The sequence below is a fragment of the Zingiber officinale genome, chromosome 10A (genome assembly GCF_018446385.1).
Source record: "Zingiber officinale cultivar Zhangliang chromosome 10A, Zo_v1.1, whole genome shotgun sequence".
NCBI classification, from domain to species: domain Eukaryota; kingdom Viridiplantae; phylum Streptophyta; class Magnoliopsida; order Zingiberales; family Zingiberaceae; genus Zingiber; species Zingiber officinale.
Window position 1 is genome coordinate 62,996,914 of NC_056004.1, and position 72,089 is coordinate 63,069,002.

The 72,089-nt window shown below is 38.9% G+C and overlaps 1 protein-coding gene across 1 annotated transcript; it reads left to right on the forward strand.

The window, feature by feature from the left end:
- Window positions 1–44,161: 44,161 nt before the first annotated feature.
- On the forward strand, window positions 44,162–45,230 carry LOC122027462 (F-box/kelch-repeat protein At1g16250-like). The gene is made up of 2 exons (XM_042586441.1): window positions 44,162–44,321; window positions 44,630–45,230. The coding sequence occupies exons 1-2, from the start codon at window positions 44,299–44,301 to the stop codon at window positions 44,955–44,957; spliced, it is 351 nt and encodes a 116-aa protein (XP_042442375.1). The 5' UTR covers window positions 44,162–44,298; the 3' UTR covers window positions 44,958–45,230.
- Window positions 45,231–72,089: the final 26,859 nt, after the last annotated feature.

Sequence of the window (72,089 nt, forward strand, 5' to 3'; positions counted from 1 at the left end):
GATCGGGCGAGGAGGAATCGCCGGAGAGGGAAGGGGGTCTCGGGCGTAATGTGAGGAGAAGGAGGAGATCGGGAGAGGGAGGTGGGTTGGGCAGAATCGGGAAGGAGGAGAACAAATCGGGGATTTAGGGATTTAGGATTCTTAATTAAATACTTAGGTTAACCTAATTAACCTGTAAGTTAACCACTTAATCAACTCCCACATAATGGGTATTCCAAACAAGCTTTCTCCAAGCCCAATAAATCCATCCCCGTAAAACTAGTCATATGACCTCCGTTTAAATCCCAAAAAAATTTCTAAAAATTCCTGAAAAATCCAATAAGATTTTTCGTTCAATAATATTTATTATTTTAAATTTTATGATATCTTACAAGTCGCCTTTAGGGCCTTCTTCCTTCTTAGCTTTTTCAGGTCCTTCTGGTTCGGACAGTTTGCCTTGATATGCCCCTTCTAATTGCACCCATAGCACGTCAACTCTAATTTCACTTTTGAGCTTGGTTGGGCTTCTTTGGACTGGATGGCCTTTCTGACATCCTTTTTGTTGAAGTCCTTTTTGTAGAGTTTCTTCACCAGGTTGATTATTTCGGTTGTGATCTCGTCATCGTCATTGTCCGAATCTGGTTCTTCTTCTAACTCTAGTTCGGTTCTGCGTTTTGTTTTCGACTCGCGTGCTCTTCCTGTACCTGCAACCAAAGCTAACCCTTTCTCTGTCGGACGTGCATTAACCTGCTCATGCAACTCAAATTTGGAGAATAACTCATGTAATTTATTACAGGAAAGGTCCTTAGAAACCTTGTAAGCATCTATCATAGATGCTCACAAGGTGTTCCTCGGAAAAGCGTTTAAGGAATACCTGATGATGTCCCGGTTATCTACTTTCTGTCCGATCGCATGAAGTCCGTTGAGTAGGTCTTGTATCCGGGCATGGAGCTAGCTAGCCGTCTCACCTTCCTGCATTTTTAAGTTATACAATTTATTGAATAACAAATCGCACTTGCTTACTTTGGTATCGGAGGTCCCTTCGTGAAGCTCGATTAACTTCTCCTACAACTCCTTGGCGCTGGAAAAAGGGTTGACGCGGTTGAGCTCCTCTTTTATTAGTCCACACTGGAGGGTGCAAGTTGCTCTGGCATTTTCTTCCACCTTCTTGAATAATGCTGGATCCCAGTCTTCGCAGGGTATTGGTTTTCCATCTCCGTCAGTCGGTAGTTCGAACCTAGTCTTGACGATCATCCACATCTTGAACTGGATCTTCAGAAAAATTTTCATTCTGCCCTTCCAGTAACCGAAGTCTTCTCTAGTGAAGAGAGGGGGGCGGACAGTGTTGTAGCCTTCTTGTTGGGCCATTTAGAGGATATGCACAAAAAAAAGACAAAGAGATGTCCCAGGACTTGATCCTGGATTAGTAGTGCGGTATGGAAATAAGAATAATTGTGTTCTCGAGTGGTGTTGCACCAACTTCGAGAAAGGAATACGATTACGAAAAGAACTAGATCAGAATATAGTAATTATGCTAATTTCAATCGACTCCAAAAATTGAAAAACACCACGAAAAGAATGCTTGATTGGCGGTTGCACCAAATCAAAGCTACCCCACTCTGATACCAATTGTTGGATCGAGATGCACTAGAGGGGGGGGGTGAATAGCGCTCGTGGATTTCACTTTGTAGATTCATAAAATGATCGAGAATTACGCACAACGGAAATAAAAGAAAGACAACAAACACAAAAGAGAACACCAAGGTTTTACTTGGTTCGGAGCCTAGGGCGACTCCTACTCCAAGGCCCGTGATCATTAATCATTTTCTGTGGTTAACAACTATATTGCGCAAAGATAGTCCAAGTATGTATTACAATAAGTGCAATAATAATAACAATTATACCGGCGACAGAATCGAAATCTCGGAGCTCCGAGTCGTCGAGGACATGTAGCAGCACTTCAGGGCGTCTTTTGGAGCAGCACGTTGTAGTAGAAGCACTTCAGAATTTATACTAGGAGGTGCTGCTCGAGACTGCTTAAATAAGATGCTTAAGTCACCTCAAATGCCCCATTGAGGCACCTCAAGTGTGAAGCTCTATCCCAAAATGTGCGCTGCGATAAGCCTCTGCGTCGCTGCTGATTATCCGACTTGAGGCTCCTCAATCAAACTCCAAGGCACCTCCAATCAGAGGTCCAAGGCACCTCAGTCTCCCTTGAGGCGCCTCCAGCTCCACTTCACAGCCAGCTTTTTCCTTGCGCCCGAGGCGCCTCCAAGCTCCATAGAGGCGCCTCGGACACTGTTTATCCGAGGCTTAGCTTGTTTCTTTTGTACCTGCAAGACACGTTAGTCCCAGAACAACAACTTATCCTGTAAGACAAAGTTAGAACAAATAGAACCACGATAAATTAAGTGATCAACAGTCATCGGACTGTCCGGGTCTGACTTTGAATTTTCGACCGGAAACCCTAGGTCGACCCGACGCCTATTGTTCCCTCTGCGGAGAACGCATCCTCACCTACTCCCCTCAGGAGAGATTACCTGATGCCAGTCCGGTCCTCCAGACCGACTGGACTTTCTGCCTAGGGTTACCTGTTAGTTAGAGCCCTAGAGACAATCATTTGATGATTGTATGGACTCATTGTATCATATTCTTGTATATTAATAAAAGGCATTTGTTTGGTTATTATACTTATTTGTATTAGTGCCAAATAGACTAAGTATAATAGCGTCCTTGAGTAGAAAGTTCATACCTATATCAATCGATTAGTTGAATCGATAGTGAGATGATATAGGGAACACTACTCTAAATCATTCCTAGTCGAGTATTAACATTCAGGGACAATGTTAATACAATAAGACTAGCATGTAGGTCAGCTCGATGACTTGATCTCACAAGTCATGGATATAGAGATATCAAGCTGACACATGGGTATGCATTAGAGAATGTATACTAAATGACCCGCCATGAGAAAGTATCATGTATCGTTATATGAGTGTCATATACTTTCTCATGTGGCTATTAGTATGACTATTAGTCCTTTGACCTGAAGTCACCATGGATCCCTACATAAGGAGTTATGTACTTTGGTTTCATCAAACGTCACCCGTAACAGGGTGGACTATAAAGGCGATTACTGGGTATATAACGAATTATGTAGAGGGATGTGAGTGATGTAGATGGGATCTATCCCTCCCATATGACGGGAGTGACATCGCTATTCTTGATAGAGTGAGACCACTAAGTGCATGGCCATGCCCAAATGAGTCAACATTAGATGTTGAGCTCATTTGATCGAGTGAGTCTACTTGGAGTTCAAGATTTAGATTGATTAGAGGATGACATGGTCTATGTCTCATATTGATCAATCTAGATGTCTAGGATAGAAGGACAATGTCACATGTTGTGAGGAGTCACAATTAGTAGTCACAAGGTGATGTCGGATCTCGACATTCTTGTAACTTGGGTAGTAATGATGTGTTGCTAGATACCGCTCATTACTTATGCTCCTAAATGGGTATAGGGGCATTGCCAACGTTACAAGAACCTATAGGGTCACACACTAAGGGCAAATAGATGGAGACTAGGTTCATTTGATGAACCTAAATGATTAGGTTCATATGATGAACCAAATTGGATTAAGAGTAATCCAAAGTAGGATAATTGAGTTGGACTCAAGTTGGTTCATGTGTTAAGTGAGTCTAATTTGGACTTAGACTCATTTAATTAATTTAATTCAATGAATAGAGATTCATTAAATTAAAATTGGCTTGAACCAATGGTTAGATTAGATCAACCAAGGGATAGAAGTGGTCAAGTTTGACTTGACTTAAGTAGGAAGATGAAGAGTCATGTTTTTGACTTGACTTTGACTTGACCAATGCCACATCATCAAGGCCTCTTCATTTGGTCAAGTTTGACTTGACCAAATGCCACCTCATGGGAGTTACCAAGAGTTGTGACTCTTGATATTCCATGGGGGTTACAAGGTTTAATGTGGCCGGCCACTTTGAGTGTAAAATGAATGTTTTATTTTTCATTCAAGGCTAATTGATTTTCATCTTCTTCCTCTTGCTCACAATTCTTCTCTCCCTCTTCTCCTTCTTGCCGAGACCTTGCTTGAGTGCTAGCACACTCTAAGGTTTCTTCTCCATCTCTTGCTTGTGTGGATACAAATAGAGAAGTGTCTACTTTGACACTTTTGAGATCCGGCGAACCAAGGACAAGCGGGATTGCGAAGGGCTTCGCTACAAAGGTATAAATGGTTTATCCTTATGTAGATCTACTGTAGATTAAAGTTTTCAAACTCGTACTCGTATTTTCGTTCGGTTTTACCTTGCACGAGATCCGTGGCTTGGGCGATTCCGCGACGCAGCGAAGCGGCGCCATGAAAACCCAACAAATGGTATCGAGCCACGTGCAAGGCTTTTTACGAGTTTGTTTTTATTTTTAGAAAAATAAAACCTTCTGTGATTTTCTGTAAAATTAGTTTTTTTTATGATTTTATGGGTAATTTTTCCGTAGAAGCGAAGCACAAGTGTCTCAGCACTTGTTTCGGCCACCGGAAAGATCTTTCAAAATTGGCTTCGTTTTGCCCCAAATCCATTTGGGACAGCGGGCTTGGGTGCCATTAGATCGCAAAGGAGCAACTCACGATGGTTATATCGTGGGTAGGGTACTCCCCAACCCCGCAAGGATTTGCTCATGATCGCACCGAAATCGCTAAAACGAACCCGGGAAGATTTTTCCGAAACGGCAATGTCTCGACCCAAATCGTTTTGGGACAGCGGGTTTAGGCGCTGTTGGATCGCAAAGGAACCCTCGCGATGGTTAGATCGCGGGTAGGGGCGATGCCCCTGGGCCCCGCAAGGGGATCCGTTCCGCGATTGCGGCCGAAACCGCTAAACGGGACCGCCGGGAAATTTTATTCGTAAAAATTGTAAAAATTAATTTTAAAATTAGAGAAAATTATGAAAAATATATAATTTTGAATTATATATTAATTTGTGATAGTCATTGCCCAAAGCCCAATATGATTGGTTGTGTTGTAATTCATAATACGGCCTGCGTGCCGTTGTGTGTTTGCGAGTGTTGTATTATATTCGCGACCTGCGCGTCATGCCTTATCTTATTTTCTTGTTGTAAATTAGATCTAGACTCGAATGTAACTCGAGTTTCAAATTGTAATGTACAAATTGGAGCGGTGGAGGGTCCACACGAGACGGAGTTCCGAGCCGGGCACGAGCAACACAAGGTGGTCAAAGGGAGTAGCTTGAAGAAGCTGTTGACCCTAGGTTGACCAATTGATCTTCTCATTGGCTTGAGAAGATCGTAGTAGGGCCATGACTAAATCACAAATAGATTAATTAATTGCTTGTGTATGTGATGCATATTTAATAAGTAGTTAATTAATTAGTGCCTTATGACTAGATTAGATCTAAGTCGTGCACATGATGCACCCTTGCGATTAGATTAGATCTAAGTCGTGCACAAGATGCATCCCTTCTCGATTAGATTAGATCTCAATCGACTCAACTCTAATGCCTAACCGTGCCGTGATACCTATCACTACCTCGATCATATGTATTGTTGAATCTGCCAAAGCAGAGCAATACATATTATCTTGGTAGGATACGGAGGGACAATCTTGGTCCCGTCTATCAACGCATGGGTGAATACAAACTCAATTAGATTGAGTATTCATAGTTACTCGGTTGGATCGAGTCAACTATAGGCATTCTTCCAATAGTTGGAAAGATAGATCAATATCACATCTATATTAACTCTCGGGCGTATTAGCCAAAGCTAACTCGAGTTTTAATATAAATGCGGATATTGATTCTATAAACAAGAGTTGCATAGAGATGTAATTGGTAATCGTTACCTACCGATCATACTAAGCCTTGGGCGTATTAGCCAAAGCTAACTCAAGGATTAGTATGATGTGGATCTTGTCCCACAAGAATTATAGAATTCAGTGGGAGCATCATTTAATTAAAATGCCTAATTAAATGATTTTTAAAGAATATGATATTTATTTCTGCAAATTTTTCTGTTGTAGATAACCATGACGTCAAACACGAATTCCTTCTCCCGCGATCCGCCCTTGAGAAGGACAAGCTCAACGGAGACGAATTTCCTGGATTGGTACAGAACTTGAGAATAGTTCTCACCGGAGAGCGTAAAACATGCCCGTTGAGCAGCCCATTTGAGGCTCCTCGCCCCAATGCCCCATGAGGACAAAGATGCTTACAAGAAGCATCAAGACGACGCATTAGATGTGTCCTGCCTAATGCTCGTGACCATGAACTCTGAGCTCGAAGCAACATGAGTTGATGGGCGCTTTTGATATGGTTGAGCATCTTCGCCAACTATATCAGGGACAAGCGAGGCATGAGAGATTTGAGATCTCGAAGGCATTGTTTCAGTGCAAGATGTCGACGGGTCTCCTGTAGGTCCTTATGTACTCAAGATGATTGGGTATATAGAGAACCTACAAAGACTGGGTTCCACTTGGCCAAGAGCTGGCCACTGACTTGATCTTGCAGATAGCTATAGTCAATTCGTTCTCAACTATAACATGAACGAGATTGACAAGCCACCGCCCGAGCTACTTAGTATGTTACGAATCGCTGAGATTAACCTTAAGAAGGTTAAGCCCATTATGATGGTCCGTGAAGCACAAGGGCAAGGGCAAGCCCAAAGGTAAGGAAAGTCCCAAACCAAGGGCAAAGGCAAGGCCTTCAAAAAGGAGGGTCGCAGATGGATGCTACCATTGCTTCGGCAGATCACGAGACGGAAGAGGAACCGCAAGGTATACTTGGAGGATCTGAAGAAGAAGTAAGACTTCCACTTCGGTATATATGTTATAGAAGTCAATCTATCTATTTCTACATCATGGGTATTAGATACTGGATGTGCTTCTCACATTTGTCTTGATGTGCACGAGAAATAGTAGAGCATTGGCAAAGGGCGAGGTGGACCTACGAGTAGACAATGGAGCACGGGTTACTGCTGTTGTTGTAGGAACTTATCAGCTATCTCTGCCCTCTGGGCTTGTACTAGATTTAGATGATTGTTGTTATGTGCCTGCTCTTACTAAGAACATAGTTTCAGTTTCTTGTTTAGACAAGAAAGGATACTCTTTTATAATAAAAGACAAATGTTGTTCTGTATATTTAAAAGATATGTTCTATTGTAGTGCACCTCTAATAAACGGACTCTATATTCTAGACCTTGAGAGCCCCATCTATAACATTAGTACCAAGAGGTTCAAGTCAAATGACATGAACCAAACCTACCTCTGGCACTGTCGCTTAGGTCATATAAATGACAAGCGCTTATCCCAGCTCCATAAAGATGGTTTGCTGGACTCATTTGATTTTGAATCATATGAGATATGCGAGTCATGCCTACGAGGCAAGATGACCAAGACTCCCTTTAGTGGACACAGCGAGAGAGCGACTGACTTGTTAGGACTTATACATAGTGATCTATGTGGACCTTTCAATGTCGCTGCTAGGGGTGGTTATAGGTACTTCATTACAATTACTTATGATTTCAGTAGATATGGTTATGTGTATATGATGACACATAAGTCAGAATCCTTTGAAAAGTTCAAAGAATTCAATAATGAAGTACAAAACCCGCTTGGCAAGAGTATTAAGATACTTCGATCAGATCGAGGTGGTGAATAACTTAGCCATGAGTTTTGTGACTATCTAGCTGAGTGTGGGATTCTATCTCAACTCACTCCTCTTGGAACATCACAGTGGAATGGTGTATCCGAAAGGAGGAATCGTACCTTATTAGATATGGTACGGTATATGATGAGTCACACATATCTTCCCATGTATCTTTGGGGCTATGCTCTAGACACAGCAGCCTTCATTCTCAACCGAGTTCCATCTAAGGCTGTAATAAAGACACCATATAGGATATGGACTGCGAGAGATGTCTAGGTATCTTTTATGAGGATTTGGGGTTGTGAGGCTTACGTTCGACGTCAAGTCTCGGACAAATTAGGACCCAAATCCAACAAGTGCTATTTCATCGGATATCCCAAGGAAACTAAGGGATATTACTTCTACATTCCCATCAAGACAAGGTAGTTGTGGCAAGACTGGGTCTTTCTAGAAAGGGACTTTGTTTCTAGAAAGACTAGTGGGAGCGTTCGATCTTGAAGAAATTCAAGATGCGAACAATATTACTCATGCCACGATGGAAATTGAACTGGAACCACAAAGTGTTGTGGATGATGTTGTTCCACAAGGAGTTGAGGAACAACAACCAGTTCAAGTAGACATACCTCTTCACAGGTCTGATAGGGTACGTCGTCAGCCTGAGAGATACTCATTTCTCTTGTCTGACCATAATGACATTGTGCTCATAGAGGATGAGCCTACCACCTATCAGGAAGCTGTGATGAGACCAGATTCCGAGAAATGGCTAGAGGCCATGAGATCCGAAATGGAATCCATGTACACCAACCAAGTATGGACTTTGGTTGATCCACCTGAAGGGGTAAAACCCATTGGGTGCAAGTGGGTCTTTAAGAGAAAAACTGACATGGATGGACTTATCTATAAGGGTCGCTTGGTAGCTAATGGTTTCAAGCAGATTCATGGTATTGACTATGATGAAACCTTTTCTCCAGTAGCGATGTTTAAGTCCATTCGAATCATGCTTGCTATTGCAGCCTACCATGACTATGAGATATGGCAGATGGATGTCAAAACCACGTTTCTGAATGGAAACCTGCTCGAGGATGTGTACATGACACAACCTGAGGGTTTTGTAGATCCACAAAAAGAGTATGCAAGTTGCAATGGTCCATTTATGGACTAAAGCAAGCTTCTGAGCTGGAATCTTCGATTCGATGATGCGATCAAAGTTTGGTTTCATCAAGAACGAAGATGAGCCTTGTGTCTACAAGAAGGTTGTAGGGGCATAGTTGTCTTCCTCATATTATATGTGGATGACATACTACTCATTGGGAAGGACATCCCTATGCTTCATCTGTCAAGACCTGGCTAAGGAGTTGCTTCTCAATGAAGGACTTAGGTGAGGCATCCCGCGTTCTAGGGATCAGATCTATAGAGATAGATCTAAGAGATTGCTTGGCCTAAGTTCGAGTACATACATTGACAAGGTACTCCTTGGTTTGCCATGTAGAACTCCAAGAAAGGATTTCTGCCGATGTCACATGGCGTGAGTCTTTCGAAGACTCAAAGTCCCTCTTCTAGAGAGGAGAGAGACCGCATGGATCAGATCCCTTATGCCTCAGCCATAGGATCGATCATGTACGCCATGCTATGTACTCGACCTGATGTCTCGTATGCTTTGAGCATGACGAGCAGATACCAGTCAGATCCAGGTGAAAGTCACTGGATAGCGGTCAAGAATATTCTTAAGTACTTAAGAAGAACTAAAGAATATTTCTTGATATATGGAGGCAATGATGAGCTAGCTGTAAAGGGTTACAGTGATGCTAGCTTCCAGACCGACCAGGATGACTATAGATCGCAGTAGGGGTTCGTATTTTGCATTAATGGTGGTGCTGTCAGCTGGAAGAGTTCGAAGCAGGATACAGTAGCTGATTCTATAACAGAAGTCGAGTACATTGCTGCATCAGAGGTAGCAAAGGAGGAAGTTTGGATCCGCAAGTTCATCACTGAACTTGGGGTGGTTCCTAGCATCGCTGACCCAGTTGAGCTCTATTGTGACAACAATGGAGCTATAGCACAGGCAAAGGAACCTCGCTCACACCAGCGGACCAAGCACATACTACGACGCTTCCATCTCATTCGAGAGATTATTGATAGAGGAGATGTGAAGATTTGCAGAGTACCTACAGAGGCTAACATCGTGATCCAATTCCAAGGCTTGAGGAATACATGATGAATTGCATGGTTCTTGTGTCTTCAGAATAATTGATCTTAGTGCTAGTGGGATATTGTTAGTTAGAGCCCTAGAGCCAATCATTTGATGATTGTATGGACTCATTGTATCATATTCTTGTATATTAATAAAAGGCATTTGTTTGGTTATTATACTTATTTGTATTATTGCCAAATAGACTAAGTATAATAGCGTCCTTGAGTAGAAGGTTCATACCTATATCAATCGATTAGTTGAATCGATAGTGAGATGATATAGGGAACACTACTCTAAATCATTCCTAGTCGAGTATTAACATTCAGGGACAATGTTAATACAATAAGATTAGCATGTAGGTCAGCTCGATGACTTGATCTCACAAGTCATGGATATAGAGATATCAGTTGGGTATGACGGATGAATGAAACTGAATGACCCGCCATGAGAAAGTATCATGGATCGTTATATGAGTGTCATATACTTTCTCATGTGGCTATTAGTATGACTATTAGTCCTTTGACCTGAAGTCACCATGGATCCCTACATAAGGAGTTATATACTTTGGTTTCGTCAAACGTCACCCGTAACAGGGTGGACTATAAAGGCGATTACTGGGTATATAACGAATTATGCAGAGGGATGTGAGTGATGTAGATGGGATCTATCCCTCCCATATGACGGGAGCGACATCGCTATTCTTGATAGAGTGAGACCACTAAGTGCATGGCCATGCCCAAATGAGTCAACATTAGATGTTGAGCTCATTTGATCGAGTGAGTCTACTTGGAGTTCAAGATTTAGATTGATTAGAGGATGACACGGTCTATGTCTCATATTGATCAATCTAGATGTCTAGGATAGAAGGACAATGTCACATGTTGTGTGGAGTCACAATTAGTAGTCACAAGGTGATGTCGGATCTCGACATTCTTGTAACTTGGGTAGTAATGATGTGTTGCTAGATACCGCTCATTACTTATGCTCCTAAATGGGCATTGCCAACGTTACACGAACCTATAGGGTCACACACTAAGGGCAAATAGATGGAGACTAGGTTCATTTGATGAACCTAAATGATTAGGTTCATATGATGAACCAAATTGGATTAAGAGTAATCCAAAGTAGGATAATTGAGTTGGACTCAAGTTGGTTCATGTGTTAAGTGAGTCTAATTTGGACTTAGACTCATTTAATTAATTTAATTCAATGAATAGAGATTCATTAAATTAAAATTGGCTTGAACCAATTGTTAGATTAGATCAACCAAGGGATAGAAGTGGTCAAGTTTGACTTGACTTAAGTAGGAAGATGAAGAGTCATGTTTTTGACTTGACCAATGCCACATCATCAAGGCCTCTTCATTTGGTCAAGTTTGACTTGACCAAATGCCACCTCATGGGAGTTACCAAGAGTTGTGACTCTTGATATTCCATGGGGGTTACAAGGTTTAATGTGGCCGGCCACTTTGAGTGAAAAATGAATGTTTTATTTTTCATTCAAGGCTAATTGATTTTCATCTTCTTCCTCTTGCTCACAATTTTTCTCTCCCTCTTCTCCTTCTTGCCGAGACCTTGCTTGAGTGCTAGCACACTCTAAGGTTTCTTCTCCATCTCTTGCTTGTGTGGATACAAATAGAGAAGTGTCTACTTTGACACTTTTGAGATCCGGCGAACCAAGGACAAGCGGGATTGCGAAGGGCTTTGCTACAAAGGTATAAATGGTTTATCCTTATGTAGATCTACTGTAGATTAAAGTTTTCAAACTCGTACTCGTATTTTCGTTTGGTTTTACCTTGCATGAGATCCGTGGCTTGGGCGATTCGGGGTTTCCGCGACGCGAAAAGCGGTTTTCGCGGCCCGAAAAACCCAACATTACCACCCCCTAGGACCTAGGCTTACTGCCCCCTAGGGTTTTTCTCCACCTAGGGTTACCACCCCATAAGACCTAAGGTTACCCCCCCTAGGATTTTCCTCCACCTAGGGTTACCACCCCCAATGACCTAGGGTTACCACCCCCTAGGATTTTCCTTCACCTAGGGTTACCACCCCCTAGGACTTAAGGTTACCACCCCTTAGGATTTTCACCTTACCTAACCGCAGCTAGGACTTTTGCCTAAGAACACTTAGGACTTTTCTGTAATCTCCATCAGACATGTTAGATCACAAATAAGCTTAACTTTGACTCCTTTGCCATTATCAAAACTTGGGTTCGATCGTCGGATGCTTCCCGCACCAACATGGTCTTGTGAGTTACATCTGAGTGGGCTTTATCTTTTAAAGCCCTTTCAAAGCTAAGGGTAGAATTAGGCTCCTTTAGCTATAATTCCAAGTTCCTTTTTTTCTCCTCTTTAGATTGTAACATCTGGCAAGTGTCCTGTAGAGTCTTTTCTAAATTAGTAGTAAACTCAGCTTATGATTTCACCCTATCCCATAGTTGAAGGAGTTCATTATTGGGGAGGTTAGAAACAGCTTCTAATTCTTTTACCTTGTTCTTTAAGATTTGGTTAGTCTTCTCCAGATCCACAACCATCTTGCCCAAATTTAAACTCGAAGTATATAGATGGAGGAAATGATAGTAAGATCGCATTTTGAAAATACAAAACAAAGAAGTTAGATTCAAAAAAAAAAATTACCGCAATAGCTTGACGATTATGGTTGGCACGCTCAATGTAGGTGCTTCTTCTCAGAAGCGCCTAAGACTACAACCAAGACTCAGCCAATACACTCTTTAGTTGTAACAATCCATACGGAGCAGAGGTGGGAACTTGACCAAGCAGAGATGGTAAACTATGGCCTTGTTGAAATAAAATAGAAGGACAAGGAGAACTTATAAATGGTGAGGAAGAGGAAGGAGGATGTTCAGAGGCTGGTGAAGAAGGGTTAGGAGATGGGAGGCTAGCTAACGGAGGATCCTGCTCAATGGGTGCTGTAGAAGATCTAGAAGTAACTGATCTCCTGCAAGGAGTTCTCTTAGCACGGGGCATAGTGGAAGAGGAAGGTAGAGATGGAAGAAGGGACAATGTAGCCTCAGGAGCAATAGGTGCCTCCTCTGATAAATAAACATTTGGGGGAATAACAAGAGAGGTAGGAATGAGGAGTCATGTCTCATCATAAGTAATGCAAAATTAGAATGAGCATGTGTAGGAGGAGCAAGTTCTTTACCTTTAGAATAGGAATTTCGGCAGGAACAATGGGGATTTGTTCAAAATCAGCTATGGTATGCGAGAGAGGACAAGGAGCTGAGGTACGAGGTGGCCGGTGTTTCACCGTGAAGGAAACCTCTGACTCTGGGGAGTTGGAAGACTCTTGAGGTTGTTCGGAGAGGGGTAGTAGGCCAAGAGAAGAAGGGGGTTGATTAAGAGAATGATCTCTCAATAGTTCCTCACCCAATCTAGTTAAGGCTGTTGTTGTCAAGTGAGCAGTTTTGTACATGAGAGTGAATGGAAGTTAGATCGGCAGCGGTAAAGGAGGAACAAATTTGAGCATACCAAGGGAGTAAAGATTCTTCAGCCATATCAAGAAACTGAAATACTTAAAGAGAAAATGACTTACTAAATCCTAAGGGAGAAGAGGATCGGAAAATATGAAGAAGTGTGAGTTGTGGGGAAAGGTCGAGAAAGAAAATCACCTAGGAATAATTGGAGGAAGACGAAGAGTGAAAAAGTTAAAAAAAGGCTTAGGGTTTTAGGGCAATATAAGGATCGCCGTTGAAATAAAATGATTCAGTAAAGAAGAGTCATTGATTTGCCAAGGAGAATGTGTGAAAAGACACGAACGAAAAACGTACTAGGAGTTACTTGGAAAAAGGGAGAAAGAAGGATACGTGGCGCTCGCCCATGAAGAGGCATTTATGATAGACAGAACAAATCAAGTCATACACTGAACCGCCAAATCTTTGAACATTATTTTTCCATTGAAGGGCCAACTACCAACGAGACCACTTTAAAAAAATCGCTCGAATCTTAAAATATAGATGAATAAACAAAACTTGTAAATAAGAAAAAGGTCCTAATTTATCGTAATCCCGACCGACCGAGTGTGTAGAAGAGAACCCCGAAGTCCGATCGAACTCATATTCAGTCAAACATAAACATAGGAGCCCTCTTTTGACTAATTTTCACACGGCCAACCATAAGAAACACTCAACAAGGTGAAAAGTATAATCAAATATAAATACAGAACTTTACATCAACATTAGTAATGTTACAATCATAACTCTTAAACTTCCATAAACAAATACAGTAAACTTCTACTAATTTCGCTGCCTAAAGTTAGTGAGTCATTCTACCCATTTTGAGTAGGGGATGAGTAAGCCGACTCATTATCACGTTCTGTGAGATGAAAATAAATTTTCTAAGATCAGGAATATTTTACCCGGTAGGGTTGCCAAGGGGAAAATTTGTCATCCAATGGAATTTGACTTTTATTTGGAAACACCATATTGTTCTTCTCATCCTAGGTATGGGTGTATAATAGAATGACAACTTGGACAAAAGGGAGAAGTTCATCTTGTCCTCTGAGACCTGTGACTGAGAAGCTGTCTCCGATCTGATTGGATCTAATTCAGCTTGCAGAAAATCCACCTTAGCCTTCTGTCGATCTAAGTCTTGTTATTGTTGTGATATCAACAAATCATCCACATGAACCTTATTGATTGAAATGGTTATCTCCAAAGTGTGATGAACTTTCAAATCATCCAACTCCTTAGTCTTCTGCTTTAAATTTGAAAAAGTTTTGTCCCTCAAAGCCACCTCTGACTAAACTTGAGACTGAGTTGCTAATAAACATACCTCTAGCTCTCTGTGTTGTGAATGATGTAGATCTAAAGCTTGCATAACCTGAGCTAAGGATTTCTCCTTCTCAAACAATAGTTGATCCTAGAGGGGAAGATCTGAAGCCATAACTCCCAATAAAATCTTTAGAGGAAAGTAAAGCAAGAAGGAGCAAAGGTTGATGTTGTAAAAGGTAGGATCACACCTCTATATAACTTGTTGAAGGTCTCATGGGATCATTGTAGGAGGTGTCATGGGATCGTTGTAGAGGGTGTCACGGGATAACTATAGTGAATAGCAAAAGGGTAAAAATAGACTTAGGTCTAGTCAGTCGACTATACCTCCTTTGACTAGACTTGAAGGGGAGGCTAGTGATATGGGTTATGATAGATCAACCGAGCGAGTGAAGGAGGAGTTTAAGTCCAGAAAGATAGGAAAGGTATATTGTCGGTCAAATAAAGGCTGAGCGAGCGCCTCCGTGCTAGATCGGGTAGAGCCAACCCAAGCATAAAGGCATTTAGCCATATATGAGATTCTCAGCACATTGTCGACCAACCGCAGGACGAGCGAGCACCCACGTGCTCATATATGCTCAACCAAGCAAAGTCCGCCCGAGCATAATGGTATTTAGCCTTGTATATAACTCTCAGCATATAACCAGTCGACCGCAAGCCGAGTGAGCATCCTCGCGCTCATATATGCTCGATCGGGCAAAGCCCGCCTAAGCATAAAGGAAATTAGCCTTGTATATAACTCTCAGCATATAACCGACCGACGCAGGCCTGAGTACCCACGTATTCATATATGCTCGGTCGGGCAAAGCCCGCTCGAGCATAAAGGCATTTAGCCTTATATAAAACTCTCATCATCTTACAGGCCAACAGCAGGCCAAGCGAACACCCACATGCTCATATATGCTCGGTCGGGCAATGCCCCGCCCAAGCATAAAGGCATTTAGCCTTATATAAAACTCTCATCATCTTACCGACCGACAGCAGGCCAAGCGAGCACCCATGTAGTCATATATGCTCAGTCGGGTAAAGACCGCCCGAGCATAAATGCATTTAGCCTTATATAAAACTCTCAGCATCTTACCCGCTGACCGCAGGCCGAGCGAGCACCCACGTGCTCATACATGCTTGGTCGGGCAAAGCCCACCCGAGCAAAAAGATAAGTTCAACAGGAAGCATTCTTAATAGTATACACGGTCGGATTGAGCGACCGACCGAGACATATTTAACAAAAGGTAGTTTGAACAGTATATATGATCGGCTTGAATAGTCGGCCAAAACATATTCAGCAGGAGGTGGTTTGAGCGACCGGCCAAGACATATTTCACGAAAGGTATTATGAATAGTATATGCGACCGGCTTGAGCGACTAGCCTAAACATATTTAATAGGAATATTTTAAATAGTATATACGACTGGCCTGAACTACCGACCGAGATATATTCAGCAGGAAAAGTATATACAATCGGCTTGAACGATCGACTGAGATATATTCAGTAGGAAGCACTCTTAATAGTATATACGACCGGCTTGAACGATCGGCCGAGATATATTCAGCAGGAGATATTCTTAACAGTATATGTGACCAGCCTGAATGATCGATCAAGATATATTCAACAGGAAGTATTCTCAGTGGTATACATGACCGATTTAAACAACTAGCCGAGACGTGCTTGGTAGAATATTTGGCGAGAAATATCTTCTAGAAGCTTCTTCAATTATGATGATGTGTCCCTATTATTAATACGAGTTATAAATGACAAAACGGGTTTATCTGGGGTATAGAAAAGATTTCTTAAAGGATTATTGCACCAAGTATAGAAGATGACTTCATCTCCTAACAAACTCTAACGAATCGGGGGCCACCTCACGACTACAGAGGTCACGTGAGGTGGTATAAAAAGTGGGATATTCTTCGTTGGTAAGGTACGCAAGTTCTAGCATCTGAACTCTGTTTTCACTTCAATTATTGTTCTTCTTCTTCTTCTTCTTCTTCTTCTCCTTCTTTCATCAAGGAGACGAACTGACTTGAGCGTCGGAGGGCCTAGCCAAAGATTTCCACCCCGGTCTTAAGTCACTAACGCTTTGTTGGCTCGTCTCACTGTGCGTAGGAGCGTGGAGGAGTCTCTTCAGATCTTTGGAGTTCATCTGCATCGGAGGTCATTATCGTTTATCGGAACCAGTGCTCATCTTCACAGATTTCAAACAGGATCAATATAAAATTAGAAAATAAATGTGACATGGTTATTGCTCGTCTATTATGATCTTCTCCAATGAGGTCAACCTAGGGAATTGCATCTTCTCCAAGTGATTCCTTAGTTGTGATGTGTTGTTAGTCTCCTTCTTTTTAATCGTTGCTTAGTATTATACTAACACTATTTTAATTTGTACATTACTAAGAAAAGAAATCTCGAGTCACATTCGAGAGGAGTCTGGTGAGAAGAGAAATCCTTTTACAACTTGAAGTATGAAGTTAAAAGATATGACATGCAGGCCGTATTATGAATTTAAACAAATATACGTATAATCCAATCAAATTGAGTAATGGGCCATAACCATGCACCATGGCAAACGTCACATGTAACATATCTATGATATAATTTTATTATGATTTTAATTGACAAATTATTTGGTGAACCCATACGGGGTCCTAAGATTTATGTTTCGTTGAATGAAACTGGATTGTAGCACACGTTCATATTTAACATGAGGATGCTACTGTCACGCCCCCAAAGGAGTCTCTGTCAGACAAAAATCTGGCAGTATCTCCCCTGTACCTATGACAATCTGAAGCATCCATACAAGCAAAATACATCAGCCACATGCGGCTGGAATATTTATATACACAACCACGCAGTTATAATAACAACCCACTCAGCTGGAATGAAACAATCACAACCACACAATTATATATAAAATAGCCCACACGGCTGTACTAAAACACAGCAGAAAAACGAAGGAAAGTCCACACAACACAAATAAATACAATGCATGCCGGCACGACTTAAACACAAATACAACACCAAAACCATAAGATGGTCACATGGCTATACACAAATACAATGCCAAAAATAATAAAAAAATATACAAAAGAAAAACAAGCACGGTCTTCGGATGTGACGTAGGACCCGGCAGACATGATACTCCGAGCGACACCAACCATCTACAAGCTACCTAAAAACATAAATGTATACATGCGGTGGTGAGTATAGGTAACTCATCGGGTAATAGATAAGATAGTGCATGGTCCATAAACAAATATGGAGATCACAAGTATACGGTCTCAGTAGGAAAATAAAGAACATGATCATACTATCATAATCAATGCATCTGAACATACCCAACGTAATAACCAGACATAATCATAACTGACATTCAAACTGCACAAACCACTACTGACATAATGATAAATACATACCCAATCTGAAATCGACGCAAGGTATAAAGATCAGTAAACTCACTGGATCTGGAAAAGACATACCCGTGACACCTGTGCAATATAAATACGACTGCACATACATGTAAAATAAGTGACATGTATGCAGCATGACAACCATATGCAACAAGCATAACTCAAACAAGTGCAACAACCACAATCACATGCAACTAGTATCTACTAGGCATGTATGCAAATATATATCCACCGATGCACCGCGCATCATATGCAAATGTGTATGCATGCTCCATGGTCACCCCCGCCACCTCTCCAGACACCACGACCCATGTATGGCCGAGAGGCTTGGGTGGTCCGTGACAAACCGTATAAGCCTCACGCATGTAACCGCTATAAAGCGACTGAGGCGACAGTATACTATGTAATTATATAACTACATAGCTAAGGGTCCCTGACCACTCACAACTCAAGCCCCCTGACTACTGTACCCTCAAGATCCACTACTCCAGAGTGGTCGAGGCTGACAAAGTAAAAACAATGAGCAACTGAGTAAGCGCGATTGGACATAGCTCCACTCCCAGCTACCACTCTCCATCAGTGGTAGAGTGGACAGCTATAAAAGACTGACGACTCTCTCAACCACAAGGGAGACTAGTCGTCAGATGCAATGAATGATGAACATGATATATATATATAATCATGATACAAATACCGTCATCATCCATGCAACCTCTAAACCACATAAGCACTCCACAACATGAATATAATCGCCATGATAAATCCACACATCCCACCAAACACATGTACACAACTACCCACGTATGATCAACCAAAAATCTCTAATAATTCCACTGGACACATATACACAGAACATAAGGACAATCAACATGTATTCTCCAATAATAAACACATCAGACACGTGTATAAACCATAAACATACAATCAACACAACTCCTCTAAAAGTACATAACCAAACACGTGTGTACATACAACATGCAAATGTAGGGTCAACATGATGACTCCTAACACACATACCCAGCTACATACAATCCACATTATATGCATAAATCAGCATGATAAATCCAACCACTCGACAATCCCTACGATACATACTCTACACGCGTAATCACAGTAGAGTAGAAATCAAGAGTAGAGACTGTATATGATATAACTAGGACATCTCAAAGATCAAGCATAAGTATCAAGTAGGAAGACAACCAATAAATACGATATAAGGAAAAGCAACCTAAAACATCACATAATAGCCATGCACTAAGATCAAGAAAAACTACGTAGAGACCAAGGAAGAAATACCCGCCTTTAAAAGTCTCGTATCCAACAGAACCACCCCACGTCATGCTGCTCGTCCAGATCAAAGTCCTGCGATCACATGATATATACATATATTATTTAGCTAATCACATAATCAACAACTAGCTAAACCCATAACCTAATCCTACGTCGATTAGGTAACCCTGTTTAATTCTACCTAAATATCCAAACCAAAGTAGATGATAAGATCATCCTTAATCCAACTCTTTCTAAATCCAAACACAATCCACAATCATCACACTAATCAAATCTCCTCATGAATTCAACATGCATAATTCTTCCACATAATCAATCCCTAACCACCACATCAACCACTCATAAATCTAAGCAAGCACAAACCCTAGCATACTCTAGAAACTAATTTTAGCAACACACTAATAAATCCAATAGAAATATCTCATTGGAACATCACTTACCTTGAGAGGTTGCAGTTGATCCACACTCACAGCCCATAGAAATTCCAGCAACAGCATCCACTGATCAGCCAAGAAAGGGGAACAAGAAATTCAGCAGCTCACCACCCAACAATCTACTGTCTGAAAACTAAATTGAACACCCAACACCAATCCTTTCCAAGATCGGTTCAGGAAACAATTGCACAACAATGGATTTGCTGGAACTCTAACAAACCATACCACACTTACCTCAAATGAACCTTAATTCTTCAGCCGAAACTCCAATCAACCACAAGGAGGAAGAAGGTCAAGATTTGCTCAAGGAAGATCTTTCGCTAAGCTGATCCGATACTTTCCCCTAGTCCAAAACAAGAGGAATATTGAAAATTGAAACCTATAAAACCAAAACCTTGAATCCATAAATTCTCGGATGAGGCAAGGTACATACCTTGATCGGTCGCCTCTGATGTCGTCACTCGATCCAATCCAGCAGGTATAGAGCAAAAAAGCAATCCCTAGCGAACAGATTGGGGAGGAGCCGATCGATTGGGGACGCGAGTCAACCCCTCACCGTGTCCTAGCTCTGCCGAGTCGTAGTCGCGCGTGCAAGGACAGCTTATGGGAGGGTTGCTCTGTCGAAGATGGTCGGAGACATCAAGATTTGGCGACGTTTTCCCCCAAATGACGTGACGAAGCCGAGATTCCTGGGGAAGCCGTCGGCATCGGGTCATCCGTGCGTGAGAGAGAACGAAGAGAGACCCCACGCCTCGAAACGGAGAGGAAGGAGGGAGGCTCAGCCGGCGGTGGAAGAAGTCTCTCCATCGTCGTTAGGTCGCCTGCTCGCGAGAGAGAAAGGGGAAAAGAAAGAAAAGTCGGGATCGGGGAAGGAGATAGGGAAGAAGAGGGATTAAGAATCGGAGGAAATAAAAGGGAAATTAGGGATTTGAATTTTATACCTTAGGTTAAATTTAATTAAACTCTAAGTTAAATTCTCAATCAACTCCCATTTAAATGGGTATCCTAAATAGGCTTCTACTATACCCCGAATCCATCCCCTTAAAACGGGTCATACGGATTCCGTTTAAATCCCTAAAAATTTCTAAAAATTTCAGAAAAATCCAATAAGATTTTTCGTCTGATAACATTTATTATTTAATTTTTACGGTATCTTACATTCTCCTCCACTAATAAAAATTTGGTCCCCAAATTTATTGGTCAACTCAGGGGTCCTCATCGAAGGGTAACATCTAACCCACATACTTATATACCACTCCATCCAAATATCATGAACAAATCTCCAACCCTGAAAAATGACTCTGTGGGTTATAAGCTCACCCTACTTCTGTTACTCCCATACTATTACCTAACCAACTATGGATAAATCAACTACCTCTGAATCCATAATCCACTCTCAACATATCCTCCAACATCTGTGTAGGGCTCAGAATATCCATCAGTCTGAGAGTGAAAATCTATACTAAAATAAAGCTCTGAACTCAAAATCTGCTATATCCACAGTCAAAATCATGATGTGAAATCACATATCTCCATCCAATACCACACTTAGAGATATACCATGAGGTTCGGTAGTCACTCTACAGTATACTACTCGATCCAAAAGAATCTGTCCTACAAATCCATAGAAAAAGGGCAAAGTAGTCAACTAAACAATGATTACCCAAATCATATCATATCCTCTCCACGTCCTGTGTAATCCCACAACAAAGTCCATCAAACATGCTCCCAACTCTACTCCAAAATACGAATCTACTAAAACAATCCTACTGATCCCGTAAGCATCTATCTAGGAAAATTCCATACTCATCCTGAACAGTCTAGTCAATGGCATAAATGCTGGAGAAATCCCTCAACTAATCTCCGATAATATCCAGCCAGACCACGAAAGGAACAGCGAATCTCCGGTATAACTACGCCTACTCTCAACTAATAACAACCTCTATCTCGTGTGGATCCACCGATATCCCTCTACTAAAGACAACGCATCCCAGATATCTCATAAAAGACAATCACAATATGCACGACTAAACTTCGCATATAGATGTCCCCGTCGAAACATCTCTAGAATTATGCGAAGCTAGTGTACGTGATCCACCTCGGATCGGGAATAGATCACAACATCGCCAATAAAGACAATGAAAACTGATCCAAACACCCTAATGATACCAAGTACATCGAGTCCATAAAAACATCTAGGGTACTGTAAGCCTAAACGATAAAACCATAGACTCATAATATCCGTACAACAAACACTCTCAACCATAAGATCCCCAACAAATCTGTGATCTGATCACTAACTACAAATCACCAAATCCATAAATATCACACAAGTGCTACTCCTCATGTCTCTATCAGCATCAAATACTAAACAATAAATCATCAAATCAAACATCCACTAATAGATTATCAAAAGATAACATATCACCACACCTGATCTCACAATATCCACCAAACTCCAATCATCCTCAACATCAATCAATCATACCAAATAATCCCCTAAACAGAGATAGAGAAAAAGGAAATCATCCAACCTTCAACACTCACTATCAACAAACTAAATGTATCCAAAAGTTTGCCAAATTTCATCATCTCATCTTTTCTGATAATCAAATATCCACAGTAGAGGAATGTCAATCCAAAGTCAAAGGTCACACAATCTCCTGACTAAGAGTCTACCCATCAAGAAGGTATCTCCACAACCCTCATAATCATCCTATAAATGTCCCTCGACAATGTTAAGGTCTTTATCGATAAAAGGTCGAACCCTCTAATCTGAGATATAGACTACAAGATATAGTAAAATGATCACGTGGTTAAGGTCTTGAACCACCTAATAGAGACAATGTTAGCTGAGTCGTCAAACCATTGTCTTGTACCCTATCATACTATGATTGCTCCACCCTGAGGTTCAGCAGCCTCCAGTATCGAGCAATGAACACAAAGATAGAGGAATGCTACAACTAAATAGTTGATCAAAATATCCGTCAATCGACGCTCTACCCCTCGAAGATCATCATCTGAAATTATTCCTAGTTGCAGTCAAACCTCCTAGGCATTACTCAACTACACCACTTTCTCCGCACCATTGTGGGATATATATCACTAAGTACATCAAAGATATCCAATCATAGCTAATAATTCCATGAGTCAGGATCTCCCATGGAACAGCGTTAGGCGAGTCAACTGATCATCGCCTTATAAACCATCATGCTATCGAAAGAGGTAAAGAAGTACTCTCTCTCCAAATACATCCAAAAAAAATCACTAAGTGATGCCCTAATCTCCAAAAAAACATTCTCTGCTTCCCCCTTCACGTGCTACCGGGTCACGTACGGGTTTGGCAGCTAATTCCAACTCTTTCACGTCAGTACAAATCATATATCCAAATGTACTCTCCAACTCGTACACCCTAGTAACGGTTGTATCTCATAAGTGTTATGCAAGTAGCTTTACACTTTTTCACACCGTAGGGTATCCTCTCTGAATACCTTCTAAGTCATCCAATAAGGTACAGACAGTCCAAGGTCAAAATCCCCATAGAATAGGATACAATAATCCTCTATAGACTGACTAAGCCGATAATGGTGTACGGCTAATTCAGTCTTTTCCACGATGGTACAAGTCATGTACTCAAATGTATCTTCCAAATTATCTAACCAAGCACAAGTAACCCCAAAGATCAAAATCTCTAAAAATAGAGTATGACGATACCCTAATGATCGAACTGCTAAATAAATCGGTCGTCAACTAACTGATCTAATAAGGATAAATCAATTCTCGTCAAAAGCAACTAAGGTAAAATCGATCCACCACTACCCAAGTCAACGAGGGTAATCTACTAACCTAACCAACAGGAGTAAATCAATACTCTACTAATCAAAACAACAGGACTACGAAACCAAGTAAGATAAATCAAACCACAACTGCACAAGTCGATCAGGTAAATCACTCCTAAACTGATCTAACCAATCGGAGTAATACAAACTGAGTCAACATATGTATACAGATGTCATCCACTATCTAGCTAATAATAATAGAGACTGGTATGTGACTCTAACACTCAACCAACTAGTCGTAGTAGACACTAAAACCTATAGTATGATATGATTCTAAGAAATAGTGAATTCAAAAAGCGCAGTATAAAATAGAAAAATAAAATAGAAATTTTTACTTTGTTGAGCCTATGACGACTCCTACTCGAAGGCCCGTGGTCCTTGACCACTTTCGTTGGGCAATCACTAACAAGTCGAAATATGATTACAGAATAAGTACAGGAAATGCTAGTGACAATAAAGCAATACCGACAAAGAAAATTAAATAAAAACCGGAGGAGCACTTTTGTCGGAGCGTTGTTGACGTCGCACTTGAACGTCGAGCAGCAAGACCAGCAGTAGAAGAGTTCTCAGTAAAAATTGATTATATTGAAGCTCCTGTCTGGGGCTTCTTTTATATGCTGTTCCAGGCGCCTGGATCCCTTCCGGGCGCCTGGAATGTGACGTAGCTGCACAAACCATGATGCTCCACGTGGCGACGACTCGGCTGGATAGAATTCGCCTTCCGGGCGCCCGGATCCCTTCCGGGCGCCCGGACCTCCGGGCGCCCGGATCCCCTCCGGGCGCCCGGACCACCTTGTTCGAGGCAAATATGTATCCTGTAAAACAGATTGTTAGCACAGTTAAAGTTCAACAGATGGATAAAAAGAGTATGACTTAGATTCCGTCTTTCCGAGACCGGAATCTAGTCACGATCTCGACTTAGACATCCGAAATGGATCTAAGCCGGATCGACGCCTAATGTCCCCTTTCCGGGAACGCGTCCTCACAGTCACTCCCCTCCAGTGACTTACCTCACTTACCTGCCAGACGTCCGGCCACCACGACTGCCTAGACTTCTGCCAAGCGTCCGGTCTCCCGACGACCGCTGACTTCTCGCTAGCTATCCGGGCCACGCCGACCTAGCCGACTTCTCGCTAGCGTCCGTCCGGTCACCCGTCGACCCGGACTTCTTGCTAGCTATCCGGTCAACCTAGTTGGACTTCTTGCCAGACATCCGGTCAGCCCGTCGACCTGTCTGGACTTCTCCTGCACACTCGATCAAAGTGTCAGACAACAACACAACTAACTTAACCTATTTGTCATTCATCAAAACCTGGGTTAAATCGTTAGTGCTAACCGCACCAGCAATCTCCCCCTTTTTGATGGAATGACAACCTGGTTAAGTTAGTGTTAACATATGCAAGAAACAACATGCATTTATGTGGTTTTTAAGGTTAGTTTGTATTTTCAAGTTGGTTTAGCTAACTTAACCACCTAACCCTCCCCCTTTGGCATTCATCAAAAATAAGCAGGGGTAAATAATCATAGTGTTGAGTTACTGCAAAAAGTAATCAGATTTTGCAATATATTTTGATTTAATTTTTAACACCAAAAAATAGCCAAATTGACTTGGGGGAGACAAGTTAAATTTTGAAAGTATAAAGTTAATCAAGTTTCATTTTTCAAGTGTGTAAAGATTTTCAAATCAGGTTTTCAAATTTACTTTGCATGTTTAAATAACATTTACTTTTCAACAAGGTAAATTTTCAACTTCAATTTTTCAAAATAAAGCAAAAATTGAGCAAGTAAGAATAATTTTTCAAGAAGTAAAATTTTTGCCAAAATAAAGTTTTAAGGCTAATTTGATAAAAGCTAAGTTTCGAAAGTTGAATTTTCAAGCATATGTTACAAAACTGAATAAGTTTGCAATATTCAATTTTAAAATCAGGTTTAACAATTAGGTGGGATTTAAACTTAGTTAAATTTAACTTTTTGAAAACTGGTGTTTTAAAAATAAGTTAGTTTTAACATAGATGTAAAAAACATTTTTCAAACATACATTAATTTCTCCCCCTGAACTTGACACGTATCTTTAATCAGCTGTCTAACCAATTAGGTACTAACTAACTATCAGAAGATAGTAGCTTTCACTTGGTTAGTCAGATTAAGTTAATTATAACCAGTCAGTGTTTGACTTGACTGATGAACTTTAATCTGATTAATATCTGAATTGTATTTAATGTCCAGACTTATGCTGATGCACTGAAATAAGCATCTTAAGTCTAGACAGTTGGCCTATGCATCTCACCTCTTTCTATGTTTGTCAAACACAAGCAAGGTAAACCTAAGGTGTTGGTGAGATGCTCAAAAACTAGTCCTATGGGTACATGCTTTCTAAGGTTGTAAAACTAGTCTAAGGCCAAAACTATTTTTGAAAATCTAAAAAATGGAAAGTTTTGAAAACAAACAAGTTTAACCTATAAGTTGGTAAAATCATATTTGAAAGTATTTTTGAAAGATCCTAGCCTATCAAGATAGAACATTTTCAATGTAAGTCTGAAATACCACTAGATAGATCCAAAATAATTTACAGGTAGTGTAGCTACAGAAGTGAGTCATAACTAGATCTACTGAGAAGATGAAGGGGGTGGTCCAGATCCCAAGGATCGGAGAAGCGCCATCAGCTCAGTGTGTCGGGTATCCCCGGCAGCTCGTAACTCTGCTACCTCTCGCCGAATGTCCCGAGTCAGAGTTCTCCTGCTGGAGACTCGCCATAGCTCTCTCTAGCCCGGTCATATGGTCGGCTAGAGAGCGATGAGCGTGACGTGGTGCTCGAGCTGGGGGCGGTGGTGGAGCCGGAGCGGCTTCCTCTGGAAATAGTGCGAGCATGAACTCGTCCACCTGTGCGTCTGGATCGGGCTGGTGCTGTGCCCCCCTCCGCCAAGACATAGTCCCGTCATCTCTATCTATCTGGATATAAGCTAGGGAAAAGTTTCGAGCGGCTATAACATCGAACTCGGTCATATGGGCAACGTCTCCTCTAGTGACATCAATGTGCAACGAGGACATATAGGCTGTCAGAATGTGACCAAATGGCATATGGACTCGACTATCAGTCACGAATCCAGCTGAGTAGATAATGGTGGAGAAGATATGTAGGCTGATGTCAATGTCTAACCTATGAATTAGGGCATAAAGTAAGAACGAATGGAATGGGCGCATCACAGCGATGTCCCGAATAGTCAGTGGTAAAATGCAAAGAACTACAACCCTATAAAGAGCGTAGTCACTTCATTGAAGCTATGATCACGGGATCTCTCTCCAAAAAAATATGAATAAATCGTATCGAGTAATAGAGATCTTAGGGATTGGTAGATCCCTCGAGGATAGCACAAAAGGAGCAAGTATAATAGACGCTAAATCTAAAACCTCGTCAGATCGTAGGTATCATTGCTGTCCCCTAGTGGTATAGGTGAGATCATCTACTTTCACTAGGTTATTGCAAAATTCGGCACACAGACTTATGTTTATTAGACTGGTACATTCGACAAGGTTCCTTAAGTTATAGTGGCCTATAACCTCTAAAGCGGAGGGACACGACCTTAAAAAGAACGATCTATCTATGCAGGTAGTCTTAATGGCCTTATAAATGGTTGACTCAAACTTAATCCTAAGTTCGTCTGTGGGAAACCTAGGGTCTGTACTAGCATTGGAGGATCCAGCACCAGTATTTGTTCGTTTCCTACTGTATATACATAAAACAATATTCTAAGAAAAGATTGAGAAGACAAATTCTAATAAAATTTTCAGAGAGGGGAAGAATTTTTACCGAGGAGCCATCGAAAAATATAGATTTGACGACCTCGGTTGAATCGCAACAACGTGAGAATTAGTGGTGCAAAGATTGGGGGCGCCTGCTGCCCCTTATTTATAGGAGACTCCGTGCGCCCCGGAGGGGAATACCAGGGGCGCCCGCCCCTGATTTTTTTTTTTTTTTTTTTTTTTGGAAATTAGGTTTGAAGTTAAGTTTTAAGTTTAAAATAATTCTTTTTAAGTTTAGAATTTTGAAATTAATTTTTTAAGTTTAAAATTAGAATTTTGAAATTAGTTTAAAATTTTGAAAATAATTTTTAAGTTTAAAATTAAACTTTTGAAATTTATTTTTAAGTTTAAAATTAACATTTTGAAATTAATTTTTAAGTTAAAATTAAAATTTTGAAATTAATTTTTAAGTTTTAAATTAACATTTTGAAATTAATTTTTAAGTTTAAAATTAACATTTTGAAATTTATTTTTAAGTTTAAAATTAACATTTTGAAATTAATTTTTAAGTTAAAATTAAAATTTTGAAATTAATTTTTAAGTTTTAAATTAACATTTTGAAATTAATTTTTAAGTTTAAAATTAACATTTTGAAATTAATTTTTAAGTTAAAATTAAAATTTTGAAATTAATTTTTAAGTTTTAAAATTTTGAAAATAATTTTTAAGTTTAAAATTAAAATTTTGAAATTAGTTTTTAAGTTTAAAATTTTTAAAATAATTTTTAAGTTTAAAATTAAAATTTTGAAATTAATTTTTAAGTTTAAAATTAACATTTTGAAATTAATTTTTAAGTTAAAATTAAAATTTTGAAATTAATTTTTAAGTTTAAAATTAAAATTTTAAAATTAATTTTTAAGTTTAAAATTTGAAAATAATTTTTAAGTTTAAAATTAAAATTTTGAAATTAATTTTTAAGTTTAAAATTAAAATTTGAAATTTATTTTTAAGTTTAAAATTTTGAAAATATTTTTTAAGTTTGAAATTTTAAACTTTATTCATCTCACCCGATCTATATTATCAATCAGGGAATCCTATGATTTTGTGAGATGAAATTAGATATTTTTTTTTTTTATGGAATTTTGGTTTAACTTGAGTTAGATTCAGATTTAGCATTGGTCTCCACAAATAGGCATTCTTCGGATAAATTTCTAAGCTTGGTGAGTCACATGGACGTCATTAGAAGTAACCAACCTTTCGAGATTTTCCGAATAGTCCTATCCACGGAGCTTAGTACTAAATCTTGGTCTAACTGATTAGGATACATTTAAGGGTAGCTTCGGTCAGTTCCACTTGGCCAAATGCACCAGATCGAAGCCATATCTTTCTAGACATGCGATGCCCAAGCTTCCCTAACGTACTATCATCCAAAAACTTCTCCAGTATCATTATTCAAGTTAAACTTGGTCTCTAATTCTAATTACCCTACAGGGTTAGTTAGTTTTGGAGGTGCCAGCTATTCTGGAGCCTCCCCCTGAATTATTGGCCATTAATTTAAGTTTTGATTTTAGGCTTGTGTCGATTCTTTTTATAGTTATAGTTAACTTGGTGATAATTTTGTTGTTTTTTAAACTGTTTAGATTTTGAATTTGATTTAGGTTTGTATTTTGGATTTTGGTTTGGTTTATTCAATTTTATATAATGTATTTTTTCTTTAGGTATATAATATTGATTAAGTCCTACTTGCGTGGTTAGACATTCTTTCGGAACCCAAGCTAGATTGGTTGACTTGTATTGGGTTATTAATGATTTGAAGGTTTTATTTGAATTCGACTTATATCCTAGTCCGGTTTTATTATAACATGCTTTTTGATTATTTAGGATTAGGTCTAAATTTTTTGATCTTGTTGTGAATTTTTCTAACATCTCCTTTAAATTGTTTATTTCATTTTTCAATGATAAATTCTCCTCCTCAAGTGTTAGATCTTGAGTTGGATTCGAATTTTTTAATTGTTCCTTGAGGTTTTGATTTTCCTCAAGAAGTAATTTGTTTTCATTTTCTACTTTGGTTAATTTACTATTTAAACAAGAAATGATTCTAAAAAACTTTTTGTTTAAATTAAAATATACCTCATTCGAGCCTTCAGAAACGAGTACGGACTCGTGGCTTGTTTCGGGTTCAGACCCGTCTTCATCTTCCGACTCGTCTTCTGATTCAGCTTCGTGGGCCATCAGTGCGAGGTGGCTCTGATGTTTCTGCTCTTCTTCCTCCGATTCGTCGAGGAGTCGTCCCACGTTGCTTTGAGGACATTCTTTTTGGTTGGCTTCGGTTTGTCGAACTTGTTTTGGGCATTCGTTCTTGTAATGTCCCTTTTGTTGCACCGTAGCAAGTCATTTGTTCTTTGATGAGAGTCCTCTTTTGAAGGTCTTCTTTCTCTGGTGAACATCTTTCTTACCAAGTTCACGGTGTTCTTCTCTTCGAATCTTGATCACTCTTCTTCGAGTGAGTGTTCGCTTTTCTTTGGAGGAAACGCAAATAGAGCTATACCTTTCCTGGCCGATTAGTTTGTTTGTGTAATTCTAATTCACAGAAAAGTTCATCTAATTTTGATTTAGAAAAATTCTTAGAAATTTTGTAGGCATCCACTATCGATGCCCACAAGCTATTACGTGGAAAGGCGTTTAATGCGTACCTTATTAAATCTCTATTATCCATCTGGTGGCCTATCGCATGAAGCCCGTTGAGGATGTCCTTGATCCTTGCGTGGAGCTGATTCGCTGTTTCTCCTTCCTGCATTTTTATATTAAAAATTTTATTTAAAAGCATGTCTCGTTTTGTTACCTTAGCGTCGCTCGTTCCCTTGTGCAGCTCGATCAATTTGTCCCACAGTTCTTTAGCGTTTTTGTGTGGACCGACTCTGTTCAGTTCTTCTCTTGTCAATCCGCACTGTAGAGTGTTGATCGCTTTATTTTCTGTTGATGCTTTTTTCTTGAGATCTGCTGTCCAGTCTTCAGGATCCACTAGATTCCCGGCATTGTCCACTGGAATTTTGTAGGGTCTCGTAATGCTCATCCACTGGTCGAAGTCTGTTTTGAGGTAAACCTCCATGCGCTTCTTCCAGTAAGGGAAGTCGTCCCCGTTGAAGAGTGGAGGTCGCACTGTGCTGAATCCTTCTTGTTGGGACATTCTGTGCACAGGTAAATAACCAAAAAAAATATCCCAAGACTTGGTCTTGGATTAGTAGTGCGGGAAGAGAAAAATAGAAAAAAATCTAAATTCGTGTTGCACTAATTTAAATTGTTTAGATAAATATTAAGTTAACGAAACACCAGTTTTAAAATTAATAATCGAAAAAAAAAATTCACCCCCTGTCTGATTGGTGGTTGCACCAAATCAGAGCGTTACCTGCTCTGATACCACTTGTAGGACCGTTAGATTCGATAGAGGGGGGGTGAATATCGATTCAAAAAAGACGAGTATAAACGCAGCAGAAAAATAAAATAGACACAGATGTTTTTACTTCGTTCGGAGCCTGTGACGACTCCTACTCGAAGGCCCGTGGTCCTTGACCACTTTCGTTGGGCAATCACTAACAAGTCAAAATATGATTACAGAATAAGTACAGGAAATGCTAGTGACAATAAAGCAATACCGACAAAGAAAATTAAATAAAACCGGAGGAGCACTTTTGTCGAAGCGTTGTTGACGTCGCACTTGAACGTCGAGCAGCAAGACCAGCAGTAGAAGAGTTCTCAGTAAAAATTGATTATATTGAAGCTCCTGTCTGGGGCTTCTTTTATATGCTGTTCCAGGCGCCTGGAATGTGACGTAGCTGCACAAACCATGATGCTCCACGTGGCGACGACTCGGCTGGATAGAATTCGCCTTCCGGGCGCCCGGACCTCCGGGCGCCTGGATCCCCTCCGAGCTCCCGGACCACCTTGTTTCAGAAAACTCCCTTTTCCTGCAACACAAAGTTAGTCCGAGGCAAATATGTATCCTGTAAAATAGATTGTTAGCACAGTTAAAGTTCAACAGATGGATAAAAAAGAGTATGACTTAGATTCCGTCTTTCCGAGACCAGAATCTAGTCACGATCTCGACTTAGACATCCGAAATGGACCCAAGCCGGATCGACGCCTAATGTCCCCTTCCCGGGAACGCATCCTCACAGTCACTCCCCTCCAGTGACTTACCTCACTTACCCGCCAGACGTCCGGCCACCCCGACCTGCGACTTCTGCCTGCGTCCGGTCAGCCGTCGACCGCTGGACTTCTCGCCACTATCCGGTCAACCCGTCGACCTAGCGGACTTCTCGCCAAGCGTCCGCACCGTCGACCCGACTTGGACTTCTTGCCTATCCGTCAGCCGGTCGACCTAGTGCCGGACTTTTTGATGGACATCCCACCGTCATCCGGCCGACCTGTCTGGACTTCTCCTGCACACTCGATCAAAGTGTCAGACAACAACACAACTAACTTAACCTATTTGTCATTCATCAAAACCTGGGTTAAATCGTTAGTGCTAACCGCACCAACAAAAACAACTAGTAATATGATATGACGAATCCCCTGAGACTGTAAAACGTTGCTCTCCAGTAGGTCAACCGTGATCAGTGATTGACCCAACACATGAAATGCATGGTATGAACAAATAGGCAGGTACTAACAAAAGAGTACTAACACATGTCATAAGAAACTATCATGACAACAGTACATATACCAACAGAAATGTATGATAACCATATGCATACATACCTCCTATAGCTTGGAGAAGTCCTGCTGCCGCCTGGTCCCAAAACCCAAAAAGTCACATCAAGAAAATCGAATCACGAAATCCAAAACACAAATAACAGGCATCGTACCTGCTCTGATACCACCAAATTGGTATCAGATAAATCTCGAAAATCCAAAACAAAAACAAAACAGGCATCGTACCCGCTCTGATACCAAAAATTGTCACGCCCCCAAAGGAGTCTCTGCCAGACAAAAATCCGGCAGTATCTCCCTTGTACCGGTGACAAACTGAAGCATACATACAAGCAAAATACATCAGTCACATGCGGCTAGAATATTTATATACACAACCACGCAGTTATAATAACAGCTCACTCGGCTGGAATGAAACAATCACAACCACGCAGTTATATATAAAATAGCCCACACGGCTGTACTAAAACACAGCGGAAAAACGAAGGAAAGTCCACACAACACAAATAAATACAATGCATGCCGGCACGGCTTAAACACAAATTCAACACCAAAACCATAAGATGGCCACATGGCTATACACAAATACAATGCCAAAAATAATAAAAAGATATACAAAAGAAAAACAAGCACGGTCTTGGGATGTGACGTAGGACCCGACAGACAGGATACTCCGAGCGACACCAACCATCTACAAGCTACCTAACAACATAAATGTATACATGCGGTGGTGAGTATAGGTAACTCAGCGGGTAATAGATAAGATAGTGCATGGTCCATAAACAAACATGGAGATCACAAGTATACAGTCTCAGTAGGGAAATAAAGAACATGATCATACTATCATAATCAATGCATCTGAACATACCCGACGTAATAACCATACATAATCATAACTGACATACAAACTGCACAAACCACTACTGACATAATGATAAATACATACCCAATCTGAAATCGACGCAAGGTACAAAGATCACTAAACTCACTGGATCTGCAACAGACATACCCGTGACACCTGTGCAATATAAATACGACTACACATACATGTAAAATAAGTGACATGTATGCAGCATGACAACCATATGCAACAAGCATAACTCAAACAAGTGCAACAACCACAATCACATGCAACTAGTATCTACTAGGCATGTATTCAAATATATATCCACCGATGCACCGCGCATCATATGCAAATGTGTATGCATGCTCCATGATCAACCCCGCCACCTCTCCAGACACCACGACCCATGTATGGCCGAGAGGCTTGGGTCTGTGACAAACCATACAAGCCTCACGCACGTAACCGCTATAAAGCGACTGAGGCGACAGTATACTATGTAGTTATCTAACTACATAGCTAAGGGTCCTTGACCACCCACAACCCAAGCCCCCTGACTACTGTACCCTCAAGATCCACTACTCCAGAGTGATCGAGGCTGACAGAGTAAAAACAATGAGCAGCTGAGTAAGCGCGACAGGACATAGCTCCACTCATAGCTACCACTCTCCATTAGTGGTAGAGTGGACAGCTATAAAAGACTGACGACCCTCTCAACCACAAGGGAGACTAGTCGTCAGATGCAATGAATGATGAACATGATATATATATAATCATGATACAAACACCGTCATCATCCATGCAACCTCTAAACCACATAAGCACTCCACAACATGAATATAATCGCCATGATAAATCCACACATCCCACCAAACACACGTACACAACTACCCACGTATGATCAACCAAAAATCTCTAATAATTCCACTGGACACATATACACAGAACATAAGGACAATCAACATGTATCCTCCAATAATAAACACATCAGACACGTGTATAAACCATAAACATACAATCAACACAACTCCTCTAAAAGTACATAACCAAACACGTGTGTACATACAACATGCAAATGTAGGGTCAACATGATGACTCCTAACACACATACCAAGCTACATACAATCCACATTATATGCATAAATCAGCATGATAAATCCAACCACTCGACAATCCCTACGATACATACTCTACACGCGTAATCACAGTAGAGTAGAAATCAAGAGTAGAGACTGTATATGATATAACTAGGAAGTATTCTCAGTGGTATACATGACCGATTTAAACAACTAGCCGAGACGTGCTTGGTAGAATATTTGGCGAGAAATATCTTCTAGAAGCTTCTTCAATTATGATGATGTGTCCCTATTATTAATACGAGTTATAAATGACAAAACGAGTTTATCTGGGGTATAGAAAAGATTTCTTAAAGGATTATTGCACGAAGTATAGAAGATGACTTCATCTCCTAACAAACTCTAACGAATCGGGGGCCACCTCACGACTACAGAGGTCATGTGAGGTGGTATAAAAAGAGGGATATTCTCCGTTGGCAAGGTACGCAAGTTCTAGCATCTGAACTCTATTTTCACTTCAATTATTGTTCTTCTTCTTCTTCTTCTTCTTCTTCTTATTCTTCTTCTCCTTCTTTCATCAAGGAGAAGAACTGACTTGAGCGTCGGAGGGCCTAGCCAAAGATTTCCACCCCGGTCTTAGGCCACTAACGCTTTGTTGGCTCGTCTCACTATGCGTAGGAGCATGGAGGAGTCTCTTCAGATCTTTGGAGTTCATCTTCATCGGAGGTCATTATCATTTATCGGAACCAATGCTCATCTTCACAGATTTCAAACAGGATCAATATAAAATTAGAAAATAAATGTGACATGGTTATTGCTCGTCTATTATGATCTTCTCCAATGAGGTCAACCTAGGGAATTGCATCTTCTCCAAGTGCTTCCTTAGTTGTGATGTGTTGTTAGTCTCCTTCTTTTTAATCGTTGTTTAGTATTATACTAGCACTATTTTAATTTGTACATTACTAAGAAAAGAAATCTCGAGTCACATTCGAGAGGAGTCTGGTGAGAAGAGAAATCCTTTTACAACTTGAAGTAAGAAGTTAAAAGACATAACATGCAGGTCGTATTATGAATTTAAACAAACATACGCATAATCCAATCAAATTGGGTAATGGGCCATAACCATGCACCATGGCAAACGTCACATGTAACAGATCTATGATATAATTTTATTATGATTTTAATTGACAATTTATTTGGTGAACCCATACGGGGTCCTAAGATTTATGTTTCGTTGAATGAAACTGGAGTGTAGCACACGTTCATATTTAACATGAGGATGCTACAATCATTATAGTTTGATTAACATAAACAGTTTCATTCCTGACAAATCAAAAACAACACCCATAAAAGTCACCTATAAATCATTCTGAGCAAATCATAATAAATACATGTCCATTTGTTTATATCAAATATAAAAGAAGATGTAGAATGCATTTGCAAGTGACTCTGATACCATTGTAGGGATCGATAGTGATAAACAAATTAGAAACACAGCGAAAATTGTTCCCTCTAGAGATTTATGTGATTCCAGAACTACTCCTGTAACTACACTAGAAAATAGGATTGCTACCTTTGATGCGTGAACAACCCTCAGAAGACTTTTAGTCCGGTCGATCTCAGTGCGATCAGAATGTCCATGCCTCTACAGTATCCACATGAGCATGTCCCTTCCTTCATCTCATGAATTCCAGAATCGGAGGGTCTCACACCACCACACCTTCTTGCTAGAGATGGCTATTCAAGGTGGCTAGGTGAAGAAGAAAAGAATCTCTTTTCTTGCTAGTGATGGGTATTTAAGATGGTAAGGAAAAAGAAGCTAACTCTTCACCTTCTTGCTAACCCTTCACCTTCTTTCTAACCCTTCATCTTCAAGAAAACTCTTCATCTTCAAGAAGAACTCTTAGCAGACTCTATAGTTGGGTTGGGCCTTAAATAGATTAACTAATTAATCCAATAAGTCCAAAATCCAATTAGATTAACTTATTAATCCAATAAGCTTATGGTTTGAAACCATAAAATAAATTAATCTTCAAATTAACATGCTCTTTATTTGTGACCCATTAGGTTCTTGTAACATTGGTAGTGTTTTTAAAACTATTTTAGATACATAAGCAATGAGTGACATCTAGTAATGCATCATTGCTACCCAAGTGATGAGAATGTTGAGATCCAACCTAACATATCCATGACCATTATCTTATATAGCTTAGTATTTTTGTCCTTGATATCTAAATTGATCCATGAGGTATATACTGTGTCATCCTCTATTAAATCTATGTGTTTCTTGATCTTTAAGTAGACTCACTTAACCAAATAAACTTAATATCTCATATTGACTTATTTGAGAACTCCGCCCATGATGACCGGTCATGGCCGGTCCCAAGCCTGGATAAAGGAGGAGGGTTGCGTTAGGTTGCCAGCCAACATCAAACTATGGCAAATATTCAATGAATGAATCCATTAAACTATTGTGCTAATGCTAGGTTGTTCCCTGGAAGGAACGCGTTGCAGGGTCCGACTGTAACGTCTCGGCAAGGACCGCTGCATCTCTAGAACTCGGGTGTAGTGATAAATATGCAAGAGTTCACGTTACAGGGTCTGACTGTAACGTCTCAGCAAAGACCGCTACATCTCCATGAGAACTTGGGTGTAGTGTTAAATAGGCAAGAGTTCTCACACCATAGGTTAGATAAGAACAAATATGATAGGAAAACTAATAATCTAATATTTGGAACATGAAACATAGGAACTCTCACTGGTAAATCAATGGAGGTAGTAGATATGATGATTAGGAGAAAAATTAGTATTTTATGTGTACAAGAGACAAAATAGACAGGTGAGAAGGCAAAGATGATAGAAAACTCGGGTTTTAAGTTATGGTACACTAGAAAGAGTAAAGAAAGAAATGGAGTGGGTATTATTGTAGATAGTTTGTTAAAGGATGAAGTTGTAGGAGTAGATAGAAAAGGGGATAGAATTATAGCCCCTAAGATAATAGTGGCGAAAGAAACTATAAACATAATTAGCGTATATGCACCGCAAGTAGGATTAGATGAAGCTACCAAATCAAGGTTTTGGGAGGACTTAGATGAAATATTATAAAATATTCCACCAAATGAAATGATTTTAATAGGAGGTGATCTAAATGGGCATGTCGGAGTGAAAAATGAGGAATATGAGAGAGTACATGGGAGTTATGGGTTTGGAACGAGGAATGAGGAAGGAAAAACTATATTAGATTTTGTGATAGCATATGACCTTATATTTGCTAATACGTTTTTTAAGAAAAGAGAATAACACTTAGTCACATTCAAAAGTGAGAATAATAAATCGCAAATTGACTTTCTTATGGTTAGGAAGAAGGATAGAAAGATTTGTAAAGATTGCAAAGTCATCCCTGGAGAAAGCTTAACTACCCAACATAGGGTAGTAGTGTTGGATATACGCCTCAAACATAGTATCAATAGAAAGAAAATATATACAATTCCTAGAATTAAGTGGTGGAAGTTAAAGGATGGGAAGCAACATATATATAAAGAGAAGGTAGAAGTACAAGCATAGGGGAAATATACAATGACTCTAATACAACATGGGATAAGATGGTATCAAAGTTGAAAATAGTAGCTAAGAGTGTACTCGGTGAGTCAAAGGGACATGCACCACTAAGTAAAGAATCTTGGTGGTGGAATGAGAAAGTACAAGAGAAAGTGAAGGAAAAAATGAATAGCTTATAAGAAATTATATATTTGTAAGAATGAGGAAAACTTAAAAAAAAATATACAATAGCCAAGAAAGAAGCTAAGAAAGTAGTGAGTGAAGCAAAAAATGAAACTTTTGAATGGTTATATCAAAAATTAGATACAAAAGAAGGGGAAAGAGACATTTATAGAATAGCTAGATTGAGAGAAAGAAAAACAAGAGATCTTAGCCAAATAAAGTGTATTAAAGATGAATGTAATAGGGTATTAGTAAACGATGGGGAAATAAAAGAGCGATGGAAGAGGTATTTTCATCAACTTTTTAATGAAGGTTTAGGTGACCAACTTAACTTAGGTAATTTAATCGGGTCAAATGAGCATAGAAACTTTAATTTTTATCTTAGAATTCAAACTTTAGAAGTAAAATAAACTTTAAAAGAGATGCACAATGGAAAAGCCGTTGGACCAGATGATATTCCGATAGAGGTATGGAAGTGCTTAGGGAAACAAGGTATTGAATGACTTACAAAATTATTTAACTTGATATTGAAAACAAAATAAATGTCTAATCAATGGAGGATAAGTACTCTAGTTCCCTTATATAAGAATAAGGGAGACGTACAAAATTGTGCAAACTATAGGGGTATTAAACTAATGAGTCATACTATGAAGCTTTGGGAAAAAGTAATAGAAAAAAGATTAAGGAAGGAGACCACAATGACAGAAAATCAATTTGGGTTCATGCCTAGAAGGTCGACAATAGAAGTTATACATCTTCTTAGATAATTAATTGAAAAATATCGGGAGAAAAACAAGATCTACACATGGTATTCATTGACTTAGAAAAAGCTTATGATAGTGTCCCAAGAGAAATTATATGGAGAATTTTAGAAAAGAGAGGTGTTAGCGTAACATATATTGAACTAATTAAGGATATGTATGAGGATGTAACGACCAGAGTAAAGACTTCAGGCGGAGTAACTGAAGCATTTCCAATAAAGATATGGTTATATCAAGGATCAATTCTCAGTCCCTATCTTTTTACACTAATTATGGATGAACTCACTGTGCACATTCAAGACACAGTACCGTGGTGCATGTTGTTTACAGATGATATTATTTTAGTAGATGAGACACGTGAAGGAGTAAATGCAAAGCTAGAATCTTGGAGGGAAACACTAGAAGGGAAAGGTTTTAAGCTTAGTAGATTAAAGATAGAATATATGAAATTTAAGTTTAGCAATATTAGAAGTAATGAGACAATTGTTAAGATAGGAGAGGACGAATTGCCTGCAATCGAAAGATTTAAATATTTAGGATCATTTTTGTAAAATGATGGAGGGATTGAGAGAGATGTCTTATATAGAATACAAGCAGGATCGGTGAAATGGAGGGGAGTGTCGAGTATTTTATGTGACCGTAAAATACCTCTTAAACGTAAAGGTAAGTTCTATAAAACCAGAGTTAGACCTGCTATGTTATATGGAGCTGAATGTTGGGCTATGACTCGAGCACATGAGCCGAAGATGAGAGTTGTAGAGATGAGGATGTTAAGGTGGATGTGTGGACATACGAAGATGGACAAAATAAGAAATGAGTGCATTAGATAGAAAGTCGGAGTTGCATCTATTGAGGAAAAATTTCGAGAGACACATTTAAGATGGTACGAATATGTACTTAGATGACCAATAAATGCTCCATTTAGGTGATGTGAAACTATGATAAACATACATATCAAACGAGGAAGAGGAAGACCAAAAAAGACTTGGTTAGCAACAATAAAATAAGATAAAATTTATTTAAATATAGATGATGATATAATAGAAGATAAAGCTCAATGGCGTAAAAGAATTCATACAGCCAACCCCACCTAGTGGGAAAAGGCTTGGTTGTTGTTGTTGTTGTTGTATTGACTTATTTGAGTATGACCATGCACTTCAGTTGTCCTTTTCAATCAAATGGACCATAGATATCTCTTCCATTATATTGAAGGAATAAATCTCATCTACATCACTCACATCCCTCTGCATACCTTATTGCATACTAGTGAACAACTTTATAGTCTATCTTGTTACAGGTAACGTTTGTCGATACCAAAATACACAACTCCTTATGTAGGAAACCATAGTGACTTCAGGTCTAAGGACTATTTATACTAATATTCACTATGAGAATATTTATGGCACTCATATAACGATCCATAAAACTTTTCATGGTAGGCCAATTCAATATAAATTCACTAATATACTTATGTGTCAACTTGATATCTTATATCTATGACTTGTGAGAATAAGTCATCAATTGACCTACATGCTAATCTCAATGTATTAATATTGCCCTTCTATATTAATACTTGACTATGAATAATTAAGAATAGTATTCTCTATATATGTCGACAGCCTCCCATAATTAATTCAACAATTGATATATTGTAGATTATAATCTACTATTCTAAGGAATTATTATATTTATTCAGCTAGCAAAAACATGAAATAAATATAATAACCAAAATATTATCTTTTATTGTGTGATACAATATGTTCTAAGTCAATCAACTCATGATTGACTCTTAGGGATTACACTAACACACTGCTATCAAGGGTTGTCCGTGGCTATTCCCAGTTAGTCGGTGGCTATGAGCTAGCTGTGAGATATTGTATGTAGCCTATATTTGTTTGTCAACTTTTATATTTAATTATTGACTTTGTAATATTGTATGTACAGGTCTACATTTGACATGTTTGGAGAGACACTCATCTTTGTTGACCTTCTTAGGTATACCTACGCCCCTTACTTTAATAATGATAGCATTAGTGTACTATCTCATATATATTTCCATTTTATTTGCTATATGTGTGTCTCCATTTGTATGTGAACTAAATACATATTGACCATTAGTGTACTATCTAGTTTTTATGTGTAGTAGTTTTTATTAATGTTTTAATAAATTAGAAATAGACAAAATGTAGAATGAAAGGAGTTGGATGTATAAAAAGAATTTATCTGAATGTCAGGGTTTAACTGATGAGTTTATGAATGGGTTGGAATAATTTTTAAATTTTGCATCTAGTAATGTTGAGTATATGAATGATAATAAGTTAAGGTGCATGTGCATAAAATATCACAACAGTAAATTTTAAGAGTATGGGTGAATTACTATAATTGGATATGTCATGATGAACCATTCATATCTGATGAAAATTATGGATAAAACATCCATGTCTCTTTTAGTGGAGATCAAAGTTATTATGATTAATTAAATTCATATTAGAGAATGGTAATTAATACAGTGGGTCAAAATTTCATTCCTGAACTAAGTGGTGCAAGTTCTAGTTGTCCTCCAATAGTTGAGCAAATGTTTACTACTTATTCATCACCGTTGGAAGAGGTAGAGGTACCAGGTGTTGATAAAAATATGAATAATGAAGCATATCTCTAATTTTAAGAAGTGTTGAGCATTACAGATGAACAAATGTGGGGTGGTTGAGACGATCACACTAAATTATCTCTCACCACAAGATTGTTGAATGTAAATGCAGAGTATAATGTGTTCGAAGATTGTTTTAATGATTTTATTCAAGTTATTAAACAAGCATTGTCATGTGATCATATAATGCCCAATGATGTTTATAGTATAAAAAAATTATAAAAGAATTGTTGGATCGAAAGCACTAAACGGGGGGTGAATAGTGTCGTGACTTTCACTTTCGTTTCGGAGAACTTTTGAGTAAACACAACGGAAAAGTAAACAATGCAAACTCAAACACTAAGGATTTTTTAGTTGGTTCCGAGCCTGGGGCAACTCCTACTCCAAGTCCCACGTTCGTTGAGCGTTTACTTTGGGCAATAACTATAAGCATGGAAAATTCATTACAATTTAAGTACAATAATAGAGCAATAGTAAAATCTTATACCGACAACAAAAAATAATAAGTTTGAAGCTCCTGGTTGTCGAGGTCTTGCTATAGCTTTTCTGGATCATCTTTTGAGCAACACAGAGAAGACAGATTGCAATTTCGTTGTTGTTCCAAGCTACTACTGGAGACTGCCTTTTATAGCATGTGGAGGGCGCCCTCAAGCTCCATGAGGGCGCCTCCAACCCGTCGAGTCAACCACGCACGGATAAGCTCTAACCTCTGCTGCTTATCCGCTTGAGGGCGCCTCCAACCGCATGGAGGGCGCCCTCGTGCCAGTGTCCAGGGCACCCTCAAGCTCCATGAGGGCGCCCTCGCGCTAGTGTCCAGGGCGCCCTCGCGCGTTGCTGAGAGGTTGCTTCTCCAGGTTACCCGAGGCAAGCACGTCCAATTCACTTCCTGCAAAATACGTTAGTCCAACATACCCTGCAAAATAAAATTAGGATAATATAGACATAAAAGATAAAGAATTTGACAGTCATCGGACTGTCCGGTTCTAAGTTCGAATTCCCGACCAGAAACCCTAGGTCGAACCGATGCCTACTGTTCCCTCACCGGGGAACGGGTCATCACCTACTCTACTCAGGAGAATATACCTGTTGTCAGACCGGTCCTCCAGACCAACTGGACTTTTGCTCAGCGCTCGAGGCTCCAGGACTTTCCGCTAGACGTCCGCTCCATGACTCGCCCAGTCTTTCACCTGGTTCGCTACACCAGGACTTTCCACCTAGAGTCATCGACTCTAGGACTTTTGCCTGAAGCCCTCGACCCACCAAGGCTTTCCGCCTAGGGTTACCACCCCCTAGGGTTTTCCACCTGCCTAACCGTAGTTAGGACTTTTTCCTAAGTACACTTAGGACTTTCCTGCAAGCTTATTCAAATACATTAGATCACAAATAACCTTAACTTTGAACTCTTTGCCATTATCAAAACTTAGGTTTGATCGTCGGATGCTTTCTACACCAACAATCTCTCCATTTTTGATTATGGCAATAAAATTCAAAGTTAAGTAAAACAAGAGTACAGAAAAAATATACATATAGTAAAAATGAAGTAAATGCAATAACTAGAACACATTAAGTAATTATAACAAATTGAGCAAAATGTTCTAGTTTTCCCTTTTATTCATTTTTACTTTAACTTTCTCTTTCTTAATTTTCACTTTCCCCCCCCCCCCCCCCCCCCCTTTTGCCCTATATCAAAAATATATAAAATAGAGAATGGGATGTAAAGAAAAGGTTGCTCCCCCTGAAAGGAAGCTTTGTTACTTAAAAATAGTAGTTGTATAAGAAAAAAAATTCAAGACTTAAAGTTACTTAGTAAGACTTAGCAAATAATATTTGGTCAAAATAACAGTTTTGCAAGTTAAGTACTTTAGCTTTTAAGAAAGTAACTAAAACTTTGATAAATTGTAGATTTAAATGAAGTTAATATTATTCTTGAATATAATTTTAAACCATCATTAACTTTAAAAAGAATTTAGTTAAGAACTTAGTTAAGTACACAGTTAAAAAATTTGAAAAATACTAAGCTTAAACTTTCAATTCAAAATAATTTTTAATAAAATATTTTAATCTAACCTTGAGCATAAACACTACAAGAATTTCTGGATTTAACCACACCTAATAGACAACAGTTTTTCAAGAAATTGTTGTCTTTTTTCCATTTAACAACAGTTTTATTGAAAACTGTTGTTGTTCACCATACTATTTTTTAAATAACAACAGTTTTTCAAAACACTGTTGTCTAATGTGTGTCAAAGACAATGGTTTTAAAAAACTATTGTCTTTAAGTGTTGCTTATGTGATAATATACAACAGTTTTATTAAACTGTTGTCTATTGAATGTTGTTGAATCCTAAAAACACAACAGTTTTTTTAACTTCATGAAAAAAAACCTAAAACCCACTTCTATGTGACTCTTCAAACGAACAAAAACCTATCTCCGACTCCTCCTTCGCGACTCCTCCCGAAAGATGCTCCTCCTCCAAATTTGACTTTATTTGGAGGTTAAATGATGGAGATCAAGCAGAATTAATATGAGTCGTTGATCCAGATCAAGAGAAATCTTCCTTCTTCATTCAGATATAAGCCATCCAACCCGCCATCCAGATTTGAAGCTACATGGACCATTGGATCGAAGCAAGAAGGCAACTAGATCTGCACCACTCATCTCTTCATCAGCTTGATCAAATGGATCCATCTTCATCAAATCGGACGACCCAGATTAAAGGAGGAGAAAACCATTCCCTTCCTTTATTTCTTGCACCGAGCAGCCAACCCCGAGTTCTCGCCGATTTCGAGCCGGCTTCTCGCGACGCCACCGCCCTTCCACTTCTTCTCCTTCACCAACGGCCGGCGGCAACCTTTGCCCACACACCGCCACCGGACGGCCATCCACTGCCCAATCTTCCTCTTCTGGATTCCAATCGGTGACGGCAGCAACAAAAATCTTTTGGCGACAATAGCGAGCGACGGCAGCAGCAACGAGCATCCACCTTGTCGAAGGGGTTCTCCGACAAGATCCTTCACCTTACGGCGGTCTTCTTCACTTCTTCCTACTAGGGTTCAGGCGCACTGGCTTACGGAAGAAGTGGCTGAAGGCGCACTTCTTCCGTTACCATAAGGGAAGAAACCTCGGTTCCGCCCCTCCCCTTCGCTCTGCTGCTCGCTGCGAGGAATCAAAGCCTGAAAAAAACAAAAATGGAGTCCGCGGGCGTCGATGAGTAAGCTAGTCACCTCTCCTTTCTTCCATATGCTTTGCGTTGTTTGCGTGATTCAATCCAAGAGCCATTTCCCAACTCGTCGCCTTCGATTCGATCGCTACTTCATCTTCAATGCGTAGGAGATTTTTGATTCCATATAATTTGTGCTCTAGAGATCTGTACATGGCGAGTGAGTTCCTTCTAGATGCTCATGTTGTCTACAGATCTGAATATGGATAGATCCGCGGGGTTGATTTGGGTGATTGAGTTCCATATAATTTCTGCTCGAGTGATTTATGATTTTCTTACTTATTGGCTTTGTGAAACAGGATGTCTGAATCTATTATTCCTGGCCTGCCAAATGATTTGGCTTTGAGATGTCTGGCAATTATCTCGCATGGATATCATGGTTGGCTAGAGTGTGTTTTGAAAAGATGGAAACGTGCAATCAGGAGCAAGTATTATGCAGATTTAAAGGCGGAGGGAGGGTGGAGTGGAGATTGGTTGTTTGTTCTTGGATCCAATAATTCGGCTATGTGGCTTGCTTATAATCCTGATGCAGGTCGTTGGCGTCCGCTGCCGCAAATGCCAGGGCCCACTTCTGATGAAGAATTCTGTACGTTTTCATGTGCAAATTATGTAACAAGTTCTTGGTGATTGGTGGCTGCTACATCCCACGTTCAACTGTATGGTCGGAGACAAATTTATTGGAAGTGAATTCCGTCATAGTTTTTGATACATTCAAGAAGGAGTGGAGCACTGCAGCCAGCATGAGCACAAAACGAATTGATTTTGCATGTACTGCAATAGGCGAGAAGGTTTATGTAGCTGGTGGAAGGAACTCAGATAAGCTTCAAGGACTTGCTAGCGCTCAAGTCTATGACTCTCACTTGGACTTGTAAGCTTTTTATTGAGATCTTCATTTTCTATAATATAACAATTAAGATAATATTTTCTATAATATAATTTATCTTTATTGAAATTGCACCATCTTTATTAATGGACATGAAGATGGGGAAAATGTTGGCCCGCATTTAACTTCAGAATGTTTTGTACAGATTTTGCATGTTCTGATCACAATCCTTGACACTTCTACCGATCCTAGGGCTCTTGCTGTTGCATGCTATGATCTTTCTTAGTTTATCAAGTATCATCCTGCTAGAAGAATCATCGTGTCAGACTTGAAGGCCAAGGATAGAGTGATGAAGCTCATGAATCATGAAAATGCTGAGGTGACGAAGAATGCTCTTCTTTGCATTCAAAGGCTTTTCCTTGGGGCCAAGTATGCTAGCTTTTTACAGTCTTAAGCCAGTGTTCCTTGAGTTAGCGGCAATAGCTTTTTATGAAGAATGATCTTTATATTTTCTATAAAGATAAATTAAGGAGCACTAGGAGCTGCAATCCCTCCTCTTCACTGACAACTAAGTAGAAAATCTCGTGTTATATTGTTCTACCTTTGTTTTAATAGTGTTATCATTTTGTTGGTTGCTTATGAAATTTCTTCAGAATGTTATAGATATTATTTTTGAATGTTAGAAAATTGTATATTAAATTTTATTTTGAAATTTAGTATTTTGAATGATTTATAATATTAAAAAATTATGTATTAATTTTTTTTATTTTTTATCTAAAAAAGACAACGGTTTTTCACCGTTGTCGTAGATAGTTTAAAACTGTTGTTGAAGACCCTGTTATTAAAGGTAGACGCTCAAAGACAACGGTGAAAAACTAGTTTTTCACCGTTGTAAAAATGTTGTCTTTGCCTTCAAAGCCAACGGTTAAAAACTGTTGTCTTTGGGCACCCCTTTTAACAACACGACATTTAACAATAGCTCTAAATGGGCTACGACAACGGTGAAAAACTATTGTTGTTAGGTTTTTTTCTTGTAGTGAAATAAGTCAAAAATAGTTTTTATTTCAAAGCCAAGTCAAAAATAATTTCAAATCCAAATCAAAAATAATTTTATTTCAAATCCAAGTCAAAAATAATTTCATTTCAAAGTCAAAATAATTTTATTTAAGAAACTAAAAACAACATGGTTAAAAAACTTTTTCCACTCCCCCTTGATTAATGCCAACCAATTTAACAAAAAGTTAAAGTCCTAGAGTCCAAACATGAGTAACAAGAGACAAAACACTACAAGAAATTATAGATTTAACCACACCTAATAGACAACAATTTTTTGAGAAACTGTTATCTTTTTGTTATTTAACAACGGTTTTGTTGAAAACTGTTGTTGTTAGTCGTGGTTTTTAAAAAAAGACAACAATGTTTAAAAAATCGTTATCTTTGACATACATAAGACAACGGTTTTATGTCAAAGACAACGGTTTTTTAAACATTGTTGTCTATGAGATATCTTTATTTGGCATACGACAACAGTTTTAATCAACCGTTGTCTATTAGTGTTGTCTAAAACTATGTTGAAACTATGTTGTCTATTAGTTTTAATCAACAGTTTAATCAACATAGTTATTTGCCTATGTTAAACTATGTTGTGTATTAGTTTTAATCAACAGTTTAATCTGCCTATGTTAAACTATGTTGTCTCTAAGATGGATGGATTTTAATCAAACTAGGTTTTAAGATGGATGGATTAGCAACACTTCACGTTTTCTTTTTACCACATCACGCGCACCGCCACCAAAAACCCGCGCTAACCCTAATCGCCATCTTCTCCCCGACGGCGACCGCCATCTTCTCTCCTTCCAGTCCACGCCGTTCACAAGTTCGCGATCTAATCTGGTGAAGAATCATAGCTCCCGAACGCTTTTCTCTCTTCTTTGTGCTTTTCTCGGAGGCATAAAAGTGTCTTGTTATCTTTTAGTCAATATATCATTTCCTTGAAACCACACTGCCAAAGAACACACCATCAGAAGCATCATGAACCTACGTGCCATGTATTACATATATCTTCCATTCTTCCACTTTCATTATCTTCTGTCTTCTTAAAGTTTGAAGTAAACCTACGTGCCATGTATTACATATATCTTCCATTCTTCCACTTTCATTATCTTCTGTCTTCTTAAAGTTTGAAGTAAACTTTAAGGGCCCAACATTGTCAATGTGTGCAGCATCTTTAGCCAATTGTAATTCTAAATCATCATCATTTTCTGGGTGGGCATCCAAATCTTTGAACAGAAGGCTTCCCCTGGCATCTAAATCTATGTTTAAAATGTCACTCCTAGCTGAAACATCTGGATTTGCTGGGTTTGCAAGGATCCTTTCAATCTTTTCATTTCTGCTAACTTCCTTGTCTCCTTGCAGCATTGTTTGCTTCATAGATTTTTCCAGCAAACAAGGATCATGAACTGCCTGTGGCATCTCATCATACTTATGGTCTTCACCTGGTAGTTAATTTGCCCTGAATTCATTGCAATCTTGTGAGAAAGCACCGACTGCTTTTGCATTATTGTGTTCTTCATATAGCATAACTCCAGTTTCTTTTCGGTTGATCTTAGTTTCCTCCAATTTCATCTGTATCTTCATCAACTACCAGCCCAGATACAAATTTCTGAGACATGGATGACTCTTTCTTTGAGCATGGTTCCTACCTAGCTTCCTTCAGGGTTTCCACTGAATTTCCATTATCTTCTTTTATTTCAAGATGTGTCATGAGCTTGTTTTTCTTGTCAATGATTTGCTCTTATATACCTACACTAGATGTTATTCAAACATGATAGGCACAAGATTTTGGTCATCTATGAATGTAAAATAAGATCAGTATGATATTGGAAAATTAAAAGTGTCAAACAATCTATGTAATAGTTTCAGTGGCACTAGACAACCTCCTAGCTTGTAGAATAGCTTCCTCTTGTAGTTTCTCAATATGCTGAATATTAGAGGATTTCACCATATATTGAATGTTAATTGACAAATTGTTACCTCAAGTTTCTCATAGTTGCCTGCAGACTAGCTTCCTGTTTCTTTATTCTTCAATGAAACAATAGTTGCCTCAAGTTTTTCAATATGCTTGCTTGCTTGACAAATTTTTAATCTACTTTTGGTATTCATTAATAGTCCTATCTTTGAGCTAGAGTTCACATTATAGTTTATTTCAAATATTTTTTCATCTAAGGTGGTTTTGAACCCTTCACGTTTTTGCACTAAACCCTTCCCTTTCTTCACATCCATAGATAGTTTTTCTCTTATTAGCAGATTCGCTTATTTTAATAATTTAGTTACTTGATTGTATAGATTGTATGCTAAGAATATCTTATGTTTCTTGTTCATTGTGTTAAGATCTTGTTGTATACTGTACAATTGTTTTGAAGGTAGGTGTTATCTCATTTCTAGCTGATTAGTACTTATAACAAGAATGGACAAAGAATGGATGTCAAAGGATAGACTATCTAGTGAATATGATATTGGAGTAGAGTCTTTCTTGCAATTTGCACTGGAAAACGCTAACGATCCTAATGCAATACCTTGCCCATGTGCAAGATGTGGTAACATAAAGAAGAAAAATGTTGAAACTATAAGGGCACATTTGTATTGTAATGGTATAGATTTGACATATCATACATGGATATGGCATGGGGAAAGAACTATGACAGAAAACTCAATGAACAGTAATGATCGCGTGGGGCAAGATGAATACAAATATTTTGCCGAGGAGCCTATAGATATGGTGCAAGTTGTATATGATAGTTATGTTGAGAATCCAAGTGAGTTCAATAAGCTACTTGAAGATGCCGAGAAATGTTTATATCCTGGATGCACAAAATTCACAAAGTTATCTGCAGTTGTGAAATTATTTAACTTGAAGGCAAAATATAGTTGGAGTGATAAAAGTTTTACCGATTTACTTATTTTGTTAGGAGAAATGCTTCCAGATGACAATGAATTACCCTTATCTTTGTATGAGGCAAAGAAAAGCTTACGTGCATTAGGGATGGATTACGTGAAAATTCATGCTTGTCCTAATGATTGTATCTTATATCGGAAGGAGTACGAAGATTTTGCCAATTGCCCTACTTGCGGGACATCAAGGTGGAAGTTGAGCAACAAATCCAAGATAAAAGAAGGAGTTCCTGCAAAGGTCTTGTGGTATTTCCCACCCATGCCAAGATTTCAAAGAATGTTTCGGAATAAGGCGATATCCAAGGAGTTAACCTGGCATACTGATAAAAGAATTCATGATGGATACTTACGTCATCCAGCTGACACACCTTCTTGGAAATTAGTTGATCGCATGTGGCCTGATTTTGCTTCTGAGCCCAGAAATCTGAGATTGGCTATATCAGCAGATGGGATTAATCCCCACAGTTTGTTGAGTTCTACATATAGTTGTTGGCCAGTTTTAATGATCACATACAACCTTCCACCATGGTTGTGTATGAAGAGAAAATTTATTATGCTCACTTTGTTGATATCTGGTCCTAGACAACCAGGAAATGATATTGATGTTTACTTAGCACCTCTGATTGATGATTTAAAATGTTTATGGGATAAAGGTGTCGAAACATATGATGCATATCGAGAAGAAAGTTTCTCTCTTAAAGCTGTTCTGCTATGGACAATCAATGATTTTCCTGCATATGGGAACATGTCAGGATGTGTTGTGAAGGGATATCATGCATGCCCTATTTGTGCAGAAAAAACTTATTCAACAAGGTTGAAGCATTGTAGAAAAATGTCATATACAGGCCATAGAAGGTTTCTACCTTTATGTCATCCTTATCGAAGGCAAAAGAAGGCATTTAATGGAAACCAAGAATTTAACCTTGCACCAAAGCCATTGAGTGGCCATGAAGTTTTGGAAAGAGTTGAAAGAAATAATTATCAGTTGGGAAAAATCAGCGGAAAGCTATCATCAAAGAGGAATGATGGAGAAACATGTTGGAAAAAGAAATCAATATTCTTTGAACTTGAATATTGGAAAGAGCTACATGTTCGACATGTTCTTGATGTGATGCACATTGAAAAAAATGTATGTGAAAGTCTCATCGGTACATTATTTGACATTCCAGGAAAAACAAAGGATGGAGTCGCAGCAAGATTAGACCTTATGGAAATGAATTTAAGAACTGAACTGGCACCAAGGATTGGGGAGAAAAGAACGTTTCTGCCAGCTGCCTGTTACACTCTAAGTAAAGCTGAGAAAAGAAGTATTTGCAATTCTTTGTCAGGAATAAAGGTCCCTGAAGGTTACTCATCTAATGTTAAAAACCTTGTGTCGATGAAGGATTTGAAACTTGTTGGCCTTAAGTCACATGACTATCACACTTTAATGCAACAATTGCTTCCAGTGGTTATTCGTGGTGTCTTGCCAAAACATGTCAGAGATACTATCACTCGGTTGTGTTTCTTCTTCAATGCGTTATATAGTAAAGTAATAGACGTTTTAAAGATGGATGACTTGCAAAGAGAGATTGTAATGATATTGTGTTTGCTTGAAAAGTATTTCCCTCCTTCATTTTTTGATATAATGATTCATTTAACTGTTCATCTCGTGCGAGAGGTCAAATTGTGCGGACCCGTTTGGTATAGACACATGTACCCATTTGAAAGATACATGAAGATTTTGAAAGGTTATGTGCACAATCACAATCGGCCTGAAGGGTGTATAGCCGAATGTTATATTGCTGAAGAGGCTGTCGAATTTTGCTCGGACTATCTATCTAATGTCCACACAATTGGGATACCATCAAGTCATCACAAAGTAGAACGTACTAAGCCTTTATCGGGTGCAATAGTGCACTCCGCTAGGCATGATGAGTTGCAACAAGCACATCGTTACATATTGACGAATGATGATGAGATTGATCCTTATATCGAGTATGTTCTCTAACTTATCAATACTTTTATGCAATTTGAATTCATTCTATTGGTTTATTTATTTAAAATAATTCTATTAGGGCACACATGGTGGAGTTGAGAGCAAGATTTCCTCAAAAAGCTAAGTCCAAAAAGTGGCTACAAGATGAGCATAACCGAACATTTATTAACTGGTTGCATGATATTGTACGTTCCAAAACTACTATGTATTAGCATACATACAACTCTTGGTATCTTACGCAAAAATTTAAATTTTATTATATTGTTAACTATAGGTTGAACGTGTGGTTGACCATTCGACCCTTCAAATATCTGAAAGATTAAAGTGGATAGCGCGTGGACCTAGCAAGAAAGTGTTAAAGTATTCTAGTTATTTGATTGATGGGATTACTTATGCTACGAAAGAACGTGATGATGAACGAGTTGCTCCAAACTCTGGAGTAAGCTTAGTCGCAAAGACAATGCAAGTTGCCAGTGCAAAGGATAAAAATCCAATTGTGTCGGACATGATTTTTTATGGAGTTATTGAAGAAATATGGTTACTTGATTACCACAAATTTCAAATTCCAATGTTCAAATGTAATTGGGTGGAGAATAATAATGGTATAAAAGTAGATGATCTTGGTTTCACATTGGTAAATTTGAAACGAATTGGATTCAAATCAGATTCTTTTATCTTGGGAAGTCAAGCGAAGCAAGTATTTTATATTGAAGATCCTGAAGATCCTGTATGGAGTATTGTACTTGCAACTCCTACTAGAGAGTCATTTGAATATGCAAATGGGGATGAATTGGAAGACACTATAGTCCACTATCAATCTTTTACCAGAGAGTTACCATCAATGGATGCTTACGGAGTAGATGACAATGAACCCCAATGCCTTCGTGAAGATTGTGATGGCACTTGGGTTGAAAATGTTTAACCAATTATAGTTTTTTTTTGAAGATATGTTTGTAGACAATATTGATATGTATCTTATTTTTGAATATGATTTTGTGCACATGATGGTATTTCAAATTTTTATCTATGTATGTTGATTTTCTTTTGTAGGTGAATTTCTTATTGTGTATTTTTTTTTAAATATTGATATGTTGTTTCACTTTTTTATCAATAGATTAAATTTGAGATCTATGACATCCTTTGGAAAGCTTAAAATCAAATATGATGGTGATGACACAATTCATGCTTCAAGCAAGAGAAAAGGACAACCTGCAACGATTGGGATGGGCAAAGGAAAAATTGCATCTACATCCACTAACAACGGTTTATAGGTTGAGACAATGCTGGAATCTACAGACACTGAAACAACAAGAACATCTAGAGGTCGTACCCATCTGGATAAGCTTACTAAACAAAGGGTTCAAGGAATTCGAAAGGAGGTAAGATTTAATAAACTTGGACAGCCAGTAGGAGGAGCTGCTATTGCAATGCAAAGTTACATTGGCTTGCTTGCTCGAGAAAAGGTCAAGATATCTTACAAGACGTGGAAACAAGTTCCAAATGAAGTTAAAGAATTGATATGGGAATCAGTTAATGTAAGTAAGTTAAAGAAATTCTGGTCAATTATCATGTTGCAAATTTTATTTGTCATATCATGGCATGCATGAAAAGATGAGTTAAAGATAGTAAAACAGTATGAATTGCCTGCTGTTCTTGCTACTCCAGCATTCAACAGTATGATTTTTATATATACAAGTTAAAGATTGGTTTTCTATTTCAAGTTGCTCTGCTGCATTCATTTCAGGTTTAGATAGTTCAGTTGAAGGTTCTTAAATTTCACAAGGTTCTGCTTCCTTTCTTTCAGCTTCGTATGTTTCAGTAGGTTGTTCTTCTGTTGTTCGTGATTCTCCTTGTTCCATTTCAGTTTTAGATCCCTCAGTAGGTTCTTTTTCTATATCAGTGGGGTTTTCATTGTACTTAGTTCTGGTAGCTTTGTTTCTACATTAGCATTGAAACAATTGTAAAGCAAAGAGAAAACCAGGATTGCATTGTCGTCCAGTGTCTCAACAAGAAATTACCAAATCTACAAACATTGTAAGACCTGATTACCAACTGCCAATCATCAAACAATTTCAAAACGAATGTTGCTCCAACTAGAAAACTAAGGATTATAAGTAACCAACAATCCTCAAAGGATCCTAACATTGTCCTAGGTTAATAGTACGAAATCAAGAACAAATCCATTTGTCTGTCATATCAGTGTCCAAAGCTAGTGTTGTTTGTATATTTCTTTACTTGCACTTGATTCTTCAAACAAAATGTTAAGGGCATGATTTTATATCTGATATACACAAATATCCAATATGTGCAATAGCACAACAACTGAACTTAAGGCTCTAGACATGTTAAATACTAAAGCTCAATCTTCCAAACAAAACTATACAAATACAAGAGAAATGGTTGTATATCTCATTGTTTGTGGTTGTCTACTACAATCCAAAGCTTCCATCCATCTAATAACTTGAATATCAAATGTTTTCTGTTTTAGATATTACAACCCTACTATCAACCAAATTAGTATGGGTGTATAATAACCTCCTATAATAAGGCGAACGATGTTAACAGCGCTGAGACTCTATCGTTAACTAAATCATCCAGATTGAAAATAGATCCACAATTAAACTAATAAACAAATAGGGCAAATCAAAAGCCATGAGCACTCCTGCATTAGCTTTGTTTTGGTAATTTCAGATCTCCAAAACACTCAATGATGAGAATGCCTTAAACTTAATGTATGTGTGTGTTGTTTCAATGCTAGAATAATTTCCAGAAATTATGTTTGCTTATGGTGTCAATGATGAATATAGGTACTAATCAGTTTATTGTATTCCCAATTGTGTTTTATAGCTGACATATGATGTTCCCCCAAGTTGGAAGAAGGGATGTTTGAATTCAGCAAGTAATAAGTGGCGTCAGTTTAAATCCCATCTCACTCAGACATTCATTTCGAAGAAGCTTGACAAACTCGAAGAGTTGGATGAACCACCTAGCGGTTATGGTCTTGCAAGAGATGATTGGATTTCTTTTGTCAGGACTCGCATGTCTGATGACTTTATTGTAAGTTTAGTCTTTTGTTCTTTCAAAATAAGTAGATATTAAGGTAAATGATGAATTAGTAAATTTGATATGTGGAATGTTTCACTTGACTAGAAACTAAGTGAACAACAAAAGGAGAAAAGAAAGAAGAACATATACCCCCATCGCCTTGCTCGTAAAGGATATGCACGATATGCTGAAGAAATAGTAAGTATATTTTGCTTATAAAATTCGTATAACGGTTTTGTTTAGCATTTAATAATCATTCTTATTTAACATATATCATTCAATTATTCTTGTTCTTAGGCAAATGAATTATGTGACGATGATGAAATCAATAGAGCTATTATTTGGAAGAAAGGAAGGGTTAATAAAGAAGGGAAATTTGATGGCCAAGAGTTGAAACAAACAATAGACAAGATTGTGAGAAGCTATGAGTAAAAATCAATTATTGTATTTCAATGAAACTTTTAAAGTAATTTTTTTTTATTTGGATGACAGGATGATTATATACAACAGAAGCGTGAGGGTACACTCGAAATTAATGGGACAAAAGAAGATATTCTTACGAAAGCACTCAATTCAAGAGAACATAGTGGACGTGTGAGGGCTGTTGGAGGTCATATCACTCCATCATTGTTCTTTAATGGTAGTAGATGGAAGACTGACCATGTTGATAGAGAGCTACTGATTGAGCAAAAGAGAGAGTTGGTGGAGGCTAGAAAATTAATTCAAGACCAAGATACACGCATTCAAAACCTTGAAGCAATTGTCTACAAAAAGGGTGCATGGGGCAGTGACATTGATGACAAAGGAAGTTGCTCGGTAAAGTTACCTCAGCAAAATGACAATAAACTGAACACCGATAATGTTAGTTAGAGCCCTAGAGCCAATCATTTGATGATTGTATGGACTCATGTATATCATATTCTTATATATATATTAAGGCATTTGGTTTTTGGTTATTATGCTTATTTGTATTAGTGCCAGATAAAATAAGTATAGTAGCGTCCTTGAGTATAAGGTTCATACCTATATCAATCGATTAGTTGAATCGATAGTGAGATGATATAGGGAACACTACTCTAATTTATTCCTAGTCGAGTATTAACATTCAGGGACAATGTTAATACAATAAGACTAGCATGTAGGTCAGCTCGATGACTTGATCTCACAAGTCATGGATATAGAGATATCAAGCTGACACATGGGTATGCATTAGAGAATGTATACTGAATGACCCGCCATGAGAAAGTATCATGGATCGTTATATGAGTGTCATATACTTTCTCATGTGGCTATTAGTATGACTATTAGTCCTTAGACCTGAAGTCACCATGGATCCCTACATAAGGAGTTATGTACTTTGGTTTCGTCAAACGTCACCCGTAACTGGGTGGACTATAAAGGCGATTACCGGGTATGTAACAAATTATGCAGAGGGATGTGAGTGATGTAGATGGGATCTATCCCTCCCATATGACGGGAGCGACATCAATATTCTTGATAGAGTTAGACCACGAAGTGCATGGCCATGCCCAAATGAGTCAACATTAGATGTTGAGCTCATTTGATCGAGTGAGTCTACTTGGAGTTCAAGATTTAGATTGATTAGAGGATGACACGGTCTATGCCTCATATTGATCAATCTAGATGTCTAGGATAGAAGGACAATGTCACATATTGTGAGGAGTCACAATTAGTAGTCACAAGGTGATGTTGGATCTTAACATTTCTTGTAACTTGGGTAGCAATGATGTATTTCTAGATGCCGCTCATTGCTTATGTTTCTAAAAGAGTTTAGAAACATTGCCAACGTTACAAGAACCTATTGGGTCACACACAAAGAACATGTGGATGGAGATTAGGTTCATATGATGAACCAATTGGATTAGGTTCATATGATGCACCAAAGATTGGATTCAAAATTAGACTTATTGAGTTAGACTCAATTAGATTCAAATGTTGAATGAGTCTAATTTAAATTTGATTCATTGGGTCAATTTATATTAATGAATTAGATTCATTAAATTAAAATTGACTTGAGTCAAAGGTTGGATTTAACTCAACAAGGAAGAGAATTGGTCAAGTTTGACTTGACCAAATGGAAGTTGAAACATCAAGTTTGACTTGATGTCTTGCCACATCATCATGAAGGTTGACTCATCCTACTTGGCATGACCAACCTAGCCATATCATTAGCCACATCACCACCTCATAATGGTATGCCACCTCATTGGAGGTTACACATCCAATTGGTTTTAATGTGGCCGGCCACATTAATGAGGGGCTTTATGGTGTGGCCGGCCACACATTAAATGGTGTGGAGGTTTTTATTTTGGGAATTGATGTGGTGTCATTATTCCTTCTTCTTCCTTGGGTTCCCCTCTCCTCTTGAGTTGCTGTGGTCGTGGCTATCATGGTGAGGAGAAAATGTTGAGTTGTTTCCAAGAGCACAAGGGGAAGTGAAGGTCACAAAGGAGGGTACTAAAGGAGTGTATGTGATTCTCTCTTCTATTTCTCTCTTTTCTCCTTTTTTGTTCCCATCCGAGAGCTCTAGAAAAGTGCTAGCACACTTGGGGCTCTCTTCTCCATCTTTGAGTGGTAGAAGACCACTCCTTGTTCGTGTGGATATCACTAGAGGAGTGTCTACATTGACACTCTCGAGATCCAACGCTTCCTTGGACGAGCGGGACTAAACGAAGGGCACGCATCGAAGGTAAAATGGTTTTTCCTTTGTAGATCTACTGTATATCATAGTATAAAACTCGTATTTGTGTTTTCGAAATTTTTCTTTGCACGGATCTACGACTTTGGGTGATTCGGGGTTTCCGCGACGCGAAAAGCGGTTTTCATGGCCCGAAAAACCCAACAGTGGTATCAGAGCCACGTGCAAGGCGAATACGAGTTTGTTTTTTGGTTTTATGAAAACTAAATTTTCTGTAATTTTCTGTAAAATTATGATTTTATAGTTTTTATGGGTAATTTTTCCGTAGAAGCGAAGCACAAGTGTCTCGGCACTTGTAGGCTTCGGCTACCGGAAAGATTTTTCCAAAACGGCTTCGTTTTGCTCCAAATCCGTTTGGGACAGCGGGCTTGGGTACCATTAGATCGCAAAGGAGCAACTCACGATGGTTAGATCATGGGTAGGGGTACTGCCCCTAACCCCGCAAGGGGATTTGCTCCGCGATTGCGCCCGAAATCGCTAGAAACGAACCCGTCGGGAAGATTTTTCCGAAACGGCAATGTCTCGGCCCAAATCGTTTTGGGACAGCGGGTTTAGGCGCTGTTGGATCGCAAAGGAACCCTCGCGATGGTTAGATCGCGGGTAGGGGTGCTGCCCCTGGGCCCCGCAAGGGGATCCGTTCCGCGATTGCGCCCGAAACCGCTAAACGGGACCGCCGGGAAATTTTACTCATAAAAATTGTAAAAATTAGTTTTAAAATTATATAAAATTATGAAAATATATAATTTTGAATTATATATTAATTTTGTGATAGTCATGGCCCAAAACCCAATATGATTGGTTGTGTTGTAATTCATAATACGGCTTATGTGTCGTTGAGTGTTGTATTATATTCGCGACCTGCACGTCGTGCCTTCTCTTATTTTCTTGTTGTAAATTAGATTTAGACTCGAATGTAACTCGAGTTTCAAATTGTAATGTACAAATTGGAGCGGTGGAGGGTCCACACGAGACGGAGTTCCGAGGCGGGCACGTGCAACACAAGGTGGTCAAAGGGAGGAGCTTGGAGAAGCTGTTGACCCTAGGTTGACCATTCGATCTTCTCATTGGCTTGAGAAGATCGTAGTAGGGCCATGACTAAATCACAAATTAATTAATTAATTAATTGTTATGTATATGATGTATGTTTAATAGTTAATTAATTAATTAGTGCCTTAACGATTAGATTAGATCTAAGTCGTGCACATGATGCACCCTTGCGATTAGATTAGATCTAAGTCATGCACAAGATGCATCCTTCTCGATTAGATTAGATCTAGATCGAACCAACTCTAAATGCCTAACCATGCCGTGATACCTATCACTACCTCGATCACATGTATTGTTGAATCTGCAGAGCAATACATATTATCTTGGTAGGGTACGGAGGGACAATCTTGGTCCCGCCTATCAACGCATGGGTGAATACAAACTCAATTAGATTGAGTATTCCTAGTTACTCGGTTGGATCGAGTCAACTATAGGCATTATTCCAACGGTTGGAAAAGAGAGGTCAAAATCACATCTATATTAACTCTCGGGCGTATTAGCCAAAGCTAACTCGAGTTTTAATATAAATGCAGATATTGATTCTATAAACAAGAGTTGTATAGAGATGTAATTGGTAATCGTTACCTACCGATCATACTAAGCCTTGGGCGTATTAGTCAAAGCTAACTCAAGGGTTAGTATGATGTGGATCTTGTCCCACAAGAATTATAGAATTCAGTGGGAGCATCATTTAATTAAAGGCCTAATTAAATGATTTTTAAAGAATATGATATTTATTTCTGCAAATTTTATGTTGTAGATAACCATGACGTCGAATACGAACACTTTCTCTCTGCGATCTGTCCTTAAGAAGGACAAGCTCAATGGAGTAAATTTCCTAAACTGGTACAGGAACCTGAGAATAGTTCTCACTCAGGAACGTAAACTGTACGTTCTGGAGCAGCCCATTCCGGTGCCATGCGAGCTGACCGGGATGCTTACAAGAAGCATCAAGATGACGCATTAGATGTGTCCTGTCTAATGCTTGCAACCATGAACTCTGAGCTTCAGAAGCAACATGAGTTGATGGGTGCTTACGATATGGTTGCACATCTTCGTCAACTATATCAAGGACAAGCAGGGCACTGGAAGAGGAACTTCACAGGACACCTGGAAGATCTTAACAAGAAGATAAATAAGAGTTCTACTTCAGGTATAAATGTTATAGAAGTCAACCTCTCTATTTCTTCGTCGTGGGTATTAGATACCGGATGTGCTTCGCACATTTGTACTAATGTACAAGCACTGAGAAATAGCAGAGCATTGACAAAGGGCGAGATAGACCTACGAGTAGGCAATGGAGCACGGGTTGCTGCTGTTGCTGTAGGCACTTATTTTCTATCTCTGCCCTCGGGGCTTATACTAGAGTTAGACGATTATTGTTATGTGCCTGCATTGACTAAGAACATTATATCAGTTTCTTGTTTGGACAAGAAAGGATTCTTGTTTATAATAAAGAACAAATGTTGTTCAACGATATGTTCTATTGTAATGCACCTCTGATGAACGGACTCTATATTCTAGACCTTGAGAGCCCTATCTATAACGTTAGTACCAAGAGGTTCAAATCGAACGATATGAACCACACCTATCTCTGGCACTGTCGCTTAGGTCATATAAATGACAAGCGCTTATCCCAGCTCCATAAGGATGGTTTGCTGGACTCATTTGATTTTGAATCATATGAGATATGCGAGTCATGCCTACGAGGCAAGATGACCAAGACCCCCTTTAGTGGGCATAGCGAGAGAGCAACTGATTTGTTAGGACTCATACATAGTGAAGTATGTGGCCCTTTCAATGTTGATGCTAGAGGCGGTTATAGGTACTTTACTGATGACTTCATAGATATGGTTATGTGTATTTGATGACATATAAATCCTTTGAAAAGTTCAAAGAATTCAAGAATGAAGTCTGGAACCAGGTTGGCAAGAGTATTAAGGTACTTGATCGATCGAGGTGGTGAACACTTAAGCCATGAGTTTCGTGACTACTTAGCAGAGTTGGATTTTATCTAAAATCACTCCTCCTGGAACACCCACATGGAATGGTGTATCCGAAAGGAGGAATCGTACCTTATTAGATATGGTACGATCTATGATGAGTCACACAGATCTTTCGACATATCTATGGGGATATGCTCTAGACACGACAGCTTTCATACTCAACCGAGTTTCATCAAAGGCCGTGATAAAGACACCATATAGGATATGGACGAGAGATGCCGGTGTCTTTCATGAGGATTTGGGAATGTGAGGCTTACGTAAGACATCAAGTCTCGGACAAATTAGGACCCAAATCCGACAAGTGCTATTTCATTGGATATCCCAAGGAAACTAAGGGATATTACTTCTACATTCCCTCGGCACAAGGTAGTTGTGGCAAAACTGGGGTCTTTCTAGAAAGGGACTTTGTTTCTAGAAAGACTAGTGGGAGCGCTTCGATCTTGAAGAAGTTCAAGATGCGAACAATAGCACTGATGCCAGATGGAAATTGAAGCTGGAACCACAAAGTGTTGTGGATGATGTTCCACAAAGAGTTGAGGAACAACAACCGGTTCAAGTAGACATACCTCTTCGCAGGTCCGAGGGTACGTCGTCACCGAGAGATACTCATTTCTCTTGCCCGACCATGATGACATTGTGCTCATAGAGGATGAGCCTACCACCTATCAAGAAGCTGAGACCAGATTCGAGAAATGGCTAGAAGTCATGAGATCCGAGATAGAATCCATGTACACCAACCAAGTATGGACTTTGGTTGATCCACAAGGGTAAAACCCATTGGGTGTAAGTGGGTCTTTAAGAGAAAGACCATGGATGGACTTATCTATAAGGGTCGCTTGGTAGCTAAAGGTTTCAAGCAAATTCATGGTATTGACTATGATGAAACCTTTCTCCAGATGCGATGTTTAAGTCTATTCGGATCATGCTTGCTATTGCAACCTACCATGACTATGAGATATGGCGGATGGATGTCAAAACCGCGTTTCCGAATGGAAACCTACTCGAGGATGTTTACATGACACAACCTGAGGGTTTTGTAGATCCACGGCAGAGTATGCAAGCTGGATAGGTCCATTTATGGACTAAAGCAAGCTTCTCGGAGGGAATCTTCGATTCGATGATGCAATCAAATAGTTTGGTTTCATCAAGAACAAAGATGAGCCTTGTGTTTACAAGAAGGTTGTAGGGGACATAGTTGTCTTCCTCATATTGTATGTGGATGACATACTACTCATTGGGAAGGACATCCCTATGCTTAAGTCTGTCAAGACCTGGCTAGGGAGTTGCTTCTCAATGAAGGACTTAGGTGAGGCATCCCACATTCTAGGGATACAGATCTATAGAGATAGATCTAAGAGATTGCTTGGCCTAAGTCGAGTACATATATTGACAAGGTACTCCTTGCTGCAGAACTCCAAGAAGGGATTTCGCCGATGTCACATGGTGTGAGTCTTTCAAGACTCAAGGTCCCTCTTCTAGAGAGGAGAGAGACCGCATGGATCAGATCCCTTATGCCTCGGCCATAGGATCGATCATGTACGCCATGTTATGTACTCGACCCGATGTCTCGTATGCTTTGAGCATGACGAGCACAGTCAGATCTAGGTGAAAGTCACTGATACGGTCAAGAATATTCTTAAGTACTTAAGAAGGACTAAAGAATATTTCTTGATATATGGAGGCAATGATGAGCTAGGTAGAAGGATTACGGTGATGCTAGCTTCGACCAGTGATGACTATAGATCGCAACGGTTTGTATTTTGCATTAATGGTGGTGCACCACCGAAGAGTTGGTACTGAAGCTCGATTCTACGATGGCCGGTACATTTCGCATCGGAGGCGAAAGGAGGCTTTGGATCCAGTTCATCACTGAACTTGGGGTGGTTCCTAGCATCGCTGACCCAGTTGAGCTCCATTGTGACAACAATGGAGCTATAACACAGGCGAAGGAACCTCGCTCACACCAGCGGACCAAGCATATACTACGGCGCTTCCATCTCATTCGAGAGATTATCGATAGAGGAGATGTGAAGATTTACAGAGTACCTACAGAGGCTAACATCGCAGATCCCTTGACCAAGGCTTTGGCACAGAGGAAGCATGATGGTCACACTAGGTCATTAGGCCTTAGAGCCTATACTGATTGGCACTAGTGCTAGTGGGAGATTGTTAGTTAGAGCCCTAGAGCCAATCATTTGATGATTGTATGGACTCATGTATATCATATTCTTATATATATATTAAGGCATTTGGTTTTTGGTTATTATGCTTATTTGTATTAGTGCCAGATAAAATAAGTATAGTAGCGTCCTTGAGTAGAAGGTTCATACCTATATCAATCGATTAGTTGAATCGATAGTGAGATGATATAGGGAACACTACTCTAATTTATTCCTAGTCGAGTATTAACATTCAGGGACAATGTTAATACAATAAGACTAGCATGTAGGTCAGCTCGATGACTTGATCTCACAAGTCATGGATATAGAGATATCAAGCTGACACATGGGTATGCATTAGAGAATGTATACTGAATGACCCGCCATGAGAAAGTATCATGGATCGTTATATGAGTGTCATATACTTTCTCATGTGGCTATTAGTATGACTATTAGTCCTTAGACCTGAAGTCACCATGGATCCCTACATAAGGAGTTATGTACTTTGGTTTCGTCAAACGTCACCCGTAACAGGGTGGACTATAAAGGCGATTACTGGGTATGTAACAAATTATGCAGAGGGATGTGAGTGATGTAGATGGGATCTATCCCTCCCATATGACGGGAGCGACATCAATATTCTTGATAGAGTTAGACCACGAAGTGCATGGCCATGCCCAAATGAGTCAACATTAGATGTTGAGCTCATTTGATCGAGTGAGTCTACTTGGAGTTCAAGATTTAGATTGATTAGAGGATGACACGGTCTATGCCTCATATTGATCAATCTAGATGTCTAGGATAGAAGGACAATGTCACATATTGTGAGGAGTCACAATTAGTAGTCACAAGGTGATGTTGGATCTCAACATTCTTGTAACTTGGGTAGCAATGATGTATTGCTAGATGCCGCTCATTGCTTATGTTTCTAAAGGAGTTTAGAAACATTGCCAACATTACAAGAACCTATTGGGTCACACACAAAGAACATGTGGATGGAGATTAGGTTCATATGATGAACCAATTGGATTAGGTTCATATGATGCACCAAAGATTGGATTCAAAATTAGACTTATTGAGTTACACTCAATTAGATTCTAATGTTGAATGAGTCTAATTTAAATTTGATTCATTGGGTCAATTTATATTAATGAATTAGATTCATTAAATTAAAATTGACTTGAATCAAAGGTTGGATTTAACTCAACAAGGAAGAGAATTGGTCAAGTTTGACTTGACCAAATGGAAGTTGAAACATCAAGTTTGACTTGATGTCTTGCCACATCATCATGAAGGTTGACTCATCCTACTTGGCATGACCAACCTAGCCACATCACCACCTCATAATGGTATGCCACCTCATTGGAGGTTACACATCCAATTGGTTTTAATGTGGCCGGCCACATTAATGAGGGGCTTTATGGTGTGGCCGGCCACACATTAGATGGTGTGGAGGTTTTTATTTTGGGAATTGATGTGGTGTCATTATTCCTTCTTCTTCCTTGGGTTCCCCTCTCCTCTTGAGTTGCTGTGGTCGTGGCTATCATGGTGAGGAGAAGATGTTGAGTTGTTTCCAAGAGCACAAGGGGAAGTGAAGGTCACAAAGGAGGGTACTAAAGGAGTGTATGTGATTCTCTCTTCTATTTCTCTCTTTTCTCTTTTTTTGTTCCCATCCGAGAGCTCTAGAAAAGTGCTAGCACACTTGGGGCTCTCTTCTCCATCTTTGAGTGGTAGAAGACCACTCCTTGTTCGTGTGGATATCACTAGAGGAGTGTCTACATTGACACTCTCGAGATCCAACGCTTCCTTGGACGAGCGGGACTAAACGAAGGGCACGCATCGAAGGTAAAATGGTTTTTCCTTTGTAGATCTACTGTATATCATAGTATAAAACTCGTATTTGTGTTTTCGAAATTTTTCTTTGCACGGATCTACGACTTTGGGTGATTCGGGGTTTCCGCGACGCGAAAAGCGGTTTTCGTGGCCCGAAAAACCCAACAGATAAGACTTTCCCCAGTCATGAAGAGTTCAATGATGTCGAAATGCAAGTTGTGGATAAAGAAGTTGCTTTACAGGTATATATGTTGTGGTTATATTTATTATTAAAATAAAGAGTTAGTATAATTCAATGACACAACTATTTATCTTTTAGGGTAAATCAGTTATTTTGACATTGGATTCTAGCACAGACATTGTTGCATATGGTATAGTTGTTGAGGTCATTGGAGTTAATCACTCTCTCCATGGTGTTCCGTTACCCAAGAATTGTATGCGTGTATCCATCGATGAAGCAATGCAGAAATCAGCATGTTTGCCAGTTCCGATTCCCAATGAATGTGAAACTATTGGTGATGTTGTTGGAACCCATGTGGCTTGGCCAAAACACCTGCTGATGCTACGACAAAAGGTACATCTAAGATAATATTTCAAAGTAAATATCTGTGAAACTATTTAGTATTGCACCTATCTAAAAAGTTTACAATTACAATTATTAGAAGCGTCAAATGAAGAAAACAACACATGTAGAAAATAACCAGACTTTGTTATCAAGTGTGCCAAGATCATTGCGCGTGGTGTATTGTTATTGTAAGCGTGCTCTTGAGAATGGAAGGAAATTGTCAATTGCTTTAGATCATGAGGTATTTCAATATGATTATGAACTAAACTTGCATCTTGAGGACATTAGTGCTTTGTATCACTTGGAGCCAATTTCAGGAAATTGTGTGGTTGTTTACATATGGTAAGTCTTCGAATTACCTTGTAGTATTGTTTGTTCTTTTTTAAATTTAGTATATAAGTAGCACATACTTTATTAGATCAGTATTTAATATCTAATATAGTTCTAATTTTTTTTATTTCATATGGCAGACATCTTTATAAAAAGTTGGTAAAAGAAAATAAGATTGATAAATTCAGATTTGTAAATCCGCATAGCATCCCAAACTTTCAAAAAACCACACAAGACAAAATAGGTAAAACTGAACGGTTGAACCAGAGGGCAAGTTTCTTAGCAGATAGGATGAGTGGTGCATCAATTAATCAATTAGTTTTGGTGTCAAGTTGCAATGGGTAATGAACATCTTTAATATCATTTTCAATTGATTATTTTAGTGAATTGTATGCACTAATTTTGTATTTGTGTGTAGTTTCCATTGGAATTTGACTGTCATTAAACCTCATAAGGAGATTGTTTACTTGTTGGATTCTTTAAGTCATCGCATTCGTGATGAAGATTGGAAATATGTTGTGGAAATGTGAGTTTATATATGCTTTTTATTATGTATTTAATTTAGTCATAAAACACTTATATATCAACTATGTTGAATGTATATATGAAGGGCGTTAAGATTGTTTAATTCGAACAATGGAAGGAAAGGAAGAAAGCATGTACAATGGGAAGTAATCAAGGTATGGGTACTTCTATTTCAATCAATCAAGGTATGTGTATATTTATCATTAACAATATCAATTGCCTTTAACGTAGGTTCCTAGGCAGCCAGATGCGAAACAATGTGGTTATTACGTGATGAGATTTATGAGACAAATTACTGAAGAAAATGCAATGATCGAGGGGGATACACTACCATCGATAGTAATATTATCTTTATCATCTCAAATAATTAGAAGTTATTTAGTTATTATTTTTTTCCAATTAATTATATTTTGTTCTTTAAGATCATATAATTTATGTGTGTTCACAGTTCACAAAAGCGGAGTACTCTCAAGAAGAAATTGATGAAGTGCGCTCTGAGATAGCAGAATGCATACAAGATCATATTTATGAATAGGTATATACATGAGTTCATCTTATTGCATTTGACAATAATAATATTCAGTTAAATTGAATACATGCTGCTTATACTTGATTGCACTTGATTTGGAGATATCTGTCTCTGAGTCCATTTACCAAATCCAATCGGCATGACTAAACTGCACACATGAGTTCACAAAACTGCACAGGACGTTACAGATGAGAAACGTAGCAGAAGAGCAGATTAGATGGCGTTTAGGTGAAGATCATATTAATTTCTGGTTTGATACATGGTTAGATGCAGGTCCTTTGTTAAATCCCTCAGTCTCATCGTTAAATCTTGGGCTTTTATGTTCTTTACTAGTTCTATCTATGTGATTTCCATGATCTAATTAGCGGTATCCTCTATGATGTTGTCGGAAGTTTGGATTGCTCTTTTCTACTCTCTATTCCGTGTAAAAACTAAATAAACCATCTCTATGCTTTTGCATGATTGTCGGAGAATTTTATTTGAATATGAATTGGGGAAAATGCTAATATAGTTAGGAATTTTGATTCGTGCTAGAAGTTAGGTCGTTTACTGAGTCTATTTGAGTATCAAGAGAGTAGATCCTTATGATAATTGTGGGTTGATCAATTTGCTTGCTCTGTAAATTTAAATTAGTAAAGCTTGTTTGTTTAATTCTCTGTGTGCTGCTTTGTTGCTTCAGCCCTTGTTTGTATTTGTGATTTTGTATGCTCCGGAAATAAGTTGGAACTTGATTTTTCATGTCTAATTTAGCTAGATTCTATAATGCTTTTTTGATGCTCGATGATAGAACCAAAATCTGGTTGTTGCTCTAAGCCATTGCTTGCTCTGTGAATTTAGCTAGATTCTATATGCTTCAAATTGGATAGAATATTTTTTGGTATATGTAAAGTTGATAGGTTTGGTTTACCATACTTAATAGTTACTTGTAAAGCCATATAGTTGGTCTTTTAAGACATACTACTATGAGTTTTTGTAAAACTGTAATAAGGTCAGGTACGTGTGAAATTTCCAAGAGATCCATTTTTATGCCATTTACTCCTGGGAAATGAATTAACTTGCAATCATATGCTGCAGTTTCTGTGAAAGGAGAAGAAAAGAGAAGCTAGGAGGGAGGAGAAACCAGAAAAGACTGCAGTTTAGAAGATACACAGGTAGAGAAGACGTGCTCCAACAAAACATGATATTTTGGACTATATGTGTGATATATATAAACTTTTGGCTGTGTAAACTTTTGTGATGTTTGAATGTTGATGTTTGGTACTTTTGTGATGTTTGAATGTTGGAATATTTGCATTGTAAATATTGATTATGTAGGTTTTTTATCAATGAAATTTGCACTGGATGTTTTTTACAAACCATTGAGTTGGAAAAGATTAATAAGTTTTTTATTTATTGTCAAAATGTTGTATATTGTACCCAAAGACATCAGTTTAAATATGTCAAAATGTTGTCAATGGCGTTAAAAGACAATAGTGACAAACTGATGTTATTTAACATCGTTGCCTAAAAAGACAACGGTTTTTAACCGTTGTCAAACCGATGTCATTGGCTAAAAAGACAACGCTTTTTAGTCGTTGTCGTAGACAGTTCAAAACTGTTGTTGAAGAGCCTAGGCATATGTTCAAAGACAACGGTGAAAAACTGTTGTCTTTGTAGGAAAAGACAACAGTTTTTCACCGTTGTTAAAATGTTGTCTTTGCCTTCGCAGACAACGGTTAAAAACTGTTGTCGTTTGCCACACCTTTTAACAACACAGCCTTTAACAACAGTTAAAAATGGCCTACGACAACGGTGAAAAACCGTTGTTGTATGTCTTTTTTCTTGTAGTGAAAATTCTATTTTTAAACAAATGTCTAACCTTTAGTTATTAGCTGCTTACCAAGAGATAGTAGCTTTCACTTGGTTAGTCAAATTAAGCAAGTGTTTCCAGTTAGTATGACTAAGCATGGATAACTTAATTTGATTAATATAAATTTTATATTTATTACTCAGACTTATGTCGATGTACAGACATAAGCATTCTGAAGTCCAACCAGTATCCTATGCATCTCACACCATTCTGTTAGCTAGAGCCCTAGAGCCAATCATTTGATGATTGTATTTTGGATTTGTTGTATCATATTCTATATATAAATAAAGGCATTTGGTTTTTGGTTATTATACTTACTTGTATTGGTGCCAAATAAACTAAGTATAATAACGTCCTTGAGTAGATGGTTCTCACCTATATCAATCGGTTAGTTGAACCGATAGTGAGATGATATAGGGAACACTACTCTTAATTATTCCTAGTCGAGTATTAACATTCAGGGACAATGTTAATGCAATAAGACTAGCATGTAGGTCAACTCGATGACTTGATCTCACAAGTCATGGATATAGAGATATCAAGTTGACACATCGGTATGCATTGGAGAATGTATACTGAATGACCCGCCATGAGAAAGTATCATTGATCGTTATATGAGTGTCATATACTTTCTCATGTGGCTATTAGTATGACTACTAGTCCTTAGACCTGAAGTCACCATGGTTCCCTACATAATAAGTTATATACTTTGGTTTCGTCAAACGTCACCCGTAACTAGGTGGACTATAAAGGCGATTACTGGGTATGTAACAAATTATGCGGAGGGATGTGAGTGATGTAGATGGGATCTATCCCTCCTATATGACGGGAGAGACATCGATATTCTTGATAGAGTGAGACCACGAAGTGCATGGCCATGCCCAAATGAGTCAATATGAGATGTTGAGCTCATTTGATTTAGTGAGTCTACTTGGAGTTCAAGATTTAGATTGATTAGAGGATGACACGGTCTATGCCTCATATTGATCAATCTAGATGTCTAGGATAGAAGGACATTTGTCATATTTTGTGAGGAGTCACAATTAGTAGTCACAAGGTGATGTTGGATCTCAACATTCTTGTAACTTGGGTAGTAATGATGTGTTGCTAGATACCGCTCATTACTTATGCTCCAAAATAGGTTTAGGGGCAGTGTCAACGTTACAAGAACCTATTGGGTCACACACAAAGAACAAGTGGATAGAGATTAGGTTCATATGATGCACCAAAGATTGGATTCGGATTAATTCAAATTAGACTTATTGAGTTAGACTCAATTAGATTCAATTGTTGAATGAGTCTAATTTAAATTTGATTCATTGAGTTAATTTATATTAATGAATTGAGATTCATTAAATTAAAATTGACTTGAATCAAAGGTTGGATTTAACTCAACAAGGAAGAGAATTGGTCAATTTTGACTTGACCAAATGGAAGTTGAAACATCAAGTTTGACTTGATGTATTGCCACATCTTGAAGGTTGACTCATCCTACATGGCATGACTAACCTTGCCACATCATCAAGGGAGATCAAGAGATTACAATCCTCCATTTAATGTGGCTGACCACAATAAATGGGGAGTTACCCATGTGTGGCCGGCCACATAAAATGAAAAAGGAGTTTCATTTTGTGGCATTGATTTGGTGGTGTTGAATGCTTCTTCCTCCTTAGCTCTCTTCCTCCTCCTTTGCTGCTGTTGCCGTGGATTCCAAGCAAGGTGAAGGTGAGTGAGTTGAGTTCCAAGAGAATAGGGTGGAGTGAAGGTCACAAAGGAGGGTACCTAGAGGAGTGTATGAGATTCTTTTTCTTTCTCTCCTTTCTCCCTTTTAAATCCTACCCGAGAGCCCTAGAAAGTGCTAGCACACTTGTGATGCTCTCTTCTCCATCCTTGTGTGTTAGAGAACACATCTTGTTCGTGTGGATACTTCTAGAGGATTGTCTACGTTGACAATCTCGAGATCCGGCGTACCTTGGACAAGCGGGACTCGCGAAGGGCACGCATCAAAGGTATAAAGACCGATCAGTAACCAAACAAAAGCTCACTGTGGGTTATCTGATCGGTCTGTAGACCGATCAGGAAGCGATGGCCGATAGGAGGGGATCGGTCTGTGGACCGATCCACCTATAGTCTGATCGGTCCACAGACCGATCAGGCTTGTGGAACCAACTCTCTGTGAGAGTTGGAGATCGGTCTGGGGACCGATCAGCCTAGGGCCTGATCGGTCCACAGACCGATCAGATGACTTGTGGACCGATCAAGGTGAAGCCTGATTGGTCCAGGTCTAGCCGTTGAGTCACAACGGCTAGATTTCTGTATCTTCTGTTTCTTCTTCGCAGGTGCAGTTTATAAGCCTCTACAGTGAAGGTGGATAGGATAACTTCTTCCTCCTCAAGACTGCGACCAGAGCTTTGCTGAGCTCTTCATTTTTCTGAAGCTTCGTGTGAGCTTCCATCGGCTAGTTTTCTAGCTGCTATTGTGAAGTTGTTGCTTCATCAACGGACTCCAATCGACAACGAGAAGGCAAGCAAACCTGATATGGTGTCTTTACATTCATATTGTCCATTGTTTCTTGCTCTATTCTTTGTACTCCATTATTGCTGTTGCAAAAGGAATTGTGGTGAGGTTTCTCCACCCAGAAGGAGTTCTTATTATCTGATTTTCCGGGGTCTCATCCACCGACGGATTGATAGGATTCGTCCACCTTACGGACAAGCCGAGGAGTAGGAGTATCATCTCCGAACCTCGTTATATCATCGTGTTTGAGGTTTGATCTTCTCCATCTTCATTTCTACTCTTTATTTCCGCTGCGTTAACTCAAATTGTAGGAAGAAACGAGAATTTGGGGTCGGCTATTCACACCCCCCCTCTAGCCGCTATCCGAAGATCCTAACAAGTGGTATCAGAGCGAGGTCACTCTTCGTCGGATTAACACCCGGGGGAGCACGAGCTAGAGAATGGATCAACTTGGAGAAGACGTCACGATTCCACCCTTCTACGATCGCGATGATTTCGTGTTTTGGAAGGTAAGAATGAAGTATTTTCTTATGACTAACCTAGTAAATTGGAATTGTGTACAAGTAGGTTTTATTCATCTGGTGGATAAAGAAGGAGAACCTCTCGAGAAGAAGAAGTGGACGAAGGAACAAATCCACCAATCCATAATCAACGACGAGGTAACGAAAATCTTTGAATTTTCATTACCTAATGATATCTTGTGTAAGATAGGTAGATACAACAATGCCAAGGAGTTGTGGAACAACTTGGCTAAGTTCCATGAGGAGAGCTCCAATTCAAGTCATGAAGAGGAGTCAAGTGAGCCAAGTAGCTCACATCATGGAGGTATGGAATTAGAAGTTGAGGGCTACTAACATCTAAGTAAGAAGAGGAGGAGAGTTCTTCTTCAAGACTGGAGCAAGAAGAAGAGGCCTCTACCTCCGGAAGGGATGAAGGAGAGAGCTTATATCCATCCTCAACCCTAGGTAACTCAAGCAACTTAATTTCAAGTAAATTACATATAATGTGCTTTGAGTGTAGGGAATATGGGCATTACAAAAGTAAATGTCCAAAGAGGATTAGGAAGACTCCACCGGCACCAAAAGTCAAGGAAGCCGGAGTCCCGATACGCAAGGGCAAGGAGCACGTGGTGTGCTTCCAATGCAAGCAAAGGGGACATTATAGGAGTCAATGTCCAAGGGGGAGGCAACCTCACAAGGAAAAGAGACCAAGCACATCTATGGGGGGAGCTAAGGCAAACCCTAAGGTATCCTTTAAGGCACATTCTTGCAATTCTAATAAGACACATGCTAGTAGTTTTATTGCAATTGTCAATAATGATAAGCATGATAACCATAGAAACCGATACATGTGCTTAGGTGCCAAACATGTTAGCCTAGATAAGGACAATGCTAGAAATGCCAACCCTAGAGTTAACTCATCTAAGGTTAAGGAAAACCTAGATAGGAATCCCAAAACAACTAGACATATGCTTAGGAATACCTCAAAGAAAAATGGAAAATTAAAGCTTGAGGTATTAAAGAAGGAAAATCAAGTCTTGAGGTCAAGACTTGACACTTTAGAAAAGGCTCTTAAAAATTTGGAGAATTCAACTCTAGGGTCTAAGGGTCAAAAATCAAAGCCCAAGGACATGAGAGGTTTGGGTCACAAACCTAAGTCTCAAGTGGTCAAGCCCACGTATCATAATGTTCCATTCGATTATGGAACAAGACCTAGGACTAGGAAGACCATCACCAAGATCACAAGGGGAGTCACCCCTAGAGTTGATCTTGATGAGTCCCAAATGACCAAGGCTTTAAAGCCTAGGAGGGTCATTAGGAGGGTTGCTAGGGAAGTCATCCCTAGTGAATATTTAGTGAACCCAATGAGCTCAAATAGGTATT

Coding starts and splice junctions, on each gene's coding strand:
- LOC122027462 (XM_042586441.1), top strand. CDS start 44,299: ATGGAGTCCGCGGGCGTCGATGA. Junction 44,322..44,629: donor GAGTCCGCGGGCGTCGATGA/GTAAGCTAGTCA, acceptor TTTGTGAAACAG/GATGTCTGAATCTATTATTC.